This window comes from Bos grunniens, chromosome 5, assembly GCF_055505025.1.
Source record: "Bos grunniens cultivar Pamir isolate PY7600 chromosome 5, Bosgru_T2T1.0, whole genome shotgun sequence".
Lineage (NCBI taxonomy): Eukaryota > Metazoa > Chordata > Mammalia > Artiodactyla > Bovidae > Bos > Bos grunniens.
Window position 1 is genome coordinate 27,071,322 of NC_141169.1, and position 69,959 is coordinate 27,141,280.

At 46.3% G+C, this 69,959-nt stretch overlaps 3 protein-coding genes, 1 long non-coding RNA gene and 1 pseudogene across 5 annotated transcripts; 3 read left to right on the forward strand and 2 right to left on the reverse strand.

Moving 5' to 3' along the window:
• Positions 1–2,482: 2,482 nt before the first annotated feature.
• Positions 2,483–16,601, forward strand: CALCOCO1 (calcium binding and coiled-coil domain 1). Its single transcript, XM_086399166.1, has 15 exons — positions 2,483–2,530; positions 4,663–4,842; positions 5,183–5,285; positions 6,227–6,417; positions 7,868–8,026; positions 8,461–8,609; positions 10,260–10,350; positions 11,305–11,460; positions 11,663–11,917; positions 12,376–12,501; positions 12,986–13,081; positions 13,428–13,536; positions 13,736–13,938; positions 14,488–14,594; positions 15,570–16,601. Exons 2-15 carry the CDS (start codon positions 4,687–4,689, stop codon positions 15,745–15,747), a joined length of 2,079 nt encoding a protein of 692 aa, XP_086255292.1. The 5' UTR covers positions 2,483–2,530; positions 4,663–4,686; the 3' UTR covers positions 15,748–16,601.
• A 1,327-nt stretch (positions 16,602–17,928) lies between these two features.
• Positions 17,929–29,004, forward strand: LOC147371491 (uncharacterized). The gene is made up of 3 exons (XR_015163593.1): positions 17,929–18,051; positions 18,340–18,439; positions 28,928–29,004. It is a non-coding gene; the product is annotated as an uncharacterized LOC147371491 (long non-coding RNA).
• On the reverse strand, positions 28,186–45,105 carry LOC147371492 (uncharacterized). 2 transcript variants are annotated; one of them, XM_086399167.1, is made up of 3 exons: positions 44,767–45,105; positions 44,305–44,454; positions 28,186–29,066 (listed from the first exon to the last, which is right to left on the reverse strand). In XM_086399167.1, the coding sequence occupies exons 1-3, from the start codon at positions 44,945–44,947 to the stop codon at positions 28,432–28,434; spliced, it is 966 nt and encodes a 321-aa protein (XP_086255293.1). In that variant the 5' UTR covers positions 44,948–45,105; the 3' UTR covers positions 28,186–28,431. The 2 variants fall into 2 exon arrangements, with proteins under 2 accessions (XP_086255293.1, XP_086255294.1); XM_086399168.1 differs by lacking the exon at positions 44,305–44,454 and having other exon boundaries at positions 44,767–45,073.
• Positions 44,189–52,444, forward strand: ATP5MC2 (ATP synthase membrane subunit c locus 2). Its single transcript, XM_086399170.1, has 5 exons — positions 44,189–44,220; positions 48,636–48,705; positions 49,777–49,854; positions 50,361–50,560; positions 52,183–52,444. The coding sequence occupies exons 2-5, from the start codon at positions 48,667–48,669 to the stop codon at positions 52,295–52,297; spliced, it is 432 nt and encodes a 143-aa protein (XP_086255296.1). The 5' UTR covers positions 44,189–44,220; positions 48,636–48,666; the 3' UTR covers positions 52,298–52,444.
• A 5,115-nt stretch (positions 52,445–57,559) lies between these two features.
• Positions 57,560–58,384, reverse strand: LOC147371494 (large ribosomal subunit protein eL19 pseudogene; annotated as a pseudogene).
• Between the last annotated feature and the right edge of the window lie 11,575 nt (positions 58,385–69,959).

The following is a 69,959-nucleotide window of genomic DNA, read 5'->3' on the forward strand; positions in this document are numbered from 1 at the left end:
ACCAGTCCATTCTGAAGATCAGCCCTGGGATTTCTTTGGAAGGAATGATGCTAAAGCTGAAACTCCAATACTTTGGCCACCTCATGCGAAGAGTTGACTTATTGGAAAAGACTCTGATGCTGGGAGGGATTGGGGGCAGGAGGAGAAGGGGATGACAGAGGATGAGATGGCTGGATGGCATCACCGACTCGATGGACGTGAGTCTGAGTGAACTCCGGGAGTTGGTGATGGACAGGGAGGCCTGGTGTGCTGCGATTCATGGGGTCGCAAAGAGTCGGACACAACTGAGTGACTGATCTGATCTGATCTGATATATAAGACTGTTGTATTAATTGGAAAAATCCTTAGCATGGTTTTGTTGTTGCTGTTGTTCAGTCGCTAAGTCAAGTCCAACTCTTTGAAACCCCATGGACTGCAGCACCCCAGACTCCTCTGCCCTTCACTATCTCCCAGAGTTTGCTCAAATTCATGTCCATTGAGTCAGTGATGCTATCTGACTATCTAATCATCTCATCCTCTGCTGCTCCCTTCTCCTTTTGCCTTCAATTTTTCCCAGCATCAGGGACTTTTCCAGAGTCAGCTCTTTGCATCAGGTGGTCAAAGTATTGAAGCATCAGCTTTAATGTCACTCATTCCAATGAATATTCAGGGTTGACTTCCTTTAGGATTGACTAGTTTGACCTCCTTGCAGTTCAAGGGACTCTCAAGAGTCTTCTCCAGCACTACAGTTCAAAAGCATCAATTCTTTGGCACTCAGCCTTCTTTATGGTCCAACTCTCACATCCATACATGACTACTGGAAAAACCATAGCTTTGACTATACAGACCTTTGTCAGCAAAGTGATATCTCTGCTTTTTAATACACCGTCTAGGTTTGTCATAGCTTTCCTTCCAAGGAGCAAACGTCTTTCAGTTTCATGGCTGCGGTCATCATTTAAACACATTGTAAACACCAAATAAATGAAGTTATTATTTCTAGCTCCAGCTAAAACTGAGTTTTCCTATAAGCCTTTATTCTGGGTGGAAGACAAAAACCAAGAACTACTGAGACTTGAGTCCCTGGACAGGCCTCATTCTGCGTCCACCCCAGGACCTTGAGCCATCTCAGCAACCAGCAGCTTGTTCCCTAACTCATAAATCCTGACTAATGACACAGACATGTCACTTTAATGTTTGTGAAGCCCAATGACTTATTGTTAAGTGCTTGGACATCTTCAGATGAAAGGCACCCAAGGGCAAGCACCAGATATCCTTTTCAGTCATAAAAGCAAAATACTACCCCCAAACTTGGAAAAGGCAGAGGCTCCATAACTTAATGCAGGAGAGAATTAAAGCAGGCACCCAAAAAGTGCAAATCAATTCTTAGACTGTAATTCCTTTATACAGAGACAGACACAGAGAGATCATTCTGAATGTCTCAGACTACTTGGAGGGTCCAGAGTGCACAGGGGAAGCAGGATACCCAAGTCTTCAATAAAACTCGGGGTGTGGAAGGAGTGTGAATCTTTCACCTCTCCTAAACAAAAACAGGAGCAACAATATGTCTCTTATCCTAAATTTAAGCCAGTTAAGAGGCTTGGACAAAGTAGTCCCCCAAGTGGCTTTTTCTGGTGTGTGTGGCCCGTCCTGAACTATGCCAGGTTTCCTTTCCAACTTGAACTTCATCTTACCCCCTACTCCCCCAACCACCACGTTAGACAATGGATCCTCCTGGACCTAGAGGCCATTCCAGGGATGCCAGGCCAGGATTGTATTGGCAGACCTCTGGCACTGAGACCTTAAAGTTGGAAGAAAAAAAAAAAGTCGTCAGCGGTGCCCAGCACATAGTTTTTGCGGGGCTGTCCCTGATGTTGAAGCAGAGAAACTACTGCCATAGATATTAGTTTCCTATCCCCTAAACGGTAGGGTCGCCGTGATGTAATGGCAAGGACACTCGGAGTCGTGCAATCCTAACATCTCATAGCTTTGATACTTTAGACCGGTTCCGTAACCATTCTGGGCTTTGGCTTCTACATCTGTAGAGAGTGGATAACAAAACTTCCTATCTCACTTGTTGTGTTAAAAGTAAACGAAAGAGGAAAAAAAAGTAAACAAGAGGGTGTACCAGAACGCTTCGGGCGGCTCTCAAGAATTGTACAAGGGGCGTCAGAGCCGTAACTCCTCCCCACCCCCTAAACACGCACATTACCAACCAGCAGTCGCCGCTAATATAGCTTGCCCCTCCCAAGGCATCTTGGGCCGTGAAGTCCTTTGGTGGCCACACCCTCGTTGGTTGCAGTGGAAGTGAGAACTACGCCTCCCAGGATGCAGCGGTGAGGCAGCCACCAAGGCCGCCCTCTACTCCGCCCTCCTTACGCACAGCCTCTTGGGATATGTAGTCCCAGTTCTGCGCTGGTTCAACAGGAAAAAAAGTGCAGGAGAACCACAAACCCCAGAAGCCCTCGCGCCCACTCGTCTCCCTCCCTCTCGGAGTCCGAGTGCTGTTTTTGTTGTTGGTGAAAGGTGAGGGAACAGCTGATCCGTCTGTGGGGTAAGAAAACTTGGCCTAATTTGGGGGCGATCTTATGGGGGGTCACCCCACTTTCCAATCTGTGAAAGGATCATCGAAGGGAACCGTAGAAGGGGGAGCAGGAGCGTTTGAGCGTTAACACTTTCCGTACTGGAGAAGCCATCCCCACTGTTTCGGGAGTTCTTGGTCTCATGGGGGGCCTGATCACGGGGGTGCCCTCTTACGGCTCTTGCCTCCCTCTCAGTCCTTCTCTATAAAGCGTGATACGCTTAAGGGAACTCGAGGGAGGCTGAAGTCCGCTCGTTCTCAGCCCAGCAAGACTTGGCCCCACAAACCTTCCCTTTCCCCTTACCCACTACGCTGCTCCCCTCAACCAGTCCAAAGGCCTTCACTACGCTGGATCCGTGGGGAGGGAAGCCTTCCAAGATGTAGAATGTCAAAGAACTCTAGAGCCCTACAGCGTGGTGGGGGGTGGGGATGGGAACCCCCCACCCCTACCGCCGCAAACACCTGAATCTGGCTACACATACACACCTTAGGTGCCCATAACTCTCTTTCAAACCTGGGGGATATTTCCAGCTGTTATGAATTTTGTGGGGAATATTGTCTTGGGTGCCCAGGACAATGTCTTTGAGAACAATTCAGCCCCTTTTAGAAAGCCAGAATTGTATTGAAGGGGAAAAAACATAGACTAGTTTTCACTAGGGATTTTTCAGAGATGAAAATAAAGAGACACCTCTTGTCAATTAAGTCTCCATTTTGGAGGGAGAAGTAGCTCCATTTTATAGAGCTGGCCCACCTTCCCTTTTCTACTGAGTTTCTGTCTTTTAAAATCCCTGCCCACCTGACTTAAGCCTGGTGTGGGTTTGTGATGTTTGAGGGTGTGCACATGACTCGTGGCTGTGGTTGACACAAGACTCAGTTCAGTGGGCTGGAGATGAGAGTTGACGAGGGCCATCTCACAGTCCTCCGCTGCAGAGTTCTCTTGATTATTGTTACCTTTCCTCACTCTACCCTCACATTTTCCAGTGAACTCTCCTCACCCAACTTAGAACACCTTTCTTCTTAATCCCATCCTATAGCATGCCTCCAACTACCAGTCCAAGCAGATGGAAGGGTTCAGACATTTAGAATTGAGGCTAAGGGGAACAGAGAAAATGAGGGGGAAGGGGAAAACTAGAGATGGGTTAACAGTCAAACCCGTAGGTTTTGAGCCCTGCTCAAGACCTGAAGAAAAGAATGTGAGGTTCTTTTTGAACTGTTTCTCTTCCTCTCAACATTATGTGTACATTTCCCCGTTCCAAGGGCCCATACTTCCAGGCTGTCCCTACTGGGGGTGGGGCCCCCACATTCCATCTCCCCACAGCACCACATTCCTACTGAGTGTTCCACCTCACCCTTGAAGCAGCCACCTCCAGAATTCTTGACTTTCTGGAGTAATAATTGAGGGAGAGAACCTGTATTTCCATCCTTTCCCTTTGTCTCTTGGATAAGAGTACAGGCTTTATTATTATTATTATTATTCATGGCATAAGACAGGCAAGAGATGGGAAGAGAGGGTGAGAGTTCACAGGCTTCCGGATTGGTCAGCCACATTCCAGCTCCAAAGACTGGCTTGTTACTTTCAGAGATGGCTGCTGTTTTCAGGTGTCATAAGTCATTTCTGGGTACAGCTGGAGTGAGCAAGGAGACCTGCTCAGGATGAGGGAGGGCCCACACCTCAGTTGGAAGTTGAATTCAAGAGCCAGAAGATGTGAGGGATGGGGTGAGGAGATGGAGGCTGAAGAATTTGGAATATCCAAGGCTATTAAGAAATGGAAAAGAAGGGACTGACTTCAGGAAGCAGATTCTGGGGTACTGAGGCTTGGTCAGTGGGGCTGTGAAAAGGGAGCAGAAATTAGATCTTAATTCTAGGAAAAGCTTATGACTCAGAGGGTGCAGTGTGAGACAAGATGTGTACCGACCACAAAGGCCAGGCCAATGCCCTAGAAACAAAGATTGATACCTTTAAAGAGTCCTGTAACTCACAGGGGTTGGAAACCAGATACACCTTCATCTCTAGGGGCAAGGGCTGTGGGTGGGTAGGGACAGAGTTGTGGGACAGAGAGGTAGAGGGGAGAGACTTTTTAGGATATTAAATCTTTGTTTCACAGGAGGGCAGATAGCTCGAGACCAGAATGGAAGAGTCATCACTAAGCCGGGCACCATCCCGGGGTGGAGTCAACTTTCTGAATGTAGCCCGGACCTACATTCCCAACACCAAGGTGGAATGTCACTACACACTCCCGCCAGGCACTGTGCCCAGTGCCAGTGACTGGATTGGCATCTTCAAGGTATCCCTAGATCCCCTTTGGGCTCAGGTTTATGGGTCCTGGGTGGTTTGGAATAAGGGGAATGACTTGGTTTCTGGATTCGCAACCTCATAATGATAGGGAAGAAGGGTGAAGGATGTCAGAAATGGCTAAGGCCATCTGTGTAAGCAAAGCCCACCTTCTCCCTATCTTAACCTTGCTCTCTCCTGACACACTAGCATCCCTCCACTTTCCCTGTCTCTCAGCATCCTTGCCACAGCCACACCATCCTGCCCGCCCCCATTCAGTCCCTCAGCCCTTTGCACTATCCAGAGCTGGGAGGTGCATCGCCATACCCCTCTCCCACTGTGGGCTCTGACAGGTGGAGGCTGCCTGTGTCCGGGATTACCACACATTTGTGTGGTCTTTGGTGCCTGAAAGTGTTACTGATGGTTCTCCCATCCACGCCAGCGTCCAGTTCCAAGGTACAAGGAAGAGGAAAAATCGGGAGGGAGGGGTCAAAGGGATAGAGTTTGGAAGAGGGTAATGGGCTCACCAGATATATTAATAGAATCATGGGCTTTTCACAGCATCAGGGGTTCAGACATGAAAGGAACAGTAAAGGGCCAATAACGCTGCCTCCTAAGAAAAAAGGAGGGGACTCCTCCTGTGGAATTAGGAGGTAGGGAAGAGGGGAAAAGTGGCTTCGTATTAAGAAGATGCTCATTAGATTCTAAAAGTGTCAAATCTCAGCTCTAATACTTACAAGCTGTTTGACCTTGGGCAAATTACTTACCCTATCTGTGTCTGTTATTGTAACAGTAAAAGGGGATGCCTGGCTTATAGGAACAATATGAAGATTTAAAATGATACAGATAAAGCTGTTAATACAGTGCCTGGCACATAATGGGTACTCAAAAAAATGATAACTAGTGTTGTTACTGGGTTTCCCTAGTGGCTCAGTGATAAAGAATCACCTGCCAGTGGAGGAGATCTGGGTTCAATCCCTGGGTCGGGAAGATCCCCCGGAGGAGGAAACGGCAGGCCACTCCACTACTGTTGCTTGGGATGTCCCATGGATAGAGGAGCCTGGCGGGCTATGGTCCATGGGGTCGCAAAAGAGTCGGACATGACTTAGCAATTAAACAACAACAACAGCATTGTTGTTATTGTTGTTGTTATTAAAGAGGGTAGGTTTGGGCAAGAGAGGAAAGAGAGGGCGAGGCAGAAAGGAGGGAAAGAGTATCCCAGGGATCAGAAATAGCCTGTGGGAGACGAGAGGAGAGAAAACAGTCTATAGAACAGGGAGCAAGGGGCTGGAGCCAAAGACAGTGGCTAATAAGACACACCAAGGGGAAGAGGGTCTGCTGAGCACCTGAGGGCCTGGCATCATACTGGGGTCCTGGGTCTGTACTTTTCCCCACAGCCAGCTACCTGCCCAAACCTGGAGCCCAGCTCTACCAGTTTCGCTATGTGAACCGCCAGGGCCGGGTGTGTGGGCAGAGCCCCCCTTTCCAGTTCCGAGAGCCACGGCCCATGGATGAACTGGTGACCCTGGAGGAGACTGATGGTGGCTCTGACATCCTGCTGGTTGTCCCCAAGGCAACTGTGCTGCAGGTGAGAAGAGAGCAGCAGAGCTGCTCCCGGGCAAGGGTGTGGGAGGATACCGTTGCAGGGGGCCCCTCCCACTTCCCTGCCCTCGCTGTAGCCTCAGCTGTGACCTCATTGGGAGTTACCCAAAGCCTTGCCTACAGGAAAGTCTCAGTCCGATACTCACAAACACGTAGGATAGGAAAGGAGACCACCCACAGGCCAGCATCACTCAGTATTTCCTAAGAACTTTTTGAACCTCCTCCTTCTGGGGCTTCATCCTTCCCTGGACTCTGGAGGAAGCTGCAGAGGGTGGAGGGAGGCTCCTTGGGGAAGGAACGTTCCAAGGGAGGGAAGGATGAGACCCATTTCCAGGATGAGTGAGGAGGGAGAGCAGATCGGTAGGGCCCCAGACCTGTGGAGCAGCTACCCACGTGTGGCTCTTCAGCACTTGAAATGTGACTGGTCTAAACTGAGATGTTCTGTATGGATAAAATAGACACTGGGTTTTGAAGACCTAGTATTAAAAAAAGAATGTAAAAGATCTCAATAATGGTTTATATTAATTCCATGTTGAAATGATAACATTTTTGGTCGACTGGATTAGATGAATGAATTCCATCTGTTTCTTATTATTTTCCTTAAGCGTCTACTAGAAGATTTTAAGTTATATATGTAGCTTGTATTATTTTTCTATTGGACCAAATAGAGAAGAATTAGGGACAGGAGGCAGATGTTAGCAAGGAAGACTTCTGAAGAAAGGGGAAAGAGAGGGCCTGACGGGGAGGACGTCCATGCCCCAGACAAGAGGACAGGCCTGGGGAAGGCTCAGAAGGTGGGAATGAGTAGTTTGAGATTTACGCAAACTCCTGCCCTCTGGAACCCTCTAAGCTTATGGAATCACCAGAAGGATGGGAAGAAGATACTCATATCTTACGTAAGTCAGCGGTGGGTGAACTCCTACCCACTTTCTGTTTTTACATTCATTTTTCTTATTTAAACCTTCCAACAATCCAGGCTAGGGAATCACATGACAGATGAGGAAAGAGACTCAGAGAAATTAAGTACTTTGTTAAGGTCACCTAGCTAGTAAAAACAAAAATCATACTGGAGATTTAAACCCACATCTGTCTGACTCCAGAACAAATAGGGTAAAATTAGGGGAGCCATCCCTTTTGTCTGTGTGGATTGAGAAAGACTTCTGCCAGGTGAGGAGTTCCTGCCATTGCTGGGCAAAGAAGGGGCAAGACCTCGGGGACAAAAGAGAAGAGGGGTGGGCAGTAAGAGTTCGGGGAGCCCATGTGTGATGGGAGGTGGGCAGGATTTGGTAGCACACCAGGCCTCCCTGACTCTCCCCTTTATAGCCTGTACTGATGTAACTTCCCCACCCTGACACGCATCTGCAGAGTGGTGGGGACAGGACCTTGGAATGGGTGCTTTGCAGGCAGAACCCAACTTCTCATCCTGTCCCCCGTAGAACCAGCTGGATGAGAGCCAGCAAGAGAGGAATGACCTGATGCAGCTGAAGCTACAGCTGGAGGGGCAGGTGACAGAGCTGAAGAGCCAAGTGCAGGAGCTTGAGAAGGCTCTGGCAGCGGCCAGGCAGGAGCATGCGGAGCTGGCAGAGCAGTATAAGGTGGGAGCTGGGCCGGTGGGGGGAAGGTCCTGGCTGCCTACCTGGGGTCCAAAATCTAAACCCAGTAAAATGAAGACAGTGAAAGGGAGATGTTAGTGGGCTCTTAATGGTCTGGCATCAAAGATACAGGCTGAAGGGCTCACAAGTAGTAGTAAACTGGCTGTGATGGGAGACTTGTCCCAAATTGGTAGTGAGACTCAGTTCTCTGAGTCATAGGAGTGCTGAGATAGGGTGGAGGTGGCCATCTTCACTGGAAGGGGATGTGTCCTTACAGTTTCTTCTTCAAGGAAGGTGACTTGTAAATGTAAAAGATTTTACATTTACAAGGGTAGATGGGTAGGTAGTCAAACTTAGGAATTCTACTCCTAAGCCTTTAGTCCACTCATTGCGAGGTGAGTCTCAGCTTCTCTCTTCTTGGGGAACCTTAATTCCAGGGGCTTTCCCGGTCCCACGGGGAGCTCACAGAAGAGAGGGACATCCTGAGCCGACAACAGGGAGACCATGTGGCCCGCATCCTGGAGCTGGAAGAGGACATCCAGACCATCAGTGAGAAAGTGCTGATGAAGGAGGTGGAGCTGGACAGGTGAGGCACCCTTTCCGCCCCATTACTTCCCTTCGTTTCCTGTGACCCTCAAACCTCAGCCTCCTGTGTCAGGCAGGCAAGACCTGCCTGATGGTTTCTCCTTCCCTTCTCAACTTCACTCAGGGTATTCCAGTTCCTAAAGATATCTCTGTCTGCCAAGCTCTCTTCCATCTTTCAGAATAGGAATACAACCTATTCTGTATTCCTTACCTTTAGAAATAATCATTAGTATTTATTGTGCAGCGAAGGTGAAGCAGGAGCTAGGAGTGCAGGATTTGGAAGAACGGAATGGATAGAATGGTCCAGGCAAGATAAGAGAGGGTGGATTTCAGATTTTACTTCAGCAAAGCATAAGATTAGACTCTGTTCTCATTATTAGGAAATGTTAGAACTGGTGATCAAGAAATGTTATGGGATCTTTGCCCTGAAAACAGGTACAAATCATAGAACCTTAGCATTGGGAGAAATGTAATGTATTTAAGAGGGTATGTGAGGGAAGATCACTGCCTCAGAAGGTGGCCTCTTTATCAGAAAGCCATCATTTTTTTTATCTCTTGTGTCATATTTACTCTGCTGTAGCTTTCCTGATTGGTCCTGGTGTAGACCTCTGGAGCCACATAGAATAAATTTCTATCTTCTGCTAGACAACTATTCTCTGTACCATATAGCACAAATATTGGCCACCTCCCTTGCCTCTCCTTCAGATTTTCACCAGGAGAAACACTTCTTTCATCAAATGACATAATTAAGTTTCTTTCATTCAGTGCTGGTAGATTTAATATCTTTTTAAAAACTCTTTGGAGAAAAGCAGCATGCTATCCAAGACCCAGAGTAAAAAGTGAGTTGGTCCCTAAGGCCTCTTCAGTCTAGGATGTGTTAGTCTTGCCCTAGGGAGATACTAAATGTCTAGGTTCTAAATCATGGAATAGAAACGTTGGGATCAAACCAAGCACCTGGAAAAGATCAGGGACTGTCTAGACCAGGGGTCAGCAAACTGTGGCCCACATGCCAAATCCAGCCTACCACGTGGTTTTGTATAGCCCTCAAGGTAAGAATGGTTTTGACAATTTTTAATGCTTGAATAACAAAAGAGTAGTTATATTATGTGACATGTGAAAATCAAATGAAATTCAAATTCCAGTTTTCATAAAAACTTCATTGAGACAGCCAGGCTCATTCATTTACATCCTGTCTATGGCTGTTTCCACACTCCCGTGGCAGAGTTTAGAGGTTGCCACAGAGTCCACACAGCCTGCAGAACTAAAATACTTACTCTCAGGCCCTTTACCGAACACATCTGCTGACTTCTGACCTAAATCAAAAGTTTGTCATTAACGATGACTGGCCCCAGATGTCTACAAAAATCTGGGTTCCAGTCTCTTGATTGAGTGCAGACAACTGGGAAGCCATCAGCAGAGCTTCCCTCAAAGAGACACACAGAGAGGAAGGAACAACTGTCTACCCCCAGACTGCGCTCCAAAGCCAGCAATCTCAGATACCTGGGGCTTAGGCCTAGAATTTGGGTGTCCCAGAGAGGTGGTGTTCTGGGCTAGATGAGCCCCAGCAGAAGGGCTGATGACAAAGTCTGAGTCTTTTTGTTCCTTCTCTGGAAACCGATAAGTCACCTGATATTGTGTCCACCACTCACAGGGTTAGAGACACGGTGAAGGCCTTGACTCGGGAACAAGAGAAGCTCCTTGGGCAGCTGAAGGAAGTGCAGGCAGACAAGGAGCAAAGCGAGGTAAGGCTCCAAGTTGGTTTGCTCTCTCAGTTGTCCATCCCATGTTTTACTATAAACTTATTTCTACAAATTCAGATGTATAACATTTCCTTATAAAATGATGAAAGCAATTAGATAATTTTGATGGATACCAAAGTTTGAAATTGGAGGTTATGGATGACGGTTTTGTTGGCCTCAGCAGCTAACCTGTTTCTGTATCGTGTGTGGTTATACAGTATTGAGTATACCTTGAGTCTCACATACAGACCAGTACAAATGATCATTTTTAAGCTTCTGCCTTGCAATCTCAGTTCACTCTTCACGTCAATAGAAAATACAGTTGAAATTTTATTCTGAGGTTTTCACAAAAATGGATTAACCTAGAAGCACATGTCAGTGCCTGGGGCTCTCCAGTGTGCTAACATGTGAGTCTATACATTGTCTTCCAACATCATTTTTCATAATTCGGAAGAAACTGAAATCAAATATTGAAGCTTCCAAATGGCTTCATCAGAACCCAAGGATGGAGAAGCATCCATCCTGTGGGCTGCTAGGGAGAGAACAGAACTGCACATGGCACCAAGGTGTCCAGCCTGAATGACTTGGGAAGGAGTTAGTACCATGGACAGAAACACGTGGCAAGGACGGGGTGGAATGGGAGGTGGAATATGGCGAGTGTGAGAGCCCACACCACATCCAAGTTGAGTTTTGGTCTAAAAGGAAGCGTAGGGGAGCAGACATGAGGCATGGGATGCCTAGATTCACATAAGACCCCAGGCTGTGCCACTGGAGATGGGACGTTCAGGATTGAGTTGCTTTGTGCTGAGAACCCAGGAAGGGCTGGCCAGGGCTGACAGTTTGAGTTTGTGTTAAATCTGAGGAGTGGAACCTTGGCTTTTCTCATCACAGAGGTCCATCTGCCCAGTCACCCCAAATATGTATTCCCTTTCCTTACCTCCTCTCCACCTCCACCAGGCTGAGCTCCAGATGGCACAGCAGGAGAACCGCCGCTTGAATTTGGAGCTGCAGGAGGCCAAGGACCGGCAGGAGGAGCAGAGTGCTCAGGCCCAGCGACTGAAGGACAAGGTGGCCCAGATGAAGGACACCCTCGGCCAGGTCCAGCAGCGGGTGGTGAGTGAAAGCCCTGGGCAACAGGAAGCAGCAAACGTTCCAGGGCTGGTTGTAAACAAATAGGGGGAAAGGCGTGGCTCAAGACTAAAGAACCCAGGCCTGAGGTCCTGATGCAATGGGGGACAGGAAGGAACCTAGTTGTCTTCCTGGCTCAAGAGATGACTGCTGGGAGCCCTGATTCCATCTCCTCCTCTCTCCCGAGGCTGAGCTGGAGCCCCTGAAGGAGCAGCTTCGAGGGGCCCAGGAGCTTGCAGCCTCAAGCCAGCAGAAAGCTGCCCTTCTTGGGGAGGAGTTGGCCAGCGCAGCGGGAGCCCGGGACCGCACCATAGCCGAGCTGCACCGCAGCCGTCTGGAGGTGGCCGGAGTCAACGGCAGGCTGGCTGAGCTCAGTCTGCACTTGAAGGAGGAAAAAAGCCAGTGGAGCAAGGAGCGGGCAGGGCTGCTGCAGAGTGTGGAGGTAGTGGGATGGGGGATCTGCAGGTTCCTGGTCACTACTGCCCCCACCTCAGTGTGGTCAAATCCCCTGGGGGGACAGAAACAAGGGTGAGAACCTTCATGGACTTAGGGGTGAGGAGGGCCCATGAGGGAGGGATATTCACTGTCCCGGTGTGGCCCCTCCCTGCAAGGAGTGTCCAGTTCCTGATCTTCATAGCACCTGCCTTTGTTAACATCTTGATTCAGATACATGTTCCACCCTACGCCCCAGCCCTGCACGATACCCATTCCTACTCAGCAAGGCACCTTGCTCTCAGAGCCCTTCCTTCTTTCAAGGAATGAGGAAGGCAAGAAGGGAAGATGTCTCTAAATGGCTCCAAAACATTCAGTCCAATAAAGAAGAGACACAGTGAGGAATGGCGCTGTTACCAGTGGCATCCCTTACCCTTAACGTCCCGTTTGCTTCTTCGGCATCTCCAGGCAGAGAAGGACAAGATCCTGAAGCTGAGTGCAGAGATACTTCGACTGGAAAAGGCAGTGCAGGAGGAGAAGACTCAGAGCCAAGTTTTCAAGACTGAACTGGCCCGGGAAAAGGACTCTAGCCTGGTGAGGCACCCAGCCTCCCCAGAGCCCCAGGCGGGGCCTCCCAAGGCATCAGTGCCCCTTCCCTCTGCCTTGGCTGTGGGCTCAGAAGTGCTGAGCACTCACTTCCCTGGTGGGCGGCATTCCACTTGCAGGCCTCCCATCCCTCATTGGTCGGAAGCCTGCCATGTGCCTTTCTGCTCTCGGCACACATTCTGGGCCCAGTGGGGATGACTCAGGAGAATTCTAGGGTGGCCCTTCTCTGACCACGGCCTCTGCACCCCAGCCCAGAGGCAGTCCTCCCAGTCCCCACTTGGGAGGTGGAGGCAAGGACTCGGGTGAGTCTCCTGCGGTTGAGACGGGGCTCTCGGAGGAGGAGAGTCAGGCCTCCCGTGTGTCGGGGCAAGCGAGGAGTGAAAGCATGAGGAGTCGTGATTCCACGTTGTGGCATCCAGGTTCTAGGAGGCACGTTCTAGGCTCCAGATTCCATCTGGCCCTTTCCCCCCAGGTGCAGCTGTCAGAGAGCAAGCGGGAGCTGACAGAGCTGCGCTCAGCACTGCGTGTGCTCCAGAAGGAAAAGGAGCAACTACAGGAGGAGAAGCAGGTGAGAGCCCAGAAGCGCCCCTGGATGCCTGAGAGGAGGACCGAGGGCTGGAAGCTCGGTGTCTTCTTGTCGTCTCTCGACTTAGAGACGGGCATCAGTAAGAAGGGCCCAGAGGCTAAAAATGGGACCATGGCTCCTCTTAGAAGCCTACCTGGCAGGATAGGGGAGGGTTGCTGGGGGAAGCAGGGTGGGCATGGCGGGGTGGAAATCTGCCTTAAACCCTCCCACCTTTTGATGAAGGCATCAAATTCTCAGGAGCTCAGAGATCACCCTGGACGAGGGGAAGGCTTTGTGGGGCTGCCTGGTTCATACCTTCTCAGCCTCTCACACTTCTCCCCACTTCCAGGAACTGCTGGAGTACATGAGAAAGCTGGAGGCCCGCCTAGAGAAGGTGGCTGATGAGAAGTGGAGTGAGGACCCTGCCACAGAGGACGAGGAGGCCGCCGTGGGGCTGAGTCTGTACACCCACAGTCTTGTGACACCCCCACCCAACTCTCCCTCCCCATGTGACCCTCTGGGAGCAGCCTCTGCCCTCCGTGTTTTGCCTTCTTCCTTCCCAGACCCTGGTCCCTGATTTGCTAACTATATTTTTCCTCCAGAGAAGCCAGAGCTGATCCAACCCTCTTTCTTCTCTGCCTGCTCCCTTGCCTACAGGCTGCCCAGCAGCTCTGACAGACTCGGAGGACGAGTCTCCAGAAGACATGAGGCTTCCACCCTACGGCCTGTGTGAGAGTGGGGACCCGGGCTCCTCCCCTGCCACGGGGCCGCGAGAGGCTTCTCCCCTCGTGGTCATCAGCCAGCCAGCTCCCATTGCTCCCCAACTCTCAGGGCCAGCTGAGGACAGTAGCTCAGACTCGGTGAGCAGAGAGGAGAGACTGAACAGGGGCAGGGACAAGGGGTAGGCCCAATCCCAAGTGGCCCAGCCTGCAGAGCAGGGAGCTTTAGCTATACAGGGCTCTCTTTCTCTTGGAGGAGAGCAAGGAAGGCCCAGGCTGTCTTTAAGGCCACCCAGTAGACACCACCCCAAAACCCAGTCTGACCCAATAGCTCACTGCTGCCACCCCCTCTTCCCATGCCCGTTTTCTTCCTGTGCACCAACCCCCATCCAAATGCTTTTCCTGGGACTTCCCTGGCAGTCCAGTGGCTAAGACTGCTCACTCCCAGTGCCCAGGTTCCATCTCTGGTTGGGGAACTACATCCTACATGCCATGATTAAGGCCCAGTACAGCCAAATAAATTAACAAAAGTAAACATTAAAAAAAAAAAATGCTTCTCATGCCCCACTCTTACTGCAGCCCTCTTAACAACCTCGGCCTAGTCTGCTCGTCCCTTACCTGCCCCAGCACTCTGCTCTCCCCATCTTGGGACATTACCCCAAGACTCAGCCCTATCCCTTTGGTGCCCAGGAGGCTGAAGATGAGAAGTCGGTCCTGATGGCAGCTGTGCAGAGTGGGGGTGAGGAGGCCAACCTGCTACTTCCAGAACTGGGCAGCGCCTTCTACGACATGGCCAGGTGAGTGCTCAAGGGGGCAGACAGCAGGGAGGATGCCCGTGGAAAGGGCACCCAGGTGAACAGTCCTCATGCGCTTCCACCCCCTCCCTCTTCTTGGCCCCAGCTAAGAAAAGGAGATGTAGCTGTGTTGACGCAGAGAATGACCCAGCACCCCAGATCACTGGTGCCTTCAGGCAGCCCTCCCCAATCCTATCAATGCACATGCGCACTCGGGCCCTGCCTTTAACTGGCTTCTGTGTTGTTCTAGCACCGTCCTCTGCAGAGCCCAAATTGCCCTGCATCCCCCCTCTCCTGCCCCTACACCTTCCCCAGCCACCAGGTAAGTGCCTAGGCTCTGTCAGGGGTTGAAGGGAGGTGACCAAGGCCCCCAGGGACAGGAACAGAGAGAAGACTGGGGTCCAGCATCCCTCTGATCACCCCGCAGATGCTGTCGCTCCTCTCTGACTCCCCTGGGCAATCCTTTGGGTGGCGGATTCAGGTATCAGATTGTGCCCCGCCCGCACCCCCCGCCACCCGCCTTCCCTTTTCCCCCTGCAGGTCAAGAGGGGAAGGCAGGGAGGCAAGAGAGGTTTTATCGTCCAGCCCCCAGCTTCTCCTGGATATGAGATGGGCTCGGGGCAAGGAGGAGGTGATGCTGTCATCCTTCCAGGCTGGAGCAGGAAGATGAAGGACGATGTCAGACTCATTTTCAGCCTCATTAGGCAGCAGACGGAGATGGAGGGAGGAGAGCAGGGGGTTGGGGGAAGGGCTGTGTACTGGAGCAACCAGCAGGGACTAAAGAAAAGAGGGCACAGGGGAGCCTGGAAGCTAAGGCTTCCAGTGCTGTGGGGAGAGGGGACTGTGAGAGGCTTGGAGAGGACGTTAGGAACAGGGTCATCTGAGACCCCCCGTGTGTGGGTCCCCCTCCCTGAGATCCAAAAGCCGAGAAGGCAGCAGAGCATGCTGACCCTCTCTTTCCCCTCTGTCTTTCTCTAGTGGCTTTGCTGTGGGTCCCTTGACAGAGGCCAGCACTGGGGGCCCTGCCACCCCGCCGTGGAAGGAGTGTCCTATTTGTAAGGAGCGCTTCCCAGCCGAGAGTGACAAGGATGCCATGGAGGACCACATGGATGGACACTTCTTTTTCAGCACCCAGGACCCTTTCACCTTTGAGTGACCCCACCCCCCACTCCCAGTCCACACACAGACACACACTTACACACATACACACACTCATGCATAGACATACACTTAGATTTCATGCCTCTTTTCCAACACCCTCCACTCCATGATATTCTGTTGCCTGAAAACACCCCAGGCTCCCCAACATCATCCTCTCCCAGCTGGCTCTTCTGTCCAGGCAGGGGTTCCTTCTTGGAAGCAGTGGCTGAATTTACTCCCTGAAAGCGGTTTTGGAGGAACCAAGATGGAGGAGGCCTTCTCTAGGGGGAATGGAATCACCCCCTCCTGGCTCCGGTTGCTTCTGTTAGTCACACCAACCACTGCACCACCACCACCACACACACTCACACTCTCTGATGCCCCAAAGCCAATTCCTGGGGCACGCCCCCCCCCTTTTGTTCGGGGTCTGTGTTTGTTTACCTGAGTTTTCTCTGGGGCCTGCATTGACATCATGACCTCTTTAGGTCTCTTCCGGTTCTGAGCTTCTCTGGTTCCTCCTCCTGTTCCCCCGCTGCCTTCCATACCCCAACCCAGCCTTTTCCATACCATTAGATATAAGTTTGGAGGTTTCTTTTGTATTTTTGAGGTTTTCTGTACTTTATCTCCTGTCCCTCTCCACCACCATCCCCCAGGGTCCTCACATGGAAAGAAATAATGTACTTGTGCCTTCTCTGAGGGATGGGGGAACAAACGGTCCCAGGTGTCCCCACTTGCCAGCCCTCCCTCGCTCACCACATCCCCCCTCAGCAATAAGAGCTCCCCCCACATTGCTCTCCCCCTGCCAGTAGTTGAACAAATATATTTATATGATATGTATAACTATTCTAATAAAATGTGTTCTTATCATGAGGTGTGACTAGAGCAAAAATGCTCAAGACCTCTGGCTCTTAGACCTTGGTGGAGGGAAGAGGAAGGGAGGAAGGGCCACCCCGGCCAGCCCCATGCCTTAGGGAGGAGGCTAGCAGTATTTTTCCATGATGCCTCCTGATACGCTGGCCACCGGTGGGAAGTGAGGAGAGAGGAACCTTTGTCTCAGATGGGGGTCTAGTTGGGGAACACTGCAGTGCAGGAGGGGGCAAACTGAGGGGGAGGGGAGGGTTGTTCCCAGGTGGAGCGATGTGGGGCCTGGGATATGGGCCGAGGTGTGTGTCTCGAAAGTAGGGTGAAGTTTCCACCACTGAGACCTTTACTCTCCAAAGCAGCCTTCACTGTACCTGAGCCAAAGGACAGACATTACTCCCGTTAAGAGTACACCCCTTTGAGTATCAGCTTGGTAAAAAATGTCCTAAACCTATCTCTAGAATTATTTGAATTTCTCCCAACCCTGCCTCCCTCTCTCCCTCTGTTCCAATCTTCAGATACATGCAGACTCTACAAACACAAAAACACATTCATCCACCCTAACTAGCTTCACAGGCTAGACAGACACACACGCAGCATCACAAAGCATGAATTAAGGACCCACGTGCTCACCAAGGCTCTCGGCAGTACCCGGCATTAGCCGTGTCTACAGCCCACTGTTCTCCACTCCAGTTGCTGTCTTATCAGCCACCCTCCATTCCCTTCAGGGCCCATGGATGGGCCACCCCCACCATTCCCTCTCTGCATCCACCTGAAACCTTCCTTGCCCACCCCCTTCCAGCCCCACCTGGGTGACATCTTACATCCTTCCTTCTCTCACGTTGCTGTCTCCTAGCAACCCCATCTCGTTCCCTGAATCCCTTCCAAGGAAATTAGAGATAATGGATCTCTCCTCTCTCCATCTCTACTCCTCTTTATTGATCCTCCTTTAATGAAAGTTAATTATAACAATGATTTAATTAATAGAATCCCTCTCTTCCTTTATTGCTTCCCGTATTAAGACTATTAATAAATACGAGCTGGGCTGACAGAGGCATCCATCACCCGCCTGGGATTCCCCCAACCCTCCTTTTTTCCTCCCCCTTATCCCCTCCCTCTCTTGGCCTATAAACTTGCCGGGGTAGTGGGGGTTAATCAGAGAGGAATTATGAGCCAACATCCCCAGCAGGAGGTGCATTTAATGAAATCACTTGTGATTTATGTCTGGGGGAGGTTGGAGAAGGAAGAATCTGGAACCCAGACATCCTGCTTCTAGAAAGGTACCGCCCCCCCAGTGCAAAAGAGGAGGAAGGGAAGCAGAAAGAGGGACCCAAGGCCTTTACTGCCACCCCACAGCCCCTGCAAAGCCACACAAACCCTGGCAGGAGCCACAAGGGTAGCTGCACAAGGCCATCGACACAGAGGCTGCCAGACTTAAAGTGCTTCTGAGGAGTGTAGTGTAAGTTTCACTCTTTCCCACCTCCACAGCTACATAGGCCATTTTCACCTCTTTCCCTTCTCCCCAGCCCAGTTCTGCTTCACCTTCCCAAGCTACTCCGCACTCTCCTCCTTCATGAGGCTTCCCCAGTCCCTCATCAGACCCCTCAACCTGGGCATCTAGAATTTCCAGCCCCTCCTTTCTCTGCCCTTAGTATGTCTTCTGGTGTGCAGTCTGCACCTTCAGACTAGGAGTTCCCTGGAAATGTAGAATGATTTCTCTTCCTCACTTATGATTTTCCTACCCCAGGTGCCAGTGCCTGACACGGGGCGCTCAGGGGAGAGTAATTGACTGCACAGGCAGGGAAGGAAGACAGCTGGGTTCCCATCAGAGTTTTCTCCAGCTCATGGTGAGGTATTTGGCAACTCAGCCTTCCTACTGTTCCCCTCCTGTAATGGATCGTCTGTCTTCCTCTGCTTCCCAGTACTCTTGCAGAAAGTGATGGACCTGAATGGGCTCAGACCAAGTAGCAGCAAATAGGAACTCAGGTGTCAGTATTTGGGGAGGGATGAATGAGTCCAAACATCACTCCCCCCTTACAGAAGCTCAGTGGCGGCCTGTTACCTACAGCAATGCAATGTGTGCAGTCGGGGCACTTCACCAACTCGCCTTTCCATTTCCTACCCTACCCTGGGGAACCCTGGACTCCAGTTTTACAGAACCACTCCACAGAAATAGGCACTGCTTTTGTATGCCTCTGAGCACATGCTTTTGCCTCAAAAGACACCTCCTCATGAAGCCTTTCTTCATCCCCTTCATTATCCTCTGAGGTACCACATGCTAGCACTTTGTCAAAACTCGCTATATGTGTTTGCAAGTTTTTCTTCTCTCTCGATGATATGCAGCTTGAGAGAAGGGGTACTTAATTAATCAAGACTCGGGGAGACAAAGCTTCCTGTGGATAATGACATGGGGGCTGAGTCTTAATGAATGTATACTTGTTAGCTTAGTGTATGCAGGCAGACAGGACAAAATAGGGAAGACCGAACTCACTAAGAAATCCCAACCTTCAACGCTAAGAAATCTTGATCCTCACTCAGCTCTGAATGAGGATTGGATATGACGTGGGAAGTGAAGCTGGACAGATGGATCATAGACATCTACTCATACATTTCCTCAACAAACTCTCACTGAATGCCTACCATGTGCTAGGTGCTGTTCTAAGCACTAGGAAGCTGCATGAACAGATAGGAATGTGTACACTCAAAGAGCTTACACTCTATTGCAAGATCATGAAAGTCCAAAGAAACCAGTTAGGAACCCACTGTAATAACCCAGGCCAGAACATTGAGCCTAGAACTAGGGAGTTTCCTGGTGGTCCAATGGTTAGAACTTGGCACTTTCACTGCAGTGGCCCATGTTCAATCCCTGCTTGGGAAACTTAGATCCCAAAAGCTGATCAGCGAGGCCGAAAAACAGTGTGCACTGAACTTAAGCGGTGTCAAGAGGCAAAGAGGCAGAATTCTTTAGAATGCAGAATTAGTGGGACTTGTTAATAATCAGATATGGGAATTGAACAGAAGGAGTCCTGTTGATCCCAGGTTTCTGCTTTCAGTGACCAGATAACCAGTGATGCCATTCACCAAATTAATAATACAAATGGAGAAATAATACATTGGGGGAAAAGGTTATCAGTGCAGTTTTGCCTTGTTGAATTCTCAGTGTCTTAAAGATCTTTCAAAGGAGACAGGACCCCAGTAGACAATTGGATAGATATTTAAGTCCAGAGCTCAGGATGGGTTTAGAGCAGAAGAGAGAAACTTAAGTTCCTTGTAAGTAAAGATGATACAAGTGAAGAAAGATTACCCAGGCCTCCCTGAGTATAGAGTGAGAGGTCAGAGGACCAAGGGCAGCACTCAGGAGACCATCAACATGGAAGAGAAGGATGGGGAGTGCTGAGCCATGGAGAAAATAGAAGAATCAGAGAGGTAGGAAGCAACTCAGGGGAGGTGAGTCAAGGAAAAAGGCCACAGCAGCAGGTGCAACAGAGAAGCCAGGGAAAGTTTCCCTGGAAATAGCTGGTTTGACAGCCAGGAGGTCACTGGCAACTCAGCAAGAGGCACTTAAGGAGAGTGTTTCAGGTAGAAGTAATTGTACAGCTGGACTTCATAGAGCCTGAAACAGATACCCTGCAATAGATATGCAATTCTTCTGACCCATGGGAAGTGGGGACATGTCTCTAGTCTCACAGAAAAACAAGGACTCCTAAGTCAAGGTGTAAGTACAATCAAGGGTGGGAACCAAGATGTCTGGATCCCACATCAAAGATCCTGCTGCCTGTGACCAATCAGATTTAGGCACTCTCTAAGCCTGCACTGCCCACATGATGGCCACCAACCACACGCCACTACTGAACACTTGATTTTTTTTTTTAATTTCTTTTGCTTTTTGGCCTTGCAGCATGAGGGATCTTATTTCCCCAACCGGGGATAGAACCTGTGCCCTGTGCAACAGAAGCTTGAGTCCTAACCATTGGACCACCAGTGAATTCTCCACTAAAACACGCTTGAAATGTGACTAGTGTAGACAGATTTGTCAACTGCAAATCGCATAACAAATTTCATATTTAACACCAAAACTAAAACAAATTTAAAATAATGTTATATTGACTGCATGTTGAAGGGATATAATATTTTGAATAGATTGGGTTAAATAAAATACATTATTAAAGGTAGTTTCACCTAGTTCTTTTTCAAATGTGGCTATTAGAAGATTTTGGGCTTCCCAAGTGGCACTAGTGGTAAAGAACCCACTATCCAACGAAAGAGACGTAAAAATGCCAGTAAAAGATGGGTCCAGAAGATCCCCTGGAGGAGGGCATGGCAACCCACTCCAGTATTCTTGCCTGGAGAATCTCATAGACAGAGGAGCCTGGCGGGCTATGGTCCATAGGGTCACAAAGAATCAGACACAACTGAAAGCGACCTAGCATGCATGCAGGCACTAGATTTTAAATTATGTATGTGACCCATATTAAATTTCTACTGCACAGCATTAGTCTAAGCTCTGCCACTAAATAGGACCCCTACAACGTGGACATCCCTAAATTCACCCAGCCTCCCAACATCCTCCTAGCAGAAAGAGAAAGGCCTGGAATCCCAAGATTGCATTCTGTAGGTACCTGTATGTCTCATGCTCCCAATGCCAGAACCCATAGCAAGAGATTCCAGTGTTCAGTACCCAACCTCCCCAGTTTTTCTGTGCCTGTCCCTTCTTCTCCAGGTACCTGTTGATAATCAGATAAGAGCAGAAATGTCCTATTGTAACTCCCAGAAAAGTAGATTTTTCCCCCTACCTAAGAGTTCCAAATCTCTCTCCCATCCCTAAATTTAAAAGCCATGTCTTCCTGTTACCTCCATTTCTCAACTCCTTCTTTGCCTTTCTGAAACCTTGAAAATCTCTCAAACAGGTAGAAACACAGCATGATAGCAATCACCAGGATTTAGAGATCTTGGCAAGCCACTCCAGTACTCTTGCCTAGAAAATCCCATGGATGGAGGAGCCTGGTAGGCTGCAGTCCATGGGGTCGCTAAGAGTCGGGCACGATTGAGCGACTTCACTTTCACTTTTCACATTCATGCAATGGAGAAGGAAATGGCAACCCACTCCAGTGTTCTTGCCTGGAGAATCCCAGGGACAGCAGAGCCTGATGGGCTGCCATCTATGGGGTCACACAGAGTCAGACACGACTGAAGCGACTTAGCAGTAGCAGCAGCAGCAGCAGACTTAGTTTGCCGTATTTCCTAATCACGTGACCTGGAGTGAAACCCCTCATCTCTCTGAACCCTCATCTGCAAAACGGATCTGTGATGATTATATGAGATCAGCTGTGTAAAACACCTTGTGCAGAGCCAGTTACTTTGTAACTTGGGGTTTCTCACTTTGCTTCTTACCCCTGAATATCTGGAGAATTAGGAAAAGAAACAGCAAACTCAGTTTCATGTATATGGACTAATAGAATCTTAAAACCAAAAAGGGGCTTAGAGGTATATTTCCAGCTTCCCATTCAGTGCAGAAATCTCCTAGACTCCATCCCTCATTGGTAGTCATCCAACCTCTGCTTAAACATCTCCAGGGGCCATTCACTGGTTCACTCAATAAACAAGAACAAGGCACTGTGGGAGCCACAAAGAAGGGCAGACACAGCTCTCGCTGTTAAAGAGCCTACTTATATAATAGCAAAAAGGATAGAGAAATTACTATCACATAAGATAAACATTGGTATGTGCCAGTCAAGGTACATACAGAGCCAACAACCTTATAGGTTAATATATGTGCAACAAAGTGTAGCTCTAATGTTGAAATCCCTCCTAAATCCCAGACCTCCGTGTTCCCATTCATTTCATGGAAAATGCAGCAAGATCCTTCCACATTAGATCTTGGGTCACTCTCTTTTTTTTATTCTGTTTTTGGCTGTGCTGGGCCTTCATTGCTACATACGGGCTTTCTCTAGATGCAGCAAACTGGGGCTGCTCTCTAGTTGCGCTGTGTGGGCTTCTCACTGCAGGGGCTTCTCTTGCTGTGGAGAACGGGCTCTGGGCATGTGGGCTCAATAGTTGAGGCATATGGGCTTAGTTGCTCTGCTGCATGTGGGATCGTCCCAGATCAGGGATCCAAACCACGTCCCCTGCATTGGCAGGTGGATTCTTAACCACTGGACCACCAGGGAAGTCCCATGGGTCATTCTTAAGGAGGACATTTTTGGTAAAAACCTTTAAAATTCCAGGAGGGTGTGACCATGGAAAAGGCTAGAACAGATAAATGGTAGCACAGGTGTAGGGAGAACTGCAAGATCCTCTGGCCTCTTCTGTCTCAGAATTTCTAGGAATCCCTAGATGTCTACCCTAGATGTACAGTCCCTTACGTACTACCAGCAATTCCTGTTGCCCTGGGAAGCCCTGAACATCCCCACTCTCGGGGCTCATCCAAATGTCTTCCTGTGTGCTCTTCTTTTCTTTTTCATCCCATCCCTCTTACATTTTTTCATCTTTTATCACCATCTCTATGATTTTCTTTGTGTCCATCTGTGCTTCAGTCTGTCCCTCTCATTACTTTGATTTGGCGTATCTGATATTCTCAAGGTCTTTCTGTCTCTCAGTCTCCCTCTCTTTTACTCTTTCATCATTCTCGATTTCTTGGTTGGTTTCCATTTTCTGTCTCTGGCCTCGCTTTCTCCCCAGCTGCCGCAAAGCCATAAACCCAGCCGGCCCTGCAGCAGGCAGCCGCCAATCACTGGGCTCCAGGAGTTGCGGGGAGGGGGCTGCAGAGAGAAGGGGGCTTGGAAAAGCTGGGGCGTTGTTGCTACAGCATGGGAGGGGAGAGGCAGAAAAGAGCAGAGAAATGCCACTCCCAGAAGGCGACCACAGCTTTCCTGCAGGGAGCAGACGCCTGACCCCTCTTTCTGTTGGGAATCAGGGTACCTGGGTCCTTCCCCTGTACTCCCCAAATTGTGATTTCTCATCTAAAACCACAGGTCACAGGTCACTCACTCCACCAGAGATTTGCCGCCTCCTTCATTTTTAGGCTGTCCCAAGATGAAGCAGCTAAGGGACCCTGGGAGTCTCGGGATGTTTGGGACATACGTTACATGAACAATGGGACAATAAATGGATGATCAAGACATGGTGCTGGGAAGACACTGAGAAGAGGCAGACTCTTAATTGGTCAAGGGCGAACCCGAAGGTTGCGCAATCCAGGCTCCTTACTTGCTACCTGCATCCCCAAAGCAGGACTGACAGCCTGAAACCCTGGTCCCTAGTCTAGGCTGGGATTGGGCAGTTTAGGTGCTATATAAGGAGCAACTATCCAGCTTATCAACAGGAAACTACAGGGCCTGGGGAAGGGGAGGGGTGCTAGAAAGGGAAAGCAGGAAAGGGGAGGGATTAGTGAGAGATTTTAGGAGAAGACAGAGGAACTTTCCGTTCTGTTCGGGCCCAGCGAATGGTAATTCCTGGTGTGCCGGCGACCCCTGCCGGCTGCGCACCTCACTGCTCAGGAGAAGGGAAGGAACAGCCGGCCTGTGTGGGTCGCAGCGTGGGTTGAATACGACACTGTGTTTTGTGAGGGTGTCACCGTACAGCGGTCACGGTGCCTGTGGTACCCCACCTGAGATTGTATGTGGGCACCCCTGGGTGATGGCAGTAATATGACCGAGCACAAAAGTCACAAAGTTCAGGCTCTGAACTCCTGGCTGCCCCTCAGGGAGTCCAGACTGCGAAGGGGGAGGTCTCTGAGAGCAACAGACGCCTCACTAACGTCATGTATGAACCCACTCGTTGAGGCTCTGTGGGCATCAAAGTAAAATTTACCTGTCCGAGTTTAGGGGGGAAAGTGTGGACTTTGGAAGCAGACTTACCTAGGTTAAAATCCTGATTCCCTGTACTAGCCATCTGACCTCAGGCAAGTTACCTAACTTCTCTGAGTCCAATTTCCTCACTTGAAAGGCATGTTAATACCCATCTCACAGGGTTATTGTGAGTGTAGCCCATAGATGCTAATTTTCTGCCTCCCTTTTCCTTTACCTCCCACCCCAAAGATGCGGCAGGGATTGCAAAAGGCAAATGAACTGAGGATATTGTTGACACTGATGATGGTGGTGGTTTATATTTACATCACTCACGCAAATCATTTTAAACATATTTTTAATACGTGGCTTTTTTCCTTTTTATTAGCCAAGCACATCATGATCATGTTTTATTGGGATAGAAATATCCTGATGTTATGGCAGGTATGTAGAAGGACAGCCTTATGAAGTGATAACAAGGCATGACAAATCTTTCTTTATTGTGATACATTTTCATTACTCAGGTTAATCAGGAATTACCCATTAGAACAAGGGCTTAAGATAAGTACATGACAGTCATCTGTGCAGATCAGAATCTCCTGATTTTCCAATGGGTATCTAATTGTTATTGCTGTTGTGGGGGGATGATTAATGCTTTGATTGAACTGGTCTTAAAACATTAGAATAACTCGAGATATGACAGGCAGTTAGAAACAGTATATTCTGAAATTTAAAAGAGGACAGATTTCAATTCTACCGAAAAATATCTAACCATTACAGCTGTCCAGTGACAGAGGGCAAACTGCTCATGAAGTAAAGAGCTCCTTTTGGGGAGAAATACTGAAGCAGAAGCTGGCTGATGCCCTGGCAGGCTTACTGTGAAAGAAATCTGGGCTGCAGAGGGAGCCTGGATAAGAGGCCCTTTGAGGTGCCTCCACGAATATACTGCCGTGAATAATGAATACTTAGCTCTGTATAAGTGTTGTCCCAAATGACATTACTGCCATACCCAAGGCCATTGTTTGTCACCATGGGGTGGGATGGGGGGATAGTAATAATAACTATATACTTTTTCCATTCAAGACTGTTCTTCCCAAGGAAAGTCAAGATTCCGGGATTGTTCCCTCTTTAACCATCCCCACATTCCTCTAATTCTTTTTTTTTTTTTTTCTATCTTTAAATATCTTAAAGAAAATTTTGCTTTAAAAAAAAAAAGACATTTTTCATCTTTTAGTTTTCTGCCTCCAAGAGGTGGGCAAGCAATAGGTGGGGGCAGAGGAGGAAACAAACATTTCTTGAGTTCCTATTTAGTGTAGCTGCTGTCATTTTTGCATTTAAGAAGTGTGTATCTGCTCTCATGCAGGTTAAACATGAGAGCAGATACATGTGTATGTGTGTGTTAGTCGCTCAGTCATGTCCAACTCTTTGAGACCCCATGGACTGTAATCCGCCAGGGTCCTCTGTCCATGGAATTCTCCAGGCAAGAATATTGGAATGGGTTGCTATTCTCTTCTCCAGGGGCTTTTCCCAACCCAGGGATCGAACCCGGGGCTCCTGCATTGCAGGTGCATTTCTTTACCATCTAAGCCACCTATAGTCTTTTGTAAATGTGATGGGGCCACACATTTTTTTTTTTCACTCTTCAGGCTTCTCTGTGGGATTTTGGTTATCTGGCTGCTTGTGGGGGTATCCATATGCAACTCCTCCAAGGATTTCAATTCTTCCTATGTATACACAGGAGTTATTCTTCTGGCTTCAGAATCTTTGTGCAGGACACCAGCTTTGTCCCTATCCTGGGCACAAGGGTGTTACCATATCAGGACTCCTGCCTCCTCGCATTCCGTGTGTGCATGATTTCCTTTTCCATCTTTGTCACAGTGCACGCAGATCCCTGTGCCCAAGCTCGGCCACACGAAGCCATGCGTGTCCCACAACCCCTCCTTCCACCTCTGTGAAGAGTCCTTGGCACCCTCCCCTCCTGGCCACCCCCACTCCCCACTTTCCATGCCAGGAGAGATCTAATTACACAGAAATTAGTACAGAGAAGGATCGTTTGCTTTTATGGCATCAGCGCCAGGGCAGTTGTAAATCTGGGGCTGCTGCTGCAACTGCCTCTGGGCACTGTGCAGGCTGTAGGGGGGCTCTCACCTCTGTACCCCGCTTTGCCTCCATCTCTGCCCAGCTGCCCAGGGCTCTAACTCTGCCCAGGACCCCAGAGCCCTATCATATACCCCCTCTCAAAAGGAGGAGGAGGCCTGTGAAAGGGGAGGGGTCAGTCATAAGATGACACATACTAGCTGCTCAATAAATGTTCCCTGAATAAGAGAAGGGTTAATCCTAGCAATGCTAACCACCACTAGGTCCCCAGCTCTGGTGGCCAAGGGATGACTATTCCTACTAAGATTTCTCCCAAAATATTTAACACTCACTAGAGAGTCTTCAGTGTTCTTGCCTGGAGAATTCCAGGAACGGGGAAGCTTGGTGGGCTGCCGTCAATGGGGTCGCACAGAGTCGGACACGACTGAAGCGACGCAGCAGCAGCAGCAGCAGCAGCAGAGAGTCTTCCCCACCTTCTTATAAACTCAAATGAAGTTTATGGGTCATCTTGACTTCCACTTTAGAGCTCTTGAACTCCTTCTCAGGCAGTATCAGATAATGAAAACAGCCCAGTTTACTAGCTAAGTGATCTTAAATTACACACACACACTCACCTGAGCCTTGGTTTCCTCATCTGTAAAATGGCAGTTATGAACCTACCTTTCAGGTTGTTGTGAGACATCCATGAGAAAGCACTGAACCAACAGGAAAGTGGTCCACTAATTGTTATTATCACCACTGATTTCTTGTGAGCTTACACTTCCATTTTCTCACCACCCTTAAACTAGCCTTTATCCCAACCAATGCTCACACAAATGCCACCACACAATTTGGCTCAATAGGGTACGGAGGCAAGGTTGTGTCCAACCTAGAATGAATGTTTCTTTGGGTTATGAGTCTTGTCCGGAGCCAGGGGTGAGGACAGGTGACTCCCACAATCCTTGGGTACCTGTAGACACTGTTTCACCTGTAACCAACTTTCTCCAAGCTCTTATCTTGACAATGATTATTTTGAGCTCCACTATTCTCATGGAGGTTATGAATTTGTTCCTTGGAGTACCTGTGAGTACTGGGTAGAAAGAATCAAGGACTTAAGGAATTAGGAGAGAGCAAGAGCAAGGGAATTAGGGTAGTGACAGAAGATTTTAACCCTAAAGAGGGAGTAGCAAAGACAGAAGCCAAAGATCCAGGTTTCCAATTTCCTCCCAACTCAGTCTCCAAACCTAGGGACTTGGGGTCTCCTCCTTCTGTCCTCTCCTACTCTGATGTCTCTAGCCCAGGGCACTCAGCCAGGAATTTCTGACTTTCTCTCTATATGGATAACCCTGGAAAGTTCTAAATGGTGTAGGCCAGGAAGTGAAGAGCCAGAGGAAGGAAGGGGTATTCCGCCTTTCTCAACCCAGGTCTGTGCAGATCTCCAAGCACCATTTGGACAAGACCCCCAGCTTCCATCAGTCAGGGGCAGGGAGCGCAGGCTGGAGAAAGCTGAGGCACATCATTGTCTGCGTTTGGCCTCTCACCCCATGATCTGCGTCCCAGGGAGGGTGAGGATTTGGCGTGAAGGGCAGAGTGGCGAGGGGATCTCTGGCCCCCGCCTCCCCCCACCCCCAACCCCAACTCAGGCTGCAGTCTCTCCTCGTTGTAGCAGAGCGAGAGCAAAGGGACGGGCAGTAAAGATGAGTGATGGCGCGGAGACAAGCAGAAATACACCATCATGAAAATGCTAATGACTCCTTGCTCTCTTTCTTTATGGTTGGAGTAATACAGACTTCAATCATAAAAACAATCTCCCAACATTTTAATGGGCTCCATCATGCCCGCACTTGTCGGTATATTTGAAGAATAAATCACCCTCCCCTCTCGGAATGAATTCGCTGTCAAACTCGGCTCCCTCGGAGAAAATGGATGGGGAGCGAGGATGGAGGTTTTTTTGGGGGGAGGTGGGGGAGTCCTCTCCCCCTCTAACTCCCTTCTAAACTGGGCTTTAGATCGTTGTGCGAGGCGCCTGGATCCTGAGAGGGAGGAAGGGGGCAATTGGGAATTTGGTGGAGCTGAGCCCGAAGGGAGGGTTTGAGGCAACAGGGGGCAGGGCCCGAGGGACTCCACACGGAGAGAAGCCGCTCCTTGGATGGACATGGAAGAGAGAAAGGATCAAGAACTGTCATAGCATTGGACGGAAGGGGAAAAATCTTGATACAGAACCGAGAGAAGGCAAAGAAAATGCAAAAAAGTATACAAATTCGCCTTATTTTTTGCGAATTGCTTTCCGACTGGGCCTCAGACAGAGGAGCTGAGGGAAAAGTTTGAGATATCTCTTTGGGGGAAGAACAGGGAGAGAAGGCAGAAAAAAAGCCCAGGAGTTCTGGCTCTGAGCTTGCAGGTTTCAGTGCAGTAAGCCACAGGTCCACGTAGCAGAGAAGGCGCTGAGAGTCCCCTGTCATTCTCATTTCCATACAGGTGGCCGTCAGCCAATGAAAACTTAGGATGCGCTCACCGCCAGCAGCCAATCCCAGTGAAGGATGAGCCGAACTGCCAGGCCTAGTTGCATCTTGATTGGTTGTGATGTTGCTAGGCAGAAATGAGGTCCCGGAGATGGCTGCGGGCAAGACCGGAGAGACAGGTGGATATGAGAATATCTGGAAACCTAGACTCTTGGATTGTCATTTTTCTTCCTGAGCTCCTTCATTCTTAAAGGATTAATGGGGTCAGGAGAATCACTCTTCCTTTTCTCCTCCACAGTGGGACAGAGCCAAATAGTTACCGTTTCCCCAAAACGCCTTCAGAGAAATCTGGCTGCCTCGAAGGTGTTCTAATCCAAAAAAAAAAAAAAAATCCCCCGGAGGTATTCCAGCCTCATACTCAGTCTCCCCATTTAGGAAGTCCTTTCTGAGGCCTCCCTTCAAGCCTCCTGGCTGTAGTTTATGAACCATTTTCTCTAACATACTCAGGAAACGAGAAATCTTGTCCCACGTTCTTCTTTCACATCGCAAGACTCAAAGAGCAAGAGATTTCCCTGCAGAATGGCCCCTCCACAACCACCCAAGGATGCCCTGCAGACCGCGCCAAGGTCGAGGCGGCCATATAGTGGCTATATAGTGGCATTCTCAAACCCGTGGTTTCTGCATCTTCATTTGCATCTCATTTTCATCAGTGCCGTTCTTCCGCTACCCCCAAACTCCCACGCCTCTGCCCGGCCTCGGCCCCTCCTCCCCTCCACCCTACATCTGCAGTTCCCTCTCCGTGTGCCTGACTCGCCCCCTCCTCCTCACTCTACCCCCTCTCACCAGCCCGCTCGGCCCCACTCCGGTGTACCCCCGCCTGCAGCCTCCGCTGCAGGAGACCCGGCTCCGGAGCCTCCCGCGGCTCCTGAGTCACAGCATCCCGGGAGGCAGGAGGGGGCAGTGAGGGGAGCGGCGGGGGCCGCCACCGGGAACTGAGAACCCGCTGGTCTGAACTAGACCGTCCGCGAACAATATGCCACCATTTAAATCTGAACGCGCGCCAGCCGCCGATTGTGATGTTAATTCGGGGATGATTTAGGGGGGCGGGAAGGAGTTGGGGCTGGCCGCCTCTCTGTCAAAGTGCTGTCCGGGGGCTTAATATTTGTAATTGAAGCTGATGAGGACTCTGTCTCTGTTTCCACTGATAAAAAAAAAAAAAGCAGGGAGGGAAAAAGAGCAACTAAATTATGGGGCCGGGAGAAAAACATGATTAATCAAAGGTTTGAACTGTCGTCGTGTTCGAGGCCCAGTAAATCTCGCCCGGCCGGGGCCTATGGAGGCCGGAGGATAAATCTGAGCCGACCGGTGTTTGCCGCCCCTTTCTGTTTGCCTCTCGGTTAGCACGTCAATTAATTCGATAATTGGATTTGAAGAGATATCAGAAGATTATCGAGGGGGAGCTAGGAGGAGTGGATGTGGAGGAAGGGGCCCGGGGATGGCATGCAGGAGGCGAGAGAGCCGGAGAGATCGGTAATGGAGGGAGGCAGACAGCGGACCTGCCCAGAGAGCACCTCACCCAGCTCGCCACCAGGAGACCCCGGGAAAGGCAGCCCGGGTGTGCGTTCCCTCAGCCACGGTTCCCAGGCCCCCTCGCCGCGCACTGCTTCCTCCAAGAAACTTTCCTAATTTTCTCAGTACTGCCCTTGTGCCAACACTCTTTCCCAGTTCTGTCCTCCATTTGAAGCTGTGGGTGCCCTTGCGTGAACTCGTTTGTCATTGTATGTTATGCTGGTTTGTAAACAAAGTTCAAGTGTTCCCTCCTCTGGTTCATCCCATCTGACCCAGAGATCTGCCTCCCAGAAGGCGGGTACCAGGACTTCCCTTGGAATCCCTTTTAAATGATGACAGGATTTTAGTCCTCACCAAAATTTCTCTCCCACACTCACAGTTAGAATTATAACCTACAACCAAAGTTAACTTCTGCTTAAGGAAGACATCTTTACAAACCCATAACACACAGGAATACAGGAAAAACTGACAGAAGCAGATTCTTCAGAAATTAAGCCCTTCAGTAACCTCAGGTGGATCCCCAAAAGGGGTGCATTCATCTCCTAGAAGAAAAGTGATTCTCTCTTTCTCTGTGTTGCTTTTAGGCTTGGGTTTGGGTTTTGGGAGTGATCTTGATTTGGTATTTGGGAGCATGATAAGGTCAGAAGAGAAATGAAGTCTGCCATACATTCTGTGTGTGTTTGTGTGTGTGAGAGAGAGAGAAAGGGAGAGAAGGGGTGGGGTGGCCGGGGGAGAGATTGATTTCTCTTTAGTAGATGTTTGTCCCTGTTCTCTGTAGAATTGTATACAGAGATAGAGAAGGTTGGGAAAAATACAGGTGAACCATGCAAATGATTCTGGAAAACAACAAGAGGAAATTGGAGGCAGGGAAGGAAGTGAGGGCAGGGACATAAAAACCATCCTGCCAGGCTGCCTGGTATTAAAGAAGCTCTAGGAAAGGACACTAGTAGGCACCCCAGCCAGAGGCTACCCTGGTGAGAACAAAACACACAGCTACTCTTGATGCACAGACAAAATAGACTAAGCAGAGAGAGCTGAGTCAAATAGCAACATGAGGGGTACAGCAAGCCATTGGTATTTAAGCATACCAATTTAAAACACTGATGCCAGCTAAACAAGCACACTTGTTCAGATAATTATTATCCTTTGTCTGCATACAAGGAAGTAAAAATTCCAGCTATGAAGGGACAAAATGGAGGATTTGAGCAGCTTCAGTTTCTATGTGGAGGCTCCTCAGAGAAATCGACCTTTCAAATCCACTCTTGCCTACTCTTTCATGTTACTTGGTCTCAATCTCTTGCCTGTGTTGATCAATCTCCACACACAGAAATGAATCAGACCCACCACCTTCCTTTTGATTAGTGCTTGATTTTGGCTGTGTCCTCTGAATGGATTCATGATAACAAGCATCCTAATACTGGGAAATATTTTTACTTAACTAGGAGTTGAGGGATGGAGTCACAGGAAGAAATTGGGTTCAGGGGTCCTTCTGCAGCTCTATCAGCTGCAGCCATGAACCAAGACATTCAAGAAGTCATCAAGGTCTTCATATATAATGTCTCAAAAGGATGCTCCAGTTATGAATAACACAATATCATAAGCTGCATTTTACACTACAAGGAGATGAAAGATGAGATTTAGGGGATCACAACCAGATTTAGGCAATTAATATTGGTGGAGAAGCAGAGGACTTGAATTCAAAAGAGTAGGCTTTAAGATTGGTGATCAGAAGGGGCCGAAGACCAGAGACCTGAGATGATTTTTGCAGGTCACACAGCAAGCACACAGCAGGGCGGGCTGAAGAACTCAGCTCTCCACTCTCCCAATCATCGCCTGGACAGCACAGACTTCCTGGATTCAAGTTCTGTCTTTTCTTGCTTCCTACCTGTACCTGAGTTTCCTCTTCTGTAAAGTGGGATAATAATCATATTTACTTCATAGGGTTGTTGTTAGGATTTAAATAATTCATGTAAAGAAATCAGCAAAATATCTGGCACATAATCAATATTCAATAATAGCTGTTTTTTATTATGAAAAATGCACACAGTTCTCATAATTTACAACCTGAATGACCCAAATTGGCAAAAGGCATTCACCAATGCCTGTAAAATGCTTTGTGTTTTAATCACTAGGCCTTAAGGAAAGGAGTGAACACTGCCTTGAAAAGACAGTAGGCTCTCTGTTTTGATGCCTCTAGAGAGCACTTCTCCCCTCAAACCAGTCTCACACCTTTAAGTCTGTGAGAACTTGTTTCATATAAGAGGGATACACCTGGAACAGCTTGCAGGGTTGCTATCCAGTAATTTCATTCATTCATTCATTCATTGAATGCCTAGTCAAAAAGCAGCATGGTTCATCAATCCATCAAACCTCTATTGAGGAACCATTATGTGTTCAACACTTTTATAGGCAGTTATTAAACCATGAGTCCATTACTAGCTTCACTAGTGAAGAGGAAATATATATATTTCATTTTTGTATCCCCAGCACCTGAACCCCAGTTTAGGCACATGGTAACTCAATAAATGTATATTAAGTGAATATATAGACACTATGGGAAATGGAAGAGAAATAGAAATATAGTTCCTTCCCTTAATAAGCTTAAACTCTTGTTGGGGAGACAAGACTTGTGCACATAAAAGGATAAGTGAACAGGACTTCCCTGGCAATCCAGTGGTTAAGGCGCGAGCTCCCACTGCAGGGGGCACAGGTTCGATCCCTGGTTGAGGAACTAAGATCCCACATGCCACTCTGTCAAATAAATAAATTTTAAAAAATTAAAATAATTTTTAAACGATAGGAGAACAAGACTGAACATATTAAGACCATGAATAAATTCCAGGTGATATGACTAGGGGCTTTCCAGGTGGCATAGTGGTAAAGAATTCGCCTGCCAATGCAGGAGATGTAAGAGATGCTGGTTTGATCCCTGGGTCGGGAAGATCCCCTGGAGGAGGGCATGGCAACCCACTCCAGTATTCTTGCCTGGAGAATCCCATGGACAGAGGAGCCTGGTGGGCTATGGCCCATAGAGTCCAAAGAATCGACACAACTGGAGCGACCTAGTACAGCACAGACAGACTAGGAAGAGCTCAGAGGAAGTGGGGAGGGTCACACTTACCGTGGAGGGAGTGAGCCTGAAATACAGAGTGGAATCTGGAACGGCTGAGAAGCCGCGAAAGGGCATTCTAGCTGCAGGAGTAGAGAGAGTGACAGCATGTGGTAAGAATCTATACATGTTACACAACAACACAAGATCAACTTAATGAGAGGACCAGGCCATGTCTGAAAGATGGAAACCATCTGTGTTTTCAACCATGTTTCTCTGACCATTTTCCTGGTCTCCAAGACATTACGTTTGGATTTTCTATTCTTTTTCTATTCACACCTTCTTCCCCTGTCTTAACATGAAAACCAAGAATTGAAACAGTAACCAGCTGCTACTGTCAGCAAAACAAACAGATTGTAAAAGCAATTATGCTATTACCATTTCTCATTCATCTACACACAAGACAACTGACTCCCCCTTTCCCACACGGCCCCAGCCTGAGCTGGGATTACTGCTGCCTGGATTGTTACTGTTTCCTTTATAAACTCCTTTTTCCTGGAACCACTCCTCCCAGAAAAAACAAAAAAAGAATTTACCTAGAACAAACTTCATATTTTCCCCAGCCTCCATGATTAGTTTGAGGGAAAGCGGTGATGAATGGGAAGAAAACAATGTAAACTGGGGAGGTGAGGAGGGGAATATTAAATACCAAGTGCTCTGCATATATTCAGTTCAGTTCAGTCGCTCAGTTGTGTCCGACTCTTTGCGACCCCATGAATTGCAGCACTCCAGGCCTCCCTGTCCATCACCAACTCCTGGAGTTCACTCAAACTCACGTCCATTGAGTCGGTGATGCCATCCAGCCATCTCATCCTCTGTCGTCCCCTTCTCCTCCTGCCCCCAATCCCTCCCAGCATCAGGGTCTTTTCCAATGAGTCAACTCTTCGCATGAGGTGGCCAAAGTATTGGAGTTTCAGCCTTGGCATTAGTCCTTCCAAAGGACACCCAAGACTGATACCCTTATTTAATTCTCACAATAACTCTGTGAGGTAGATATTACTATTGCCATTTTACATGGAAGGAAACAGGCTCAGAGAGTTTGCCCAGGTTCAAAGAAGAGTAAATAAACATGAGAATAGGGGTTTGAACCCAGTCTGTATGATTTCAGAGTCTATGCCCTTAGACCAGGCAAGAGGGACCTCTACCCTGGGTGACAGTTTTAGAGGGTCTCTTCCTCTTGCAGGGGGCAGATAACTTTAGGCCAAGGGGGTGTGCCTACCCAGAGCTCACGCCTGCCCACTCCTAGACCATGCTCCAGTGGCCAGACTATCCTGTCAATTTGCCCCAGGCTGACTTCCAGGACCTCTTCCTGGGGTTTGATTTCCTGAAAACACAGAAGGAGCTGCTGGGGAGCGCAGCACCAGCCTTGTTGGTGTGGAGTTTAGCGGTGAGGCTGACCCCAGCACGCACTTTGGTGTGAAGCCCCTCAGGTAGTGGGATGGAGTACGAAATGGAGAGAGAACCCGAGGGTCAGACTGGGGCTGGAAGAGTCCCAGGATTCTAAATATAAATCTTCCAACTGATATTGATATATTTGTCAAGATAAGAGGGTAGAACATGTTTTATTTAACAGTTTGTTAACTTTGATTTATAACTTGTACATATTTAGACATTTGGTATGTAGGCTATATTTTTTACCTTGCCCTGGGCCTCACAAGTATCAGGGGTTGGCCTGCTCATCTCACTCTAACCCTCTGACTCTTTTCCAATCAGAGAATGGCACCACTCAGTGACCCAGGCCAGAGAACTGGGCACTGTCTTCACCTCTCTCACCTCCTTCATCCCCCATAACAATCAATCACTGAGGCCCATTGGTTCTTCTTCCTAAACCTCTTGAGCTCTGCCCACTTTTCTCCATCCCAGCTATCACCTCAGAGCTCAGGCCACCACCATCTCCCACCTGGATTCTGACGACAGTCCCCTACAGCGCTCCCTGTCCCCTGTCCTGCCCCCTCTCATCCATTCTGCACACTAGACCTACAATGATTTTTCTAAAATGCAAATCTGAGCTCATTCTCTGGTTTAAATGGCTTCTGGCTGCTTTCTGGATAAAATCCAAACGGCTTGAGTTTGATGCTCAAGATCCTTCAGGATCTAGCCACTAACAACCAGTCTCTGCACTCTGTTGCACTCACAACTATTCATTCTGACCACGCTGAATTACTTGCCTTTGTGGAAGAGACCACTTATCCCTCTCTTCAAGCTTTGTCCTTACTGCTTTTTCTCTGTGGAACATCCTTCTCTTTCCAGGTCCTTTGAGTTTCTTGTAAATGTCACCTCATCTTGGAAGCCTCCCTTGACTACTAGTTCTCAGGACCGAAATATATGTCCTCCCTATGCATTCCCACAGCATCCAGCGCTTATCCATCTTAGAACACTGTCAAATTGTGTTGAAATTATTTGCCTTTTGCTTCCCTGTATTCCCTGATAGACTAAAGCTTTTTAAGGGCAAGGACTCTATCTGATTCACCATTCAATCATTCACAAAATTTCTATTGAGAGCCTATTAAGTGCCAGGCACTTTTCTAAATGCTGAGGATACAGTGGTGACAAGGTCTCTCAACTAGTGGAGCTTATCTTCTAGTGAAGAAAAAAGCAATAAAAATAAAACTATGGTAAGTGCTAAAAAGAAAAATGAAGGAGGATAATGAGATAAAGAAGGGAAGGTAGAGGAGTTTCCTGGTGGTCCAATGGTTAAGACTCTGAGCTTTCAATGAGCGGGCAGCCGGGCCCTGGAATCTCTGGACCCCTGAACCCGTCCAGGACCCATCTCTGGTCCTGGAATTCAGATATCACAAGCAACGTGGCCAGAAAGTTAAAAGGGGCCGGGGAGTGGCAGCTATTTAGATTGGGTGGTCAGAAAAGCACTCTCTAAGGAGGTGATATTTGAAATGAGACCTAGACGAAATGAGAGTGAGCATAATCTAGGAGAACGATCCAGGCGGAGGAAACAGCAAAGGTTCCGAGCAGAAACAAGTAAGTGTGGTGTGACTGAGGGTCAATAGGAGTCTAGTGTAGCTGAACAATGAATTTTTTTTCTATGAGAACTGGAAAACCATTGGGAAGTTTTAAGTTGCATGATCTGATCTACACTTCATTAGATCACTTTAGCTGCTTATTGGGTGGAGTAGACCATGGCAAGACCAGACTGGAAAAGGCAGAACAGCTAGAAGGCCATAGTAGTGGGTCCACCAGGATATGTCACTGGCTTGAACCCAGATAGATCTTGGAAGTGGTAACTGGTGAGCAAGTGTGGAATATATTCGTATTCTCAGAGTCTAGCATGACGTCTGGCTAGACATTCAATAAATATTTGATGAATGAATTAAGAATTAATTAATCCAACTAAATGAGGACTCTGAGCTGGAACTGAAATCATCCATCCTTTAAGCCTCTATTAAAATCCCAACCCTGCTAAAAACTGGAAGGAGATAACTGATACTGACAAAGAATCAGGACTAGGGAATCTATATTTGTTAATTCCTAAAAATCCACAGGAGATGACAAATAACCCAATAGGAAATGGGCAGAAGACATACATGAATAGGCATTTCACATAAGGAGAAGCATGAGTGGCCAATAAATATATGAAAAGATGCTCAACTTCACTAATAATAAGGCAAATATAATTAAGTATAAATTCAAATCACCATTTTATATCCAACAGATTGACTAAATAACCAAAATTGGTAAGGATAGGGTAGCAATCAAAACTTTTATATACTTTAGTAGGCATAAATATTGGAAAACAATTTGACATTATCCAGAGAGGTTAAAAAATTCATATGCTTCAACCCAGCAATTCATACATATGTACCCTGAAGAAACTCTTACGCATGTATACTAGGAGAAATGTTCTGAGCAGCATTGTTTGTAGTGGCAAACAGCTGAAAACAATCCTAAATATTCTTCAACAGGGAAATTAATTGACAAATTGGTGGGCTATGATGCAGCTGCTGCTGCTGCTGCTGCTGCTGCTGCTAAGTTGCTTCAGTCGTGTCCGACTCTGTGCAACCCCAGAGACAGCAGCCCACCAGGATCCCCATCCCTGGGATTCTCCAGGCAAGAACACTGGAGTGGGTTGCCATTTCCTTCTCCAATGCATGAAAGTGAAAAGTGAAAGTGAAGTCGCTCAGTCGTATCCGACTCTTAGCAACCCCATGGACTGCAGCCCACCAGGCTCCTCCGTCCATGGGATTTTCCAGGCAAGAGTACTGGAGTGGGGTGCCATTGCCTTCTCCAATGATACATCAATGAAAGTAAATAAACTATAGCTACCTACATCAGCTTCAATGAATCTTAGAAACATAATGTTGAATGAAAAGAGCAAGTAAAGAAGGATACAAATAATATTATATCACTTTTAGAACAGTAGGGGGAAAAGACCAAAATAAGCAATACGGTAAAAATCTGAGGAAAAATCTTGAAATGATAAATATAAAATTCAAGGATTACTTTACTATAGGAGAGATGCATGGGGGAGGGGGGCTCAGTGGTATTAGTAGGGTTTTTTTTTTCTTTTCCTAAACTGGGGGTCATTTAATGGATGTCTATTTTATTATTATGCTTCATAATTTATATTAAAGTCATCTCTGAGGAGGCAAGGATTTTTGTCTTATTTTATTCACATCTGTGTTTCCAGCACCTAGAACAGCACCTGGCACATAGTAGGATCTCCAAAAATATCTGTTGCATAAATTATACTCATTAATTGCATTCCTTTATGTAATTCAAATACTTTAAATTTTTTTAAAAGAAGGAAAAAAACTACTTTTTAATCATAGTGCCCCCTTGATCATTCTAAATGGAAATTATACTGCTTCAACTCCTATAACCCATATAAACCATTAAATTTTGCTGCAAGTTATAGTTATATATGTACATGTTTTTCCTACTGATTATAAACTTATGAAGACAAGGGACTGTGCTTTCTCCTTTTTTATTCCTAATCACAATACATGGTTCAGCACCTCACATACAGTAGATGCTCAGTTAATACTGGTCGAATACTTAAAGTCACAGGAGATGAGGGCAAAACAGGAAGAACAGATCTATGCTATTTATATTTAAAGCCAAAAAAGAATTCAATAATCAGCAAGTGTTTTCCTACAATGTGCAGTTAAGAAAACTGAAGTCCAGAGAGGTGAATTGATGTTTTTCAAAGTCACATAATTAAGAACAATCCCAAATTTAGGGCTTGCCTGGTGGCTCAGTGGTGAGGCATCCACCTGCCAATGCAGGAGACATGGGAGCAATCTCTAATCCAGGAAGATCCCACATGCCTTGGAGCAACTAAACCTGTGGGCCACAATTATTGAGCCTGTGCTCTAGATCCAGGGAACCGCAACCACTGAGCCCATGTTTACTATAGCCTGTGCTCTGCAACAAGAGAAGGCACTGCAACTGGAGAGTAGCTCCTGTTCTCTGCAACCAGAGAAAACTGCACAGCAATGAAGGCTCAGCACAGCCAAAAATAAATCAATTAATTAAATTATTTTTTTAAAGATATTCCCACATCTACATTCAGATCTCTAACTTTCAGTCTTAAGCTCTTACAATGTATCACAACGACCTTTTTTTTTTTCAATTGGAGTATAACCACTTTACAATATGTTAGTTTGTGCTGTTCAAGACAGTGAATCAGCTATATGTACATATAAATCCCCTCTCTCTTGGACCTTCCTCCCACCTTGCCCCTTTCCAGCCCTATAGGTCACCACAGAGCACTAAGCTGAGCTCCCTGCGCTATACATCGGCCCCCACTAGCTATCTACTTTACATAGGGTGGTATATATATGTCAATTATCACAATGACTTTCATTTTGTTTTGTCTCTGTGTGTGCTTTGGCTTGGGAGACAATAAATGGCAGGGACCAAATTTGTTCACATAAATACTTAATCATTGTTTCTATATAAATATGTAGGGCATGTATAAGTTCATCTTACAAATTCAAAAGAACTTAGGTTCTTCCCAGCAAAAACTTGTCCGGCCATCTCTCACCAAGCCTTCCACGATCCCTGTCTTGGAATCCTGGATACCCATGACACTTTTTCTTCTTCCATCTACTTTTTTTTTTCTCCAAGAGTAGGGAGGTTTACTGATGGCTTAATCCTGTTGTTCTGGGGAACTGATTTAGCAAGAGAAAATAGAAAAATCCATCAGTCAGTGCCTACCAGTCCCAAAAGCTTGAAATTAACAAACTCAAATAAATAGAGGAACATAGCACCCAAGAATAGTCCTTATTGGCAGTGTAAAGTTACCACTTCAGCTTTAGAAAACAGACTGCTTGTCAGAAAGAGAATCAGGAGAGTTAATATTGGATGGAATCTTACTGATCACCTACTTCTCCCCTTGATTTTTCCAAACGGGGACACTGAAACTTTGAGAGATAAAGTAACTTGCATAGCTACTCAGCTAGTTAGTAGCAGGGCTGGGACCAGATTCCTAGTCTCCTGCCTCCAAGACAACTGTTCTTCCCATGCCACGTGCTGGCAACATATGCATCTGACAAAATGCATCATAAAGTACCCTCCTCTTAAACCACCAGAAATGAAAACCAAATTATTCAAATCCATCCTCTTTGGCTTTTTTGTTTCTTTCATTTTTCTGTGTCTTAGTCTCTCTCTTTTTACCACTATTCTGTTTCCCTCTGTGAATCCCTCTCTCTGTTTGGGTTTCACATTGAACTGTAGCATGCCTGCATGACTCTCTTGATTTTTCTTCTCTAAGCTATTGTTTCCAGACCAAAGGCAAATATGCATAAGCCAGTCAAGACTCTTTCTTGGTGACCTTTGTGGAAAAAGAACTCTCAGAATTTCTACATGAAAGGTGCTGGACCTCCCTCCTAGCCTCTCCAGTCAATTAAAATGAGTCTCTGGCCCCGCTGAGGGTTGTTAACCAATCCAAAGAAAGAAAAGATCAATCTCATTTCACCGTCACCACTGTGCAGTGAGGTGGCTAACCAGTCAGAATCTGCCACTAACAGTCCTTAGAAAAACTGGCCAATCAGGCCAACCTTGTTACATGGTCTGGTAGGAAAAGAAAAGGATTGATTGGAAAGGATAGTTCTGGCTCCACACCCTTTCCTTTCTGGACCCTAGTTTTCCCTCAGTGAAGTGAAGGAAGAACCCTTTCCCAAGCCCTTGGTTAAGAAAATCCCTAGACCCTTAGCTAATGTTCTCTTGGATCATATTTTGCTGTCTTCAAATTCACCCCTCTGCACATACCTCCAACCACGTTTTATAGTCTCATGCCTCCGGATTTAATGTCTGGTTGCAAACCTGGTAGCAACAGCCCTGGGAATTCTCAGCCCTCCCCACAGATCCCCACCCACTTACCTGTCAAGTAACTCCTTTGTGTGATTTATGTAGGTAAATAAGTTCAGTAAGCCATAGTTTAGTTTCTTTCAGGAGCTATCGTTGCAAGACGCTTGCAATAAAGTCTCTAGGAAGCAGAGCAGAATTGAGCTGCCATGCTCCCAACTATAACACTACTACTGCTGCTGCTGCTGCTAAGTCGCTTCACTTGTGTCCGACTCTGTGTGACCCCAGAGACGGCAGCCCACCAAGCTCCCCCATCCCTGGAGTGGGTTGTCATTTCCTTCTCCAATGCATGAAAGTGAAAAGTGAAAGTGAAGTCGCTCGGTCGAGTCCGACTCTTAGCAACGCCATGGACTGCAGCCTACCAGGCTCCTCCGTCCATGGGATTTTCCAGGCAAGAGTACTGGAATGGGTTGCCATTGTCTTCTCCAGATAACACTACTACTAACACCAAAAAAAAAAAAAACACCCAGTATTATTATATTACTAGAATTTATTGAACTGTTACTAAGTTCCAAGCTCCTTGCTAAAAGCTTCAGGTATCTCTGCAGTCAAGTCCAACTCTTTGCAACCCCATTGACTGTAGCCCTCCAGGTTGCTCTGTCCCTGGAATTTTCCCAGCAAGAATACTGGAGGGGGTTACCATTTCCTCCTCCAGGAGATGGTCCTGACCCAGGCATGGAAACTGCGTCTCCTGCATTGGCAGGTAGATTCTTTACCACTGCACCACCTGGGAAGCCCCAAAGCTTCATGTATATTATCCCAATATTTGCTGCTGAGCAAGCATTATTATCGGGCTTCTCAGGTGGCTCAGTGGTAAAGACATCCACCTACCAAGCAGGAGACTTGGGTTCGATTCCTGGGTCAGGAAGATCCCCTGGAGAAGGAAATGGCAACCCACTCCAGTATTCTTGCCTGGAGATATCCCGCAGAGTAGCCTGGCCGTCTACAGTCCATGAGGTCCCAAAAGGGTCAGATGAGACTTAGTGACTAAACGACTATGAAGAATTATTATCATTCCCAAATTACATAAAAGAAGATCGATATAGAGGGGTTAAACAGCTTGCCCAAGGTCACACAGCAATTTGGGAAGCCAGGTGTATGAATCCAGAGCCTACCACTGAATGGAGGTAAGGGAGAAATAAACATATCAGACACGGGCTCCTTCTCCAATTCTCCTTTGGATTGTTAGATATCTGAGAGGGGTCTAAATTTTCGCAACAAACAGCTGTAACAACTGGCTAGTGCTGGCAGCTCCTACGAGCTGTGGAAGTTTTGCCCTGAGGATGTGCAGCCGCGGGCTAAAAGGAATTCAGTGGGCGGGCTTGGGGTGTCTGGGGACCTCAGGAGATTTTTTTTTTTTTTTTTTTTTTGCCAACTGCTTCCAGGCATGAGATATCTTAGCTCTCAGACCAAGGATTGAACCCCCACCTCCTGCATTGGGAGCTTGGAGTCCTTACCGCTGGACCGCCAGGGAAGTCCTCCAGGAGATATTCTTGTAGCCTATTTTCCCTTTCTCCTCTGAGCATCTTACCCTGTGTCTGGCACCGCTTGGTAGACCTGTTGAGTGATTCCCAAGGATACCAGTTCCATTTCTCACCTACCCACAACCTCACCCTGAGTCAACAACTGGAACTGGAGAGAGATCTGGGCATTTCAGGGGAACCAGTGAGAATCTTCATTCTCGAGCTGGAATCTTAGATTTAGGAAAGGCGGGAAGTCTCCCACTCTTCTCCTCCTCGCCCGCTTCTCCGATTTCTCCCTACTCCTTCCCCTCCCTTTCAGAAGCTCAGGGCCATAAAAATGCAGATGGAGGATCGGTGTGAAATAACGGGCCCATATAAATCCCTCTGCCGCCCGCCTGCAAGATGGATTGGCCGCATTGAAATTCCTCCGCGAGGATAATTAAACTCGGGGCCTCATCCGGGCAAAATTACATTCCTGTAATGGCGTCGCTCGGGGTCCCGGGAAATTGCTCCGTGGGCTTTCAGCGGCGGTTTTTATCGCCGGCCGGGGTGTGCCTGGCTGCGGCTCGCCTCTCCTCCGGGACCGTAAAGCTGCTGCCGTGATTTATCCTCCCCTTCTCCCAAATCCGATTAAATGGAGGAGCTCGGGGCCGGGGCGCCGCGGGGCCCGGGAGCCGGGAGGGGGCGGCGGGAAGGACGGGGCCAAGGAGGGGAGGACAAACGGCCCCTCAGAGGGTGGCGGATTTGGCTTTATTTACAGCCGCGGCCTTCTTTTTATTTTTTATGGGGGTTTGGTGAGCTTTCCCCGTGTTTCTTGTGCTGCGTTCAAGACGATGCCCCTGGACGGCCGAGGTTTGGACGTGAGGGGAAGTGGGTAGGCCTTGTGGACCTCCCTCCAGAGGAACAGGTCAGACCTACCTGGGACATAAAGCAGCCTAGAAGAAGAGGCGAGGGCCAAGAGGCCCCCTACTTTCTCCCATCGAGGAAAGGACGAGCAAGAGGTCAAGGGGAAGAAGCTGAGGGGCCTCCATAAGAGCACCTCCTAGGGGTGGGGGACTGCTTATCTCAACTCGTGTAGATGAAGCCTGAGCAGAGGCCCTGGCATGCCTGGGGTGACCTCCCAACCTCACTGCTGGTCACTGATGCCCTCTATTCCTCGACTGTCTCGGGCCTCAGGGAAGAATGCTTAGGGTCAGGGCTCTCGAGCCCTAATCATCTTTAGCCCCTATCTTCTGGTCCCTGATGCTGATTTTCTCATAGTTGATCACTGGAATAAGGAGAGGGAAATAAAGGTGAAGCCACTAGAGGCAGCCGGGGCTTTTTCCTGACTATCCACCTATTGAATAAGTTTTGCCATCCGTAAAGCCTGGGTGATGGCAACAGGCGTCGGGATTCCTGTGACCTCATCTTCCTCCTGCTAGATTTTGGACATTGAACCCCATCTCGATTGTAAGCCATTTAACACTGAAATTCTGGACAGTTGGGTCTTCTTCCCACCCCGCAGTGTGACCGCGCATGCTTGGAAAAGAGACACAAATCCAAGATCCCAGCCGCTGTGCAGAGCAAACCGCAGGCCACGTTACGGATCGGCTTACACTGCGGAGTGCCCTCATTTCTCAGGCTCTGCCTGCAGTTTCTCCTCTCAAACGCCAGGTGGAGTGACCGGCCGGCTACCGCCACGGAGCTGGCAGGCGGCGCTGTGGTGCCTGGGCCCACCCTCAAGTTTGCAATCTCTCTAGCCTTGGCGGAGCGACTCTTTGGTCCGGGCCGCGCCTGCGCTGAGCCTTCCTTTTCCTATTCCCGCCCCCTCCCCGCCCCTCTCTGTCTTCTCTGCACTGGGAGCAGGTAAGGCCTTGGGCCCTCGCGCCCGGGTTGCGCCGCGCACGCGCGCCGGGCGCCCACCTCGCGTGGATGGTCTGAGGCCCTTACCTCGCGTGCTCCCACCTGGGTCCTCACGTCCTCCCTTGCCCCCGTATCCCCGCGCGTTAGGGCTGCCCCTTCCGCCTGCCGGTGACCTCCAGCCGCGCGGGCCTGGCGCCATCTTTGATGTCTCGTGGGTTGGGGGAGGGCGCCTTGGAGCTGTCGAAAGTCAAATCCCAGAGTGCTCATTTCACCTGTCGCTTGCAAACGCTTTTTTCTCACCCTTTTGCCCTTTCAGAGCTGTCCCAACCCCCAGACTCTCCCCTCCTATCTCTGCTTTCTCTTCTCATCCTGACTCGTGCCTGCCTTATCCTGAAACCTCCAGACTTCTGGCCCCAGGATCTCAAGTGTCGAGCAGTGGAGTTTGGTGGGTCGTCTAAAGCCACCAGTCCCTCTAGGCAGCAGCCCTCGATTTAAAAAATAAACCATGAAAGCGGTAGAAATGAACAGCACAGCCAAAGCACCCCCTACCTTCAGGCTGTGGACTGGGAGAGAGCCATATCAGAAAAGAGGGAGGTTTCTTTGGTACCGCGGATTGTCTCCCAGTGGCGTTCTCTTCCTTCCACTGCGGTGAAGCGGGAAAAACACAAGTCGTGGCCTGTGTGAGGTTTTCTTCAGAGGCAACAGGCCTATAAAGCGGAGGGGCCAGCATGGGGTGCTACCCACCTGCCAGCTTTCCTGTCAAGGGGTTTACTGAGAGTCCCCAGACTCTGCCCTCAAGAGGAAAAGAAGGTTAAGGAAAGGGAACGATTAAGTAGCAGCCCTGTAACTCCCTGGCTGACCTCCATTGAGGAAGAAACCCATGAACCTGGGTAGTGCTGTTCCCCAAGGTGATATTGGTGAACAAGTGCAGACTTGGCCAAGTTTAGGTGGCCAGCAGAGGGATCACCGCTTCCTGCAGGCTTCCTTTAGTTCTGCATCAGGCTCTTTCCATATGTTATTTTCATTTCATTCCTCTAAGAACTATATTTTTTAAATGATGATACTGAGGTTTTGTTGCCTTGGGGGAAAAACAGTCTTTTTTTAAAGCTTAAAAGAAATTTTAGATTTTTGACCTAAGAAAACCTGAATAGCCTGGCAGCAAAATTGGGTTAGTGTTACATATGGGCAGAAATCAGAGTTCTGGAAAGGACAAGAGTTGAAGACATCCATTAATGTAAAAGTAACATTCTGGAATCGGAAGTTAATCTGGGAAAGTATTAGTCCACTTCATTCAAGGAAGTGTCGTTTAACAGGCCTAAGTAATCATTGAGTATTTCAACCTGTACCATATTAGAAAGCATTAAGAGTGCTGCTGCTGCTAAGTCGCTTCAGTCGTGTCTGACTCTGTGCGACCCCAGAGACGGCAGCCCACCAGGCTCCCCCGTCCCTGGGATTCTCCAGGCAAGAACACTGGAGTGGGTTGCCATTTCCTTCCCCAGTGCATGAAAGGGAAAAGTGAAAGTGAAGTCGCTCAATCGCTCAGTCGGGTCCAACTCTTAGCGACCCCATGGACTGCAGCCTACCAGGCTCCTCCGTCCATGGGATTTTCCAGGCAAGAGTACTGGAGTGGGGTGCCATTGCCTTCTCTGCATTAAGAGTGAGAAGAGTTCAAATTCTGATTCTACCACTGCCATAGTTTTAAAACTGTTGTTTAAGACCACGCTCTTCCATGTACCTAAGAATCATTTGGGAAGCTTCATTGAAATACAGAACGTTATTATTTAGTTGCTAAGTCGTGTCCCACTCTTTTGTGACCCTGTGGATTGTAGCCAGCCAGGCTCCTCTGTCCATGAGATTTCCCAGGCAAGAGTACTGGAGTGGGTTGCCATTTCCTTCTCTAGGAATTGAACCTTAGTGTCCTGCACTGGCAGGCGGATTCTTTATTCCTGAGCCACGAGGGAACCCCGAAATAGAGTACTTGGGCTTTATTCCCAGAGATCTTGACCCAAAAAGTCTTAAGGTGAGACCCAAGAATTTGCATTTTTTGTTTTTTCTTTTTGTTTGTTTTTTGGCCACAGCTCATGGTCAAGGGATCTTTGTTCTCTGACTAGGGATCCCTGCAGTAGAAGTGCAGATTCTTAACCACTGGACTGTGAGGGAAGTCCCACATTTTTAACACATACACAGCCCCTACCCTCCTGTAACTAGTTCAAGTGGGACACCAGCTGTACTTGGAAAGACCCTGCCTGGAGATCTTTAACTCACCCACTCTTCTCTCAGTTCTACCAACATAGGTAGCTCCAGGGTGTTAGCATTGTTTAAGCTCTTTTTTTTTTTTTTAAGTCTTTATTTGTTACAACATTGCTTCTGTTTTACCTTTTGGGGTTTTTTTTGCCCTGAGCACGAGGGATCTTAGCTCCCCGACTAGGGATAGAACCCGAACCCCCTGCACGGAAGTCTTAACCCCTGTTTAAGGTCTTGAGGATACAAAATTGAATACCCCTTAAAACAGTGGTGGAAATGAATACTTTAACAGTCATTGCTAATTAGAGTAATGACAGAGTCTCTCCTTGATCTGCCTTATCTAGTTAATTAACATAGGAGATAAATATTTTGACAAATGCTTCCTCAGTCTGTCAGTTTAGTCGCTTAGTTGTGCCTCTGCATCCCCATGGATTTCAGCACACCAGGCTTCTCTGTCCATCACCAGCTCCTGGAGCTTATGGAAACTCATGTTCATCGAGTCAGTGATGCCATCCAACCATCTCATCCTCTGTCGTCCCTTTCTCCTGCCTTCAGTCTTTCCCAGCGTCAGGGTCTTTTCAAATGAGTCATCTCTTTGCATCAGGTGGCCAAGGTATTGGAGTTTTAGCTTCAGCATCAGTCCCTCCAATGAATATTCAGGACTGATCTCCTTTAGGATGGATTGGTTGGATCTCCTTGCAGTCCAAGGGACTCTCAAGAGTCTTCTCCAGCACCACAGTTCAAAAGCATCAATTTTTCAGCACTCAGCTTTCTTTATATTCCAACTCTCACATCCATACATGACTACTGGAAAAACCATAGCTTTGACCAGATGGACATTTGTGGGCAAAGTAATGTCTCTGCTTTTTAATACACTGTCTAGGTTGGTCATAACTTTTCTTCCAAGGAGCAGGCATCTTTTAATTTCATGGCTGCAGTCACCATCTGCAGTGATTTTGGAGCCCAAAAATAAAGTTTGTCACTGTTTCCATTGTTTCCCCATCTATTTGCCATGAAGTGATGGGACCAGATGCCATGATCTTAGTTTTCTGAATGTTGAGTTTTAAGCCAACTTTTTCACTCTCCTCTTTCACTTTCATCAAGAGGGTCTTTAGTTCTTCGCTTTATGCCATAAGGGTGGTGTCATCTGCATATCTGAGGTTATTGATATTTCTCCCAGCAATCTTGATTCCAGCTTATGCTTCATCCAGCCCAGCATTTCTCATCATGTACTCTGCATATAAGTTAAATAAGTAGGGTGACAGTATACAGCCTTGATGAACTCCTTTCCCGATTTGGAACCAATCTGTTGTTCCATGTCCAGTTCTAACTTGCTTCTTGACCTGCATACAGATTTCTCAGGAGGAAGGTGAGGTGGTCTGGTATTCCCATCTCTTTAAGAATTTTCCATAGTTTGTTGTGATCCACATGGTCAAAGGCTTTAGCGTAGTCAGTAAAGCAGCAGTAGATGTTTTTCTGGAACTGTCTTGCTTTTTCGATGATCCAGCAATTGATCCTCTGCCTTTTCTAAATCCAGCTTGAACATCTTTAACAAATCTTTTGACGTGTTTTGACAAATGCTTCCTGGTAATTCAATAAGAGGATTGTTAGAGACCGTTTCAGAGCCTTCACCTTCCGCACGTATCTTCCAAGAGTCTTTTTTATTTTTTTTGACTTGTGCCGTATGGCTTACGGGATCTTAGTTCCCCAGTCAGGGATGGAACCCATTCCCCCTACAGTTGAAGCTCAAAGTCCTAACTACTGGACTGCCAGGGAATTACCCTGAGGGTCTTAAAGGGCAACATTTTGAGATCCAGGAAATGAAGGCTTGAGAAGAGTTCCTTTTCAGTAAGAGACTGGGGGGGGAAACTTGGGCAAAAGATGCTGGGAAAATTCGTCTATAACCCCACCTCATGAGGCTATGGAAAGAGATAACATGTCTTAAAGCTGGGACCAAGTGGCTTCTTGTTCAAACCAAGAGAAGTCACTTGATTATAAGGAAAGCTTAAAAGCTGTGTGGAGGAAATCCTGACTTCAGGGTTCTCATTCCATCTCTAAGACTTGAGGTCAGTCACTGCTTTCTGGGCCATTTAAGTTTTCCAGAGCACTTGCTAATACAGCGGTCTTTTGATGAGCAAGAAAAAACATTTACACTGCTGCTTCTGTAATTGCAGCTTTCCTGCCGTAGCCCTTCATCCCCTGAAAATGTACACTTGCGCCAAGTTCGTCTCCACCCTCTCCTTGGTGAGTACCCACCTTTCCCAAGAAAGTTTTTAAGGAGAGGTGTTTTGTCTTTTCCTTCTCAGACCTTATGCGTCACAGTTGGGCCCTTTGCTTTGCTAGCCTGACAAGAGAGTGAATACTTCCTAGGTGTTACTTGCCTTGTGTCCCATGAAGGCCAGTTGATTTTTCTCATGCAGTCATAATAGAAGAGCATAAATGAGCATCTAGGCTAAGACAGGTTATTCCTATCCAGAAACACTGTGTCCTTGTAAATTGGAGCCCCACTAGAAATGGTAAACATGAAATAAATAGCCTAAGTCAGACTGAGTATGCACTGTGTACAGGATCTTGTCCTGAGTGTCAGAGAGCTGTAGCTAGGAGTTCCTCTGGAAGCTTAAATTTGGGTGGGAAGCTAAAATACACATAGGAAAAATATTTGATTCAAAAGCAACAAGATGGAAGAAATGGAAGAGTATTAGATAGTGGAGGCAATCGGTTCATTCACTCGTAAGTGAAAAGGAGTGATGCTGTTAGTTGGTATTATTTATTGAGCACTTGCTATGCCTGGCATTAAGTCTACCAGTTGATGTACATAATCTTATTTACTCCTCCAGTCAACCCTGAGATATGTTATTCCCATTTGATAGATGAGAAAGCAGGCTTAAAAAGATTTACATGACTTGTCCTAAGATCACACAACTCAGATAGAGCTAGGATTTGAATCTAGTTATATATGACTAAAGCCCTGGCTGTTAACCACCATGTTGTCTATTTTGGAGACGCTGGCTTGGAGTTAGAAAAGGGCTTCCAGGAGGGGGTACATTTTCAGCATAGGTCTTCATGTCTGTTTTCCAGAACAGTGTGTTCAGGGAAAGATGTTCCAGTCATTCACTTCCTTCTAATGAGCTGGCCATTACCAGTATATGTGTAGATTTCTTATTGAGTGAAGTAAATACTTTAAATGAATGATTCCAGATTCTTTTTTGAGGTTCCAATTTAAGTTCTAGTGAATAAATGGGGTATCTCAGTAATAATTTGCAGTAGTTCTAAAACTCTCCACAGCGTTTCTTGACCTTGTATTTTTCCGGCTAGATCAGGAGAACCTCTACAGTATTGAGCCGATCACTGTCTGCAGTGGTGGTAAGACAACCGGAAACACTGACGGATGAGGTACCTTATGAGTAGAACTGGACCTGTGGGGAGGGGTGAGGGTGGGATGGGGTGGGGAGGGGAGGGTTACTGACAGAACCAGTAGGAGGAGTGCTGAGGACTCATGATACCATATACCATGTGATATATTCCCTGATGTTCCAACTTTTGCCACTGGCAGCACATGCCCCTGTGTGCTGCTTATAACTCCCATTTTACTTGATCTAGTGCGCGGACTTGAGTTGGGAGCATGTAGCCCAGGAAGATGGTCTCCTCAAGGTATCAGGGACAGGCTAGGGCTGTAGTCTTCCATTTCTAGACTGTACCTGAGTCATGAAGATATTTGACATCCACCTCTTGCATTTAAGCGTTCTGCTTGGCAGTAGAGTTTTCTGGGGAGTTAAAAGATTTTTTGTGTGGAGGAGAAACGATGGGATTTGATAGCATAAAGGGATTAAGTGGTACAGAAGTTTTCCAAAGCAAAAAAAGCGTTTCCTAAAAACTTGCTATCTGCTGCTTCTTCACAGAGCCACAGCAGCTTGGCAGTAGTTCCCCGTCCCCTGACCACCTCACTTACTCCTAGCCGCAGCTTCCAAACCAGTGCCATTTCAAGGGACATTGACACAGCAGCCAAGTTCATTGGAGCTGGGGCTGCCACAGTAGGGGTGGCTGGCTCTGGAGCTGGAATTGGGACCGTGTTTGGGAGTCTCATCATTGGTTATGCCAGGTAAGATGGGCCCTCCATTGGCTCTCTAATGTGCTTCCACCGGTCTGGGCAGAAATATTTGGGGTTCTGGAGCTGCAGTATCCTATACAGTAGCCACTAACCACGTAGTGCTATTCCAATGTGAGTTTTAACTAAAAGTACACTGACTTAAGTATACTTTGTATACTTTCAGTGTAGCTCAGTAGCCACATGTGACTCGTGGCTACCATTTTGGAAAGTTCTATTGGACAGCTTTGGTTTAGAGTAGGAGTTAGCAAACTAAGGCAGGAGGTCTGTATTGGGCCAGCCTGGTTTTGTATAGCTGAACTAAGAAGGGTTTTATATTTTTAAAGGGTCATGAAAATAAAAAGGGTAACAGGTTGTATGTGACCCACAGAGACTAAAATATTTGCTGTCTAGCCCTTTACAAAAAGTTTGCCATGTCCACCCCCCAGTCTAAAGCCTCAGTCAGCATAGTAGCTTCGCTGCTGTTTTTCCCCATCCCCGGGAATTCCCTCATCACTCCTGGGAAAACTGCTTCTGCATCCAGCCCCAGTGCTCCCTGACACTTGAGACTATTTGGTCCCCAACAACTCTGGGCAACTCAGTGTTAGAGCTAAATTAATCCTTTAGAGACCTGCAAGTTCTCTCAGTGCCTTTGGGGAAATAAGTTTATTTCTTAGGATTTGTATGAAATAAGAAACTTCTATGTTCACAATTCTATTAAAAGCTAGTGTTGCTTTACCTTATCCATCAAGTCTTCCGGAGGCGACAGTAAGGGAAATAGAAATTATATATTGATTTTCAGAATTAGGGAGGGATTGGGGGCAGGAGGAGAAGGGGACAACAGAGGATGAGATGGCTGGATGGCATCACTGACTCGATGGACGTGAGTCTGAGTGAACTCCGGGAGTTGGTGATGGACAGGGAGGCCTGGCGTGCTGCGATTCATGGGGTCGCAAAGATTCGGACACGACTGAGCGACTGATCTGATCTGATCTGATCTGATCTATCCCATTTTGACTCATATTGTCTAAATGTGTGCCCCCCCTCCCCAAGGCGGTTTGTAGCCCAAAATCTTTTGACTATTTTGAAATAAGAGAAGTTATTTGTCCCTCTGATGTCCTTGTCCACTAGAATAGTGTTTCTCTAATTGTGTTACACAAGCCCTAGGGTTCTGAGGGTACACCCCAGAGACTTCTAGAGAATGAAGGGGAGACCAAACAAGACTTCCAACTCCGCCACTCCATTACACTTTAGCAGTTACACGTTTTGTATTATGGGGTTCTACTGCTTAAAGTTTGGAAACGCTGCTCTGATAGACCCTGCCACCCAGAGACGTCTTCCATCCTGGTTGAGCCCTGGATAGTTAAGTGTCCAGACCCAGGGAAGATGTGGTGATACAGTAGAGGAGGTAATGTTTGTACCTGGGCTGTGTTGGAGAATTTTGGATTGTCCCCTCCCCCCTTCATCTCTGTAGAGACCTTAATGTGTCGGAGCAAGAAATGGGGCATAATGGTATCACCCTGAGAGACTCGTTACTGAAATGTCAGCCTGAGATGGATTCTCCCTGAGCCCTCCTTTAATGTTTGTCTTTTTCTTTATATGGACTAGAAATTCAGTCTTTTCTCTTCCCCTCCCAGGAACCCTTCTCTGAAGCAGCAGCTCTTCTCCTACGCCATTCTGGGCTTTGCCCTCTCGGAGGCCATGGGGCTCTTTTGCCTGATGGTGGCCTTTCTCATCCTCTTCGCCATGTGAAGGAGCCGTTTCCACCTCCCATAGTTCTTCTCCCGTGTCTCATCTGCCCTGTATGTTTCTTTTCCTGTACCTCCCCAGGCAACCTGGGGAAAGTGGTTGGCTCAGGGCTTGACAGAAGGAAGACAAATAAATATTGTATTAATAAGATGTTTCTTGAGTCTCCTGTGTATATTTCTTTTCCACAATTGGCTGAATGCCTTGGTGAAAGTATAAGGCCAGAGGTTAGTGATGGTTTTAAACTCAATGTGGATCTGGGCTCACTTATTTTTCATTCTCTATGTTGGGAAAGCTTTATTCAAATCAGTGCTCTTTTTTAATAATTTTCACTTGGGATGGCCTATTACCATGGAGAATTGGGACAGAAGCAACATACAGAGCTGGTGTAAAATTTTGACTAAAGTGGCTGTCTGTTGCCACTGCCACTGCCCTGGCTGATGCCCTTATTGCCACCCACTGGTCTATTGCAATAACCTCTTAATTGGCCTTCTGCCTGCCGTCTCTACCCTCTGGCATTTACTTCTGCCCACCACTGCCAGGTTAATCTGTAAATGCAGGACTGGTTCTGCCATTGACCAATTCAAAAATAGTCTGATTCAACTTTTCTCAGCTTTATGTCTTATTCCCGTTACACTCTACCCAAAGTGGACTGTTAGTCATTTTTCACTTTCCTGCTTTCCTGTCCTTACATATCTGCAGGCCTTGCACTTTGTCCACCTCTGTTTTCTTTGCCTGAATCTTTAGTCACTTTCCTCTTTTTTTCAAACTCTCCCTGTTATTCTGAAAGACTTACTTTAAATGCTACCTCTTATTCCATGAAGCTTTCGTCTGGTTTCCCTCTACTTTCAGTCAAACGAGCATTAGTCCATATAAAGGACTATAAAGCATGCTGCGTCCTTTGTAATGCTTAACTGTGTATGACAAATGTGGGCTTATGTGCCTGTATGCACAAATGTGTGCCTTATCTTCTAAGTTAGATTGTTAGTTTCTTGAGGCAGGGGCTCTGTCATACTCGTATCCTTAGAAGTATCTTAGCATGACACATCTCAGCAATATCTTAGTCAAATTTTCAATTTAATTGTCTAAACCAGCCACCTCACTTCACAAGTGAGGGAACAGACTTTGAGATATCAAAGGACTCTCCCAGGAACATTTATTGGCAGAGATTGAGTGGGAGCAGGGGTCACGTGTTGTAGTCCAGGGTGTACGACTACCGCACAGTTGGTCTCGTTCTCTTCCAGTGTTGCTGGTGACTGCTATTTTCTCAAGCAATCCAAAAAGAGCAGAATAGGCAATGGTAAACCTTCTTCCTTAAAAATGCCTCAAGAGGGACTTCTGGACAGGGGTTAGTATAAAGGTAAAGGATTATTATTTTCTAAAGGCTAAATTTTCGGGTCTTTCCTGGTGGTCCAGTTGTTAAGAATCCACCTACCGGTGAGGTGACGTGGGTTCCATCCCTGGTCCAGGAATCTGACATGCCTTGGAGCAACTAAGCCTGTGTGCCACAACTATTGAGCCTACGAGCCACAACCCCTGAGCCCACTTGCTGCAACTATTGAAGCCCATGCTCTGCAACAAGAGAAGCCACTGCAATTATGAAGCCCCCGCTCACCACACTAGAGAAAGCCCACGTGCAGCAACAAAGACCCAGTGTAACCAAAAATAAATTAAAAATAATTTTTTTTTTAAAGGGCTAAACTTTAGAACTACCCTAATGGTGCAGTGGCTAAGAATTTATCTGCCACCGCAGGGGACATGGGTTCCATCCCTGGTCTGAGGAAGATTCCACATGTTGCAGAGCAATGGAGCCCATGTGCCACAACTAGTGAGCCCAGATGCCTAGAGCCTGTGCTCCTCAACAAGAGAAGCCACTGCAATTAGAAGCCCCCGCTCACCACACTAGAGAAAGCCCACATGCAGCAATAAAGACCCAAAATAATTTAAACCAAAATAAAATTAACCAAAAATAAACCAAAAATAAATTTATTTAACCAAAAATAAAATTTTTAAAGGGCTAAACTTTAGAAGTGGATGGCGCAGTGGCTAAGAATTTATCTGCCACCGCAGGGGACATGGGTTCCATCCCTGGTCTGGGGGGAGATTCCACATGTTGCAGAGCAATGGAGCCCATGTGCCACAGCTAGTGAGTCCACATGCCTGGAGCCTGTGCTCCTCAACAAGAGAAGCCATTGCCATGAGAAGCCTGAGCACCGCAACTAGTTGGCCCTGCTCACTGCAACTAGAGAAAGCCCAAGCGAAGCAACGAAGATCCAGCACAGCTAAACTGAATTTTTTCTTAAATCTTTTTTGAAGAAAAAAGTTAAACTTCAAGTAAGACTTATCTTACATATGCTTGAAGTTGGGTATAAAAGTCCTTTCATGATAACGTTGATGATCTTAACAGTTTTTCTTTTGGTTTAATCAGTAATTAAAGCCTAGAGCAGATACTTGACCCCACAATAAACTGATGCTTAGGAAGCAGGTCACCTCAAATTATTCACCCTGTCCTTTCGCTATTGTCATCAAGGATTGAATGGGATCGTATCCTCAATTTGCTTCTAGATTGCTATACTATTCCAAAAAACTATACACTACTGCCCTTTGGGGTTCTAGGCGGACCTCACAAGAATAGCTCCTCCAGCCATAAGTAGGTACGGGTATGCACATATTTGGGGATGATCAAAGTGCTCTCTCTGTTTTGTTCATTTAAGTTTGAACCTCTGGTGAGGGCTTCTCTTGCCAGTTCTGTTACCAAATCATCAGATCAGACTCATCTGTGTTTTATTTCTCTCCTTGGCCCTTTCTTTGGGATTGAAACTGACTCCTTAACAACTCAGGTGCTTGGAGAGAGCACATCTGGTTGCCCACGTGTTCTTGTTCTCTCTGAGGTGAATGATGAGATGGTGCTGCAAGACGCTTGGAAGCAAATTTCTTCAGAAGGAGCCGAGGCAACCAGGATCCTCTTAGTTTCAGGTCCCAAGAGGTATCTATTGGCAACCCAAGTTGCCAACAGTTTGGGGTGGAGGAGTGCTTTGTTTTAGTAGAAACAGGGTCCAAGAGCAACTTTTCTGAAGATCTTTCCAGTTTTGATAACATGCAATGAAAGCTATCTATTTGTCCTTGTAATTTCAAAAAGATTGCATGATTTGAAATTAGATGTTATTGTAATCTTTTTTCTCCCTGGGCCACCGTGATGGTGGTCAGATCACAATAAATAACTCTGGGACCTCAGTTTCTCCCCATCTATTAAATCGGGATAATAATTCTCATTCAAAGAATTAAGTGCATGTACACAAAGGTGACCTTGGGTATTTGGAAAGGATGGTGACTTGAAAGATCAATGTATATTGATTATAGTTTTCTTTCTCATTCTCCATGAAACTCAGAGCCTGTTACAGGCATTTCACAGTTTCTCCCTCTTGTGGTTGGCAAGTCTGGCCATAAAGCACCTGGAGGAAAAAAAACCCAGGGATGCTGAAGGCAGCAAGTCTTGGTTTCCCTCTTTTTCTTTTTTTAAATTTTTATTGGAGTATAGTTGCTTCACAATGTTGTGTTAGTTTCAGGTGTACAGTAAAGTGAATCAGTTATACACATACATATATCCACTCTTTTTTATATTCTTTTCCCATGTAGTTGGTCCCCTCTTCTTAGATTTCAGTTTCCCCAAGTTGTGTTTCTTCAGTACCAGGCAAAAGTATCATCCTAATTAGAAAATGATGTTCTTTGAAAACCATCTACATGCTAAATATTAATGATGAGAAACCCTGTTCCAGCCCGCCTTTCAGGATGGATTTATTAGTTTGAGATCTTCTTAGGTCACCAGGATGAAAAAGCAGCTCAGGAACAACCCTGGTGTTTAGCCGAAGTTGGTACACAGGAACATAGAGGCTCCTGTGTGTCTTAACCTTCACTGAAGAGAAATGAGGTGAAGGGATGAATATCCACCTTGAATCCTGAAGTAGAACATGTAAGAGGAGTACTGGGGTGTTATCCTGGTCCTCCGAGTTTTGAGCGGTGAAATTCTCTCTTAGTTGAGCCATATCTAAAAAGCTGCACTTTCCAACGTATATTCTTAGGACAAGTTCTTGGAGGGCTTGGTGTTGACACCATTTGATGAGAAAAAACTAAAGCAAGGCAATAGTTTTTTAGTGCCCAAGCATTCCTTAAAATGTCTATTATTGACCATTTACCTCAAGACACTGTGATAGGACATTGTGACCAAAGTAGCCACTCTAGAGGTGGCAGAAGATATAATGGGTAGGACTCTCATCGCAAATGCTTGGCTTCTCCTGTTAGTATATTACTTAGAGAGAGTTTATTCCCACTTCCTTCTCCCCCGCATCCCAAAAGAACTTCCTTTCATCTTTTGAATAAGTGCTGTGGCAGACAGAATTTCTTAAATGACCCCCTAAAAATAATCCCCAGAACCTGTGAATTTGATTAGCTATTGCACCTGTGGTAATGTTTGTTTGTTTGTTTTTTAACTTGGCTCATAGAGCAGATACTTTATTGAAAAATTTATTGGTTATTACTACCAGATAAGAGGCAAGATAAAACCTACTTCTCATTTGCAAAAAGAGTATAAAGTCAGCTCAAAATGGCTGTGACAAGTGTGTATGTTAGGTGCTTTTATTCCAACTCTTGCCAAGAAAGATTTTTTTTTTTCTTTGGACCACTTTTGATGGTTATAAACTGAAAAACAAAACAGGAAACAGTACTGATAAGGACAGGAAAGAAAAATAGGTTTAGAAATAAAAATAGGGATACTCCAAATGATGGCTTCAGTTCTGTCTCAATAAGGCTGTCTAAAGACAGCTCGGGCAGCAGGTAGCAGTTCAGGTCAATCATACCTTCTGGAGTGGTGGTGGTTCAGTCCCCACTGGCCTGGAGTTCTAAGGCAGCAGACTGCAACCTTGAACCTCAGTGCAGTTGAGGAGTGCAAGCATATTATTTTCTGTTGTTTTTAAATAATGTGACAACTCCCAATTGAATAATAACCAACATCTGAGGCCACGTCTGAGATCCCACTCATACTCTGCTGTAAAGGGCAGTTTTGAAGCACAGTATCTGAAAGTTGGATAGAAGTCATTCCTCTCCTCCCTTCAAAGTAGGCCCCACACTCCATGGATGGAGGGGGCATGAACCTGACCAGAGGCTAAGAGCCAAGGAAGCAACAAAGCAGGAACCCAGAGAAGGGCCTGTATCCCCATCCTCAGTTCTGGTCCAGTACACAGTGAAGACCCAGCAGGCAGCCAGAGACTTTGGAAGCAGAGAGGTAGGCTTGTTTTTTATTGAATGAGTGATCTATGCAGTTGCCAAAGCCACTATGTACAGAGAAGAGGCGGGGAATTTTATTTCTTGGTCTCTTCCTCCTTGGAGAGAGTCTTAATGATTTCCTCCTCCTTGGCCTGAAGCCGCTCTTCACCACGCTTGCGGGTTTCCTCGGTCTTAGACCTGCAGGCCTCAGCCTGTTCCACCAGAGGCTTCTTGCGAGCCTTGTCGCCTTCAGCTTGTGGATATGTTCCATGAGATTCCGTTTGTTTTTGAACACGTTACCCTTCACCTTCAGGTACAGGCTGTGATACATGTGGTGGTCAATCTTCTTAGATTCACGGTATTGTCTGAGCAGCCAGTGCAGAATTCTCATCCTCTTCATACAGGTTACCTTCTCGGGCATTCAAGTGTTGGCAGTACCCTTTCGCTTACCTATGCCCATATGCCTGCCTTTCCGGCAAGCCAAGGTGTTTTTCCAGCATCAAGCCCGTGAATGGACAGTCACAGGCTTCCGGATGATCAGCCCATCTTTGATCAGCTTCTGGATCTGCTGGCGGGAGTTGGCAGTGGCGATTTTGTTAGTCTCATTGGGGTCCAAACAGACCTTCTTTTTGCCACAGCAGAAGACACTGGAGGCAAGCCTCTTCTGAAGCCTGAGCATACTCATGGCTGCGGCCACAGAGGTAAAAGGAAAGCTATTGTAATGTTACATATGGCACAGCTGACTCAGATAGGGAGATTACCTGCGTGGGCCTGAACTAATCAAGTGGCCCTTAAAAACAATGAGCTTTCTCAGACTAGTGGCAGAAAGAGAAATCAGATTTGAAGAAAGGATTCGATACACTGTTATTATTGGCTTTGAAGTTGGAGGGCACCATATGTAAGTGGCTTCTTACATCTGAAATTGACCCCTTAACCAACAGCCAGCAAGAAAATGGGACCTCAGTCCAATAACTGCAAGGAACTGAATTCTGCCAACAGCCTAAATAAGCCTGGGAAGTGGATTCTTCCTACAACCTCTAGATAAGAGCCCAACTCAGTCAACATCTTCCTTGACTTGGGATTTGTGAGACACTAAACAGGAAACATGGACTTCCCAGGTGGCACAGTGATAAAGAACCCGCCTGCCAATGCAGGAGACACAAGAGACGCAGATTCAATCCCTGGGTTGGGAAGATCCCCTGGAGGAGGAAATGGCAACTTGCTCCAGTGTTGTTGCTTGGAAAATTCCATGGGCAGAGGAGCCTGGTGGACTACAATCTGTGAGGTTGCAAAGAGTCAGACATGACTGAGCACACACGAACAGGAAATGTAATCAAACCTGCCTGGATTTTATGATCTACAGAAAGTAAGATAATAAATGGAATTTGTTTTAAACCACTGAGTTTATATAGTTTGTTATGTAGCAATACAAAGGGAACACAAGTGCAGTTTTCCAGTCTGCAAAAGGAGTGAAGTTTCATCTGAATCTTGTGTTGAAAGGAATTCTAAGGTTGACTTATCTGACGTCTGCCTCCTAACTTCATTGACTCTAACCTAGCTCAAGAAGGCAAAACAAGAAAAAATCTTTTAATTTTATTTACTTACTTATTTGCCTATTTATTTATTTTTTGGCAAGACCATGTGGCATGCAGGATCTTAGTTCCCTGCTGCTGCTGCTGCTGAGTCACTTCAGTCGTGTCAGACTCTGTGCGACCCCATAGACAGCCCACCAGGATGCCCCGTCCCTGGGATTCTCCAGGCAAGAACACTGGAGTGGGTTGCCATTTCCTTCTCCAATGCATGAAAGTGAAAAGTGAAAGTGAAGTCGCTCAGTCATGTCCGATCCTCAGTGACCCCATGGACTGCAGCCTTCCAGGCTCCTCCATCCATAGGATTTTCCAGGCAAGAGTACTGGAGTGGGGTGCCATTGCCTTCTCCGCTTAGTTCCCTGACCAGGGATCAAATCTGTGCCCCCTTCAGAGGAAGCATGAAGTCTTAATCACTGGACCACTAAGGAACTCCAGGAATGACATATAAGCAAAAATTGTATGCCTATAGCTATTTTTACTATAGCTATTTCATTTGTGTGAGGTAAAAACACAAAAGGGAAGGAATTGAAGCACGAGAAGAATTAACCAAAAGTGACTTGAACCCAGGATTGTGGGACTTTCAATCTGGTCAACTGGGGCACAGATTTGATCCCTGGTCAGGGAACTAAGCGGAGAAGGCAATGGCACCCCACTCCAGAAAAAAAAGCCATTTTTTTCTGGTTTTAACAAGTGAGAAAACTAAGACTCAGATTCAAGAATCATGACTTTGTTCTAGAGGTCACCCAGGTGGAAACATAGAACAGAACAGAACCCCATGGCCAGAGCTCCTTGCATTATGCCACACCACAAGGTGTGGGGGCCAGGATATCATTGAAGGAGAGGGAAAGATGAATCTGGACAGTTTTTTAGATTTTTTCAGTGAAGGAGACTGATCTGTTTTTCTTATAGTTATCGTCTCTGTGGTTACCTTGCAGATAGTTAGCATTTGCTTACCCTTGTGTTCATTTTATCCACTGCTGGTAATTTCCTGGCCTTCTGGGTAGGCTCAGTTTAGCTGGTTGGCTCAGCTCTTGCCCCAAGATAGATATTTTTTTAACTATTGTGGATTAGAACCTTCTAAGAACTGCGTTGCTGCTTTTAGAGAAACCAATTCTGTAGATCTTACTGGGGAGGGTAGTTGAGGGGGTGGTGTTTATACGTATGTTGTGGAATGATATCTATGCCTAACAGATTTCCATCCCCATTGCACCCCTAAGGCTTTTCAATCCACTTCTTCCACTATCTGAAGCAAGGACTTTTAAGTTTCCAAAACATAGCTGCAAAGGGTAACAAACACCTAGCCCATAACTCCCTTAACAACAGGAGGATAGTCAGTGGGCATTTAGCTCAGGTAAAATCTGTACAATGCAAAAACTCATAAATTTTTCAAAAACAGCTTAGCCTATGGACTTGACCAGATTGAAAGTCCCACAATCCTGGGTTCAAGTCACTTTTGGTTAATTCTTCTTGTGCTTCAATTCCTTCCCTTTTGTGAAATGAGAGGCACATTTTCTTGAGATGTGCCTCCTAGAGATGACATAGAAATAAATGAAATTAGATTTTAAAATTCTTGCTGGAGGAAATTTCCCTGGTGGTCCAGTGGGTATAACTCTGCATCCCCAATGCAGGGGACCTGGGTTTGATCCCTGATCAGGGAACTAGATCCCACTTTCCAAGACTAGGAGTTTACATTGCTGTAACTAAAGATCAAAGATCCTTCGTACCACACCTAAAACCCAGGACAGCCAAATTTAAAAAAAAAAAAAAAAAAATTCTTGCTGGAGACCTAGATCTTGTAAATTGTCTTTATCTCTTCTGTTTCTTAGTTACCAATTTACCAGGAGTAATTTAACACTAGGACTCTCTGCCAGGGCTAAAATTAGACTCCACCACTCTGGGGCTTCCTTTTCTCCTTCTTGCTTTTGTTTTGGGAGCTGGAGGGAAACATATGTGCTGCTGGAGTTAGTAAACTAAAGACCACAGAAAACTTTTCCTGCTAAAAAAACATTGTTTTCATCCTACCCACCTTAATATCCTTTTAAAGAAAGAACCCAAGTCTGCCCTGGATTTTGTCTATTTGATTCACTCCTAGATATGGACCTGGGAAAGCCTAGGAATCCCTGGGGAGTGAGAGAGAGAGGATAAACAGAATTGGAATGGAGACAAGTTAGGCTCTTGATTGCTCCAGCCAGCCTCCCTTTCCCAGCCAGACAGGCTTTCTGCCACCAAAACTGTAAGGTTCTCTGTCACGTCACCAAAGGGTCTGGAGTTACTCCTGTGGCCTGACATCTTTTCTGAGGGTGGAAGGCTTCAGGTATCGGACACCTTTCTTGTCCAGGGGTCTAGGGAAAAGGATCAGGCAAGGAGGGAGTCAATCTTTTCCAACTGTAACCTAGAGAGAAACGGAACAAATTCTTCACCAGGGAAGACTGTGTAAACAGTGCCTTTGGCTGGAGCCAAAGAGTTGGGGAAGCAAAGAAAGGGATCTTTGTTCTCCCCTACCCCAGCCAGAGCACAATCGTAGAGCTGGGATTGTTTGCTTTGGCAAGAGACTCCCTGCTTGAAAGGACTAGGCGTTCCAGAGACTGGTGAGGCCTCTGTTAGGTTTCCCCTATGGAGCTGAGAAGAGGACAACCCCCAGCCTAAATCTTTTACCTAAGGAAGTGAGCTGGGAAACCTGGAGGCTTAAGGCATCTGGCCCATTCTTCTCCAGCTTTGTTCGCTTCTTTCCTTCCCAACATTACCACAGCATAGGATGTTAGTTAACCTCAACCTTCCTGCCTTTGAAGGTGTTTTTGGTTCTTGTACTAGTGTTCTGTCCCCAAAGAAGCTACATTTTCACAAAATGCAAGACAATCCCAGGACTCCTTTCTAAGGAGTCCAACAGGAAATAGGGATTCCGAGATCATTTTCTCCAACCTGTTCCTCTTAGGTTGTATTGCACATGACTCTTATAGTTGTAGTCAGTCTTTCCCAAAATGTCCAGAAATGTCCCATTTTCCTTAGATAGCATTGTTGTTGTTCAGTCGCTTAGTCATGTCCAACTCTTTGCAACCCCAAGAACTGTAGCCCACCAGACTTCTCTGTCCATGGGTTTTCCCAGGTGATGATACTGGAGTGGGTTGCTATTTCTTTCTCCAGGGGATCTTCCCCATCCAGGGATAAAACTTGTGTCTCTGTGTCTCTTGCACTACAGGCGGATTCTTTACCACTGAGCCACCAGGGATGCCCAATGGGTAGCATTGAAAGAAATCTTAGCTGCTCAATCGTGTCCAACTCTTTGTGACCCTGTGGACTGTAGCCTGCCAGGCACCTCTGTCCATGGGGATTCTCCAGGCAAGAGTACTGGAATGGGTTGTCATGCCCTTCTCCAGGGGATCTTTCCAGCCCAGTGATTGAACCCAGGTCTCCTGCATTGCAGGCAGATTCTTTACCATCTGAGCCACCAGGGAAGCCCAAGAATACTAAAGTGAGTAGCCTATTCCTTCTTCAGGGGACCTTCCCAGGAATCAAACCAAGGTCTCCTGCGTTGCCGGCGGATAGCATTAGTGTCTCACAAATGTAAAATAGTATTTATGCAGTGCCAGATGTTCTACAAATCCCATATCATTTCATCTCTGTGACCATTTTATCAGGTAGATACAATTGCCTCCATTTTACAGATTAGGATACTGGAGATTAGCAAAATAAAATAATTTGCCTAAGTCACACAGATGGTGTATTAGTTTACTAGGGCTGCCATAACAAAATACCACAAACTGAGTGGCTTGACAGAAATGTATTCTCTCACGTTCTGAAGGCTAAAAGTCTAAGATCCGGGTGTTGGCAGAGTCGGTTCCTTCCGAGGACTATGAGGCAGAGTCTGTTCCATGCCTCTCCCCTCTCTTCTAGTGGTTTGCTGGTTATTTTTGGCATTCTTTGACCTGTAGATCTATGCTTTCATATTTAGGTGGCATGTCTGTGACCAAATTTTCCCTTTTTTATAAGGACACCAGTCATATTGAATTAGGAGTCTGCGTTACTCCAGTATGAGCTTATCTTAACTAATTACATCTACAATAACTCTATTGACCAAAAAGGGCACCTCTGAGATACTGGGGGTTAGGACTTTGACATATGAATTTGGAGGGGGACACAGTTCAAGCCGTAGTAGATGGTAACTTGCTATGCCAAGATTTGAACTTGAGTCCCTCTGATTCCAAAGTCATTTGTGTTCTTTCTGCTGTACTATGCTGCCTCCTAAAAATCAGAAAGTTACTCGTAATGTCTGCTGCCTTCCGTTATCTCTCATCTTCAATCCAAACTCTATATGGCTGTTCTCTAACGTGTAGATTTGATCAATCATTCTCTTACTTAAACATCTTTTAGTGACTCCCAGTGACTAACTGGATAAGGACCAGACATTTTATGGTGATAAAGAGGGCCTTTCTTTCATGCCTGTCTTTTCAGTCTACTTTCTCATCACTCTCTCTTCCTATCCAATCACCATAAACTCCAACCATACTGACCTATTTGCAGTTTCTCAAATACGTTATGCTTATACACTCCTTCAGTTCTTGATTTCATTCATCACCTCTCCCAATATATCCCTTTTTGCAGTTATCATCATTTCAACTATTCAGACAAAAAAAAAAAACAAAACTGTAGGCTAATTTTATTTTTAAATATTTTTTTTGGCTGCACTGCACTGCATGTGGGATTTTAGTTCCCCATCCAGGCATCAAACCCGTGCCCCCTGCACTGAGAGTGTGGAGTCTTAACCACTGGACTGCCAGGGAAGTTAGGCTCATCTTTGATTCCTCTACTTCCTTCACTCTATACATCCATATCCACTGTCACCACCCTCGTCTCAGCCACCACCCTCTCTTACCTGTACTACCAAATGACCTCCTAACGGTCTCCCTGCCTTCATTCTTGACCACTCCATAGTGAAACGATTACTGAAAGTGAAATTGGTATTGTGATTTGTATTCTTTGGGATTTGTAATCACTGTTCTGAAATTGTGATTCATATTCTTCTGAATAAAACCACCAGTGGCTTCCCATTAGACTTGGAATCAAATCTGAAGTCGTCAAAATGCCTGGTAAGTTTTTACAAGATCTTGTCTCTATCTACCTCTCCAACTTTACCTCAGATTACTCCTCTCATCTCAATAATCTATTTACAATTGTGTAACAAATTACCCCAGACTTACTGGCTTAAAACAACAAATATTTATTATCTCAGTTTCTGTGGATCAGGAATTCAGAACTGGCTTGGCTAGTTGCTTTTGGCTCAGGATTTCTCATGAGGTTGCAGACAAGAAATTGGCCAGAGCTGTAGCCCCTGTTGACTCAAGGATTGAGGTTCAAAGATCTAACTCCAAGATGTCTCACCTAAATGGTTGTTGGCAAAAGAAGTCACACACTGTCACTCTGCCATCATCTGTTTCTTAGCAGTGTGTCACTAAGTCAATGCAGACTACACCAAAGGAGAGTAGAATTAGGCTCTACCTTTTGAAGTGAGGCATGTCAAAGAATTTGTAGGTAATCAATTCTCAGCCTTCTGACTAAGATCAAGTGTAGAATTTGTGGAAACATTTTAAAACTGCACTTATTCCTATAGGTGATTATTTTTTAATTCAGACCTAGTGAGGAATTTATGTACAATCAAGTTCAGCATTTTTAAATGTGCTGAGTTTTGGTGATGTGTATAGTAATAGAATCACTGCAGTTGAGATGTGTGCATTTCTATGACCTCAGCATCTTCTTTTATGCCTCTCTGTAGTCATTCCCCTCCACCACAACCACCACAGCCTCAAGCAACCACCGAGTTGATTCTTGTCCCTATGGTTTGTCTTTTCCAGAATGCCACTAAATGCTATCATGCAGTATGTAGGGTTTTGTGTCTGTCTGCTTTCCCTTCACGAAATGCTTTTGAGATTCATCCGTGTTGTTGCATGTATTGTTCCTTTTTGTTGCTGAGTAGTATTTCATTATACAGATGTACTATAATTAATGTATATATTCACCAGCTGATAGCCATCTAGGTAATTTCCAGTTTTGAGCTATTATAATAAAGCTGCCACAGGCACTCATGTACAAGTCTTTATGTAGGCATAAGATGCTTACTCCTTGGAAGGAAAGTTAGGACCAACCTAGATAGCATGTTCAAAAGCAGAGACATTACTTTGCCAACAAAGGTTCGTCTAGTCAAGGCTATGGTTTTTCCTGTGATCATGTATGGATGTGAGAGTTGGACTGTGAAGAAGGCTGAGTGCCGAAGAATTGATGCTTTTGAACTGTGGTGTTGGAGAAGACTCTTGAGAGTCCCTTGGACTGCAAGGAGATCCAACCAGTCCATTCTGAAGGAGATCGGCCCTGGGATTTCTTTGGAAGGAATGATGCTAAAGCTGAAACTCCAGTACTTTGGCTACCTCATGCGAAGAGTTGACTCGTTGGAAAAGACTCTGATGCTGGGAGGGATTGGGGGCAAGAGGAGAAGGGGACGACAGAGGATGAGATGGCTGGATGGCATCACTGACTCGATGGACGTGAGTCTCAGTGAACTCTGGGAGTTGGTGATGGACAGGGAGGCCTGGCGTGCTGCGATTCATGGGTCGAAAAGAGTCAGACACGACTGAGCGACTGATCTGATCTGATCTGATGGGTAAATAACCAAAAGTGGGATTTCTGGCTTATATGGTGAGTGTTTGTGGAACTTTATACTGCTGCTGCTACTGCTGCTAAGTCGCTTCAGTCGTGTCCGACTCTGTGCGACCCCACAGACAGCAGCCCACCAGGCTCCCCCGTCCCTGGGATTCTCCAGGCAAGAACACTGGAGTGGGTTGCCATTTCCTTCTCCAATGCATGAAAGTGAAAAGTGAAAGTGAAGTCGCTCAGTCGTGTCTGACTCTTAGCGACCCCATGGACTGCTGCCTACCAGGCTCCTCCGTCCATGGGATTTTCCAGGCAAGAGTACTGGAGTGGGGTGCCATTGCCTTCTCTGGTAGAACTTTATAAGAAACTGCCAAACTGTTTTCCAAAGGGAGTATGTCATTTTACACTCCTGTCAGCAGTGTGTGAGAGTTCCAGTGGCTCCTCACCCTCCCCAGCATTTTGTATTATCTGTTTTTAATTTTAGCCATTCTAATGGGTATATGGTAATATGGCACAGTGGTTTAATTTGCATTTCCATAAAGTCTAATGATGTTCAGCATCTTTTTATATATTTGTTGGGTGAAATGTCTATTCAAACCTTTTGCCCATTTTAAAAGTTAGACTGTTTTCTTCTAAGTTGTGAGAGTTGTTTTTGTATTCTGGATAGCAGTCTTTATCAGGTGTATGTTTTTCATACATTTTCTCCCCATCCATGGCTGTGTTTTTCATATTTTAAATAGGATCTTTTGGAAGACAGAAGTTTTTAATTTTGATGAAGTCCAGATTTATCAATTTTTTAATGGCTTGTGGCATTTGTGCCCTAGATAAGAAATCTCTGCTTAACCCCAAATTATAAAGACTTTCAGTTATATTTTCTCATAGAAGTTTTATAGTTCTGGGTTTCATAATTAGGTCTATATCCATTTCAAGTTGACGTTTTTATGTGGTGCAAGGTATGAGTTGTAAATTCTGCATCATGTGGGATCTTTCGTTGTGGCTCACGGACTCTCTAGTGGTGTGGCCCAGGCTTCTCTAGCTGTGGTGCACAGGCTTAGTTGCTCCACAGTATGTGGGATCTTAGTTCCCAAACCAAGGATTGAACCTGAGTACCCTGCATTGCAAGGCAGATTCTTAACCCCTGGACCACCAGAAACTCCCTATAGTAAATCTCTAAATCAGGTTGTGTGAGTCCTCTAACTTCGTTTTCTTTTTCAAAAGTGTTTTGGGTATTCCAGGTCTTGTTACCAGCAACTCTTGCATTTGAGTGCCCCTCCCTCTCCCCATCTTTTCACGTCTGACTCCTCCTTGTCATTCAATCCTCACCTTAAATGTTTTCTCCTCAGAAAGACCTTCTCTTACCATTTTCAGTTTAGAGTGGACACACACTCATACACACACTCATTACCCTGCTCGGTACCCCCACCATTTGAGTGTAAGCTCCACGAAAGCCTAGCTCTCCCCCTACTCGTTTATCACTGTATCTTCGGAATTTAGAACAGTACCTGCCATAATACAGATCCTTGATAAATACTTATTCAGTGAAGGAATTAAGTCCTTTGAATATGTCTAATCCTCCACCCTCCAAATCTCATATTTATCCACTAAAATATCTCAGTCAAAAGCCCAAGTTCGTGAACTCACTCTAGAGTTTGTTGTCCCTCTTTTTGTCTGTATATACATTTATTATAGTACTTACTATTCATACTATCATTATATATGTACATGTCAGTCTTGGCCACAAGACTGTGACCACCTATGATATAGTAGCCACTCAATAAATTTTTTTTTAATGGATGAATGAATGAAAGAAATATCCTACATTATGGGTTATCTTACAGTTTATCTTTCTACAAGGTGCATGCTAAATCTCTTGGGGCAACTTAAAAACTGAAAAATACACATACACAAAATTTGAAAATAAAAATATCATAAAGGACCACTCTTACTATCAGATGTAAGTCATAAAAACCAACATTTACCAAGTACTTATTATGTGCCAAACAGGAGCAGACCCAGATGAGTAGGGCCTGAAGTTTATACAATTTGGGGATTCTCTTTAAGAAAAAGAAAAAAATTAGAAATATAAAATTAATTGCAGGGCCATGGAGGTAGCCTGTGCAAGTGAGATTCCCTGAAACTTAAATATCTTTAGTTTTCAAGGCAAATCCACCTCTAGTGCCAGACACTGCTTTAAGGGTATTGCTTAATCTGCAACCCTGTGATATAGAATTTCCATTTTAGAAATGAAGATGTTAAGGCCTAAAGAGGCTGAGCAGTTTTTGCAAGCTCCCACTACTGGTAAATATGAGAAGGCAGATTGGAAGCCAGTGTGGGTTCAGAGCCCATGCTCTTTTGCACTGCTGCCTTCCTGAATCAGTGTGAAATATTTATCATCCATTATTGGTTCAGATCTGACATCTCCCATCTAAGATAATTCTCAAATCTTACAACTGACTCAGTATAACAAAAGCTGCAGAGCATGGCTTATCTATAAGTGTCTGAGGCATATTCTTCAGCTAGAATAGAAGCCTGTACTTCAGAGCTTAGTCAAAGATGAAAGAGTAATACTGAATGGTAGGTCTCTTGGATCCAACTATTCTATTTTTTTTGTCTCCTTAATTTGCATATATGGTTATCTGAAACATAGTTCTTTAGGCTATAACTATGTAAATCATTAAAAATATCATGGACACAGATTAACCATACGCAGTTTAATAAAACCTCATTTTCTTTTGGCCACAAGTAAAAGAGCAGCCATCAATACTCCTGTGAATGACAATCTGCAATCAAAATGATTGGAGGCTTTTTTCCCCTTAGTTAAAAAATAATTATGAGCCTGCTATCTTCTTATTTTCCTTCCTTTCTTCTTCCTTCCTTTCTTCTTCCTTCCTTCCTTCCTGAATAATTCAGCCTAAAAGCCTTTAGGTGGGGAATGTAGGAGTCCAGCTAGAAAGAGTAGCAGCAGTGGCTCATGCAGTATGTTAGAGCCTGAAGAGGGTAAAGAGGGTTCCGATTCCATGTTTGGAAACCACGGTGGGAGTCTGGCATGGAGCATTGGAGCTTAAGCAGGCATCTGTGGTCAGGGAGAGGGAGCGGCAGCAACAGAAAATTGGTTATATATAAGTGGGATTGTTCAAATAAATATATTGAGGACAAAGGGAGCCAGGTTTCTTCTGCCAGATAAAAGGTTCAACTGTGGGAAAAAAATCAGAATGAACCCTGTAACATTAGGTTAGAATTAGAGGTATTTGGGTAAAATGTATATACAAAAAATATTCCCAGATGGCTCTAGTGGTAAAGAACCCACCTGCCAGTGCAGGAGACATTAGAGACACCAGTTAGATCCCTGGGTCAGGAAGATCCCCTGGAGGTAGGGCAAGGCAACCCACTCCAGTATTCTTGCCTGGGGAATCCCATGGACAGGGGAGCCTAGTGGGCTGCAGTCCATTGGGTTGCAAAGAGTTGAACACGACTGAAGCAATTTGTTTTTATTCTTTTTCAACTGAAGCAATTTAGCAGGCACACACATACACACATTTCCCCCCAATTCAGTTCACTGAGAGGACTTGGGAATAGTGATACCCCAAAGCACTGATCTATGGTTTCTAAATACTAATTCTCCACTGAAAAGAACCATTGCTCCATGGGAAAATGGTTGTTTCAGGGTCTGGGGAGGGAACTACAAGATGAACCTGAAATATACGGTTGTGCCAGGACAAAGTGCAGAATGCTCAAATAATGATGGGGACATGTCACTTATAAAAGCAGTCACAGATGTGGTGTACAGCATAGGGAGTAGTCAATAATGTACTGTAATAACTTTGTATGGTAACAGACGGCAGCTAGACTTACCATGGTGATCATTTTGCAGTGTACAAAAATATCAAATCACTATGTTGCACACCTCTAATATAAAATTGTGAGTCAATTATATTTCCAAAAAATGATGGGTGCATCATTTCAAAAGGACATAAATGAGAGCTTTAAAACAACTATTCCAAATTAAAAAAAGTAAAAAAAAAAAGCTTAAAGGGGCTCCCACTGGCCAAATCTGTGATAATTTGAACATCAAACTAAATAATAACAGTAAAAGATTATAATCCACTGAATAAAACAGGAATCTGTGAGTCATTCTGATAGTAATAATTAATAAATAGAAGGGAAGAAGAAGAAGGTTTTCT

Coding starts and splice junctions, on each gene's coding strand:
- CALCOCO1 (XM_086399166.1), top strand. CDS start 4,687: ATGGAAGAGTCATCACTAAGCCGGGCACCATCCCGGGGTGGAGTCAAC. Junction 8,610..10,259: donor AAGGAGGTGGAGCTGGACAG/GTGAGGCACCCT, acceptor CACCACTCACAG/GGTTAGAGACACGGTGAAGG. Junction 13,537..13,735: donor GGAGGCCGCCGTGGGGCTGA/GTCTGTACACCC, acceptor CCTTGCCTACAG/GCTGCCCAGCAGCTCTGACA.
- ATP5MC2 (XM_086399170.1), top strand. CDS start 48,667: ATGTACACTTGCGCCAAGTTCGTCTCCACCCTCTCCTTG. Junction 48,706..49,776: donor TCGTCTCCACCCTCTCCTTG/GTGAGTACCCAC, acceptor TTTTCCGGCTAG/ATCAGGAGAACCTCTACAGT. Junction 49,855..50,360: donor CGGAAACACTGACGGATGAG/GTACCTTATGAG, acceptor GCTTCTTCACAG/AGCCACAGCAGCTTGGCAGT.
- LOC147371492 (XM_086399167.1), bottom strand. CDS start 44,947: ATGCTGGCCCCTCCGCTTTATAGGCCTGTTGCCTCTGAAGAAAACCTC. Junction 44,455..44,766: donor TCCCAGTCCACAGCCTGAAG/GTAGGGGGTGCT, acceptor GACTTTCGACAG/CTCCAAGGCGCCCTCCCCCA. Junction 29,067..44,304: donor CCCAGGTGGGAGCACGCGAG/GTAAGGGCCTCA, acceptor TCTTGCCCGCAG/CCATCTCCGGGACCTCATTT.